The sequence below is a fragment of the Salvia miltiorrhiza genome, chromosome 2, assembly GCF_028751815.1.
Source record: "Salvia miltiorrhiza cultivar Shanhuang (shh) chromosome 2, IMPLAD_Smil_shh, whole genome shotgun sequence".
NCBI lineage: Eukaryota > Viridiplantae > Streptophyta > Magnoliopsida > Lamiales > Lamiaceae > Salvia > Salvia miltiorrhiza.
In genome coordinates, this window is record NC_080388.1 from 12,094,117 (window position 1) to 12,166,205 (window position 72,089).

General features: G+C 43.2%; 1 protein-coding gene, 1 long non-coding RNA gene and 1 pseudogene across 2 annotated transcripts in view; 2 read left to right on the forward strand and 1 right to left on the reverse strand.

Moving 5' to 3' along the window:
* Positions 1–280, reverse strand: part of LOC131011227 (uncharacterized) — a 2,644-nt gene extending 2,364 nt beyond the window's left edge. The window contains exon 1 of the long non-coding RNA XR_009096801.1: positions 1–280. This exon is cut by the window's left edge and continues 63 nt beyond it. This is a non-coding gene — a long non-coding RNA (uncharacterized LOC131011227).
* A 10,742-nt stretch (positions 281–11,022) lies between these two features.
* On the forward strand, positions 11,023–41,499 carry LOC131008002 (uncharacterized; annotated as a pseudogene).
* A 15,810-nt stretch (positions 41,500–57,309) lies between these two features.
* LOC131008003 (uncharacterized) lies at positions 57,310–57,654 on the forward strand. The gene has a single exon (XM_057934908.1). The coding sequence runs from the start codon at positions 57,310–57,312 to the stop codon at positions 57,652–57,654; it is 345 nt and encodes a 114-aa protein (XP_057790891.1).
* The last annotated feature ends 14,435 nt before the right edge of the window (positions 57,655–72,089 follow it).

Here is a 72,089-nt window from a genome sequence, read left to right on the forward strand (position 1 = left end):
ATACTCCTCTTGGGGCTTCAAGGGCTTCTATGGAGTGTGATAATGGTGGGAGAAGAGTCTTGGGAGTGGGGGAGATGTGGAGGGACGAAAATGGAGAGGGGAGAAGAGAGTGAGAGCACTTTCTTGCCTTAGCACTTTCTTGGAGTGAAAATGAATGGAATGGGAGAAGTTTGCAGCCACTCTTGCTTTTGGGGAGGCTATGCACGAAAATTTGGGGTAGGATAGGGTGGGGGTGGCTGCCACCAATGGAAGGTACCTTGTGGCATGCAATTTGGTAGTTCCAATGCCAAGTCATGATGGTTCTTGTCCCCTTTTGAATTTAGAAAGGTGGCTGATGTGTAAGTGGGCTTTGGGGCTGAAATGGACTGCATTTGGGCTCTAAAATAGGGCCTTAAAATTGGCGCAAGCCTCTCTAAAAATCGGCCCACCCTTGGCCCTCTATACGGCCCGTAATCGCTCAAACCCGAACTAAAACAAACTCGTATTAGAAATAAATATGCACTTTGCTTTTCATACTTTGAAATGAAAATAAATATACCTATTTATTGAAAACAACAACACACGGAAAAAATAAAAATAATCATCTTCTTATTTACCGACTTTCTTAAGAGAAAACCTAGGCATCAAGACTCATTAAATCATCGCTAGGATAATTATTCTTTTTAACCGGGAATCAGGGATCTATCATATCCTAGTAATATCAATAGGATCATGTGAAACCTAGGATCGAAAATCCGGGGTATTACAACCTTTGAATAATAATTATTCATCGACTCAAAGATTCTTATCGCGGTCTTAAACACGCGAAGATAAATAATTGCATGCTTGCTAGTGTAGTGACTCTGTCTCCAAAATACGAAATTCATAAACATAGATGAAAACATAAAACGCTTCAATTACTGGCAGATAGAAAATTTAACACACAATACTGTAATTAAAATACTGATAAAAGAGCGGGTCACTACAAAAACTCTAAGAAAATACAGTAAAGACGGAGTTGGAGGCTGGAGGGGTCGAGAGTGGGCTCCAAAAACCTAAAAAATGGGTTTTAAACCCTCAAAAACGTAACTGCAGACCGCCCAGGGATGGAGGCCGCCGTCCCACGGCGCCGCCGTGTATGCCTTTCGCAGACTACAATGCGCAGCGTTTTTGTTTTGGTCCGTTCTCCCTCGTTTCAAGTCGGATTTTAGATCCGTTTTCGCCTACGAACTCGTATCGAGACGAACTTCGATTCTTCTTCAGACCATTCAACTAAATTCTAACTTTACTTTTGTTCACATATCAATCAATGTGGGCACAAAATCCTGAGATAACAAAATTAGCACAAAAGCTCAAATCATTCAACTCTTAAGTGAAAGAGACCAAAATAAAAGTCAATATAACACGTAAACACCCAGATATTCATCACAAAATAGGGCTAAACAGTCAGCAGCTGGAGCTATAGATGGAAAGACGTGTGGAGGAGATTGCCCGGAAGATTCTGGCGAATTCTAGCAATGGAAGGATCTGGAATAATGTGGAGTCAACCCCAAATCCGCTAGAGATCCATTAGCTATCAAATCAAATCAAGGATCAAGCTAAATATGGAATGAAATAATCTGTCAGATTTGGTCTGCCGGCTAGGGTTTACCGAATTGCTATATAAACTTCAGCATGTGTGGCTGGCAGAGGGCAGTTTGATAGGAGTTGCAGGGTAGTTTTAGAGGAGAGTGATCCACGAGTTTTTCATTATTTACATAGTATTTTTAGTGCTCTTCTAGACTTATATTTTAGTTAGTTCACCAAGAAAATAATTTACTTTTAGTTCTTTTATATTTTTCGCACCAAATAATTTAGTTGCTTTTCGTATTTCAATTCCGTTGTGACGAACAAAGCCAAGGTTGTTGCCTTAGGTATTTTTTATATCAAGTATTTCAAATTTTCTTTCATTCATGTGTTTATTTTATTTTGCATTTACGTTTTTCAATATGTGTGAGTAGTTCCCTTGGTGAGGTTTAAGGGGTGGAAATAATTATTGTCAATATGTAAACATTCGTGAGGCATTTGTTCTTTCGGTTGAGTCTCGTGGTTCCAGACGGATCTGTGCCAAACTATGGACAGTAGGGGCCTAACGGGTGATCTCCGTTTGGTAAAACGCTGTCCGTGTCAAGCAAAGGCCAGGGTATACCAGGGCGTGACAATCGGTAAACCCACAACCGAGTAGCTGAGCAGCGTCAACAAAAGGTGTTGTAGATCCGGAAGGTGAGGAAATGATTGATGGGATACACTGTCCTTCCTCAGTCTTGGGCTTCTCTAGAGACTATCCATCAACTGTGACGAGGCATCAAGCCATGGTTATCAAACAAGGAAGGTAACTTCTGCGCCGTAGCATGTCTATGACTGGTCGGCTAACAAGCCGGAAATAGTTGTGTCCAGGAGGCATGTGTCACTCAAAGTGCAGAGTTGGGGACCACGGGAGAGAAGGTTGGTGAGGGTCATACTTGGTGAGTAACGGGTATGACTACTATCTAAGGAGGAGTGAAGCACTGCCTTGTGACCGGGGAATGTGTGATGGACTCAACCATCCTAAGTGTGAAGTATAGCCTCTTGAAACGCCCCAATGTCTTTGGGCCACGCCTTGAGTTTATATGGATCATGGACGGATCATTAGTATGCCTATGACCGAAATAAATATTGACAACAGTTATGACCTAACCGTAAACCTTACCCCTTGTTATATTTGATCTTTGTTTAAGTTTACTTGTGCAGATTAACAGGTTGAGATCGTGACAACTCAATTTGTGCACCCGAAGAGTAAAGTAGTTCCTCACTCTCCGTGGGATCGACCCTATACTTGCTGCTAAGACTGTTCTTTGGGTGCGAGCAATAGGAGCGTGTACTGTCCGTCTGGGGCATACACAAATTATTTTGATACCGCGCGCCGGGCCACGGGCGCGCGCGACCATCAGTAATCCTAAATCAACTCTAGTAATATTCAGGCAAACTCAAATAAGAATGAAGAAGATAACTTAAATCAAAACAAAATAAATAAAATAAGATAGAAAACTCCAATAATTAAAGACTCTGACCCTAGGTATGTACTTTTACTAATCAATTATATGCATTTAATCTATTGATTCAATTACCAATTTAATCCAACCCTGATGAAAGATCACTATATTATTCACAAGCTTCTCTAACGAACACCTATGAATGTAGATTAATTTACCCCATTTCACATTCAAGACTCCAAGGAATAAATCAACTCCAAATACCACACAAAGAATAGCTTCATATAGCTTCACCTGTCGCATTCAAGACTCAAGGCTAACACTATATCATGCATTCCTGAATCGGCTGAACAATTATCGCATTCAAGACTCAAACTGAACAGCTAAACATGTAAATTATTGATCAGGTAATTCACAAGAAAACAGGCACCAGGAATCATAAATCACAAGTTGGAGGGCAAATTGATATCAATAAATCATAAACACATAATTAGTCAGCTATGTACAAACCCTAGGTTCAGATTAACAAATTAGCCAGACATCGTAATATAAGACATAAACATAGTAAATAAAAGAACAATTGCAAAAACTAAATTATATAAAACCGTAGTAATTGAATGTAACAGCTCGAATCTTCACTCTTGCAGAGATCAAAATCCAGTGCTCTAGGAATTGAAAAGCAATGAAAACTAAAGCTATATAAGTAAAAATAATATGTTGGGAACCTTAGATAGGTCAAAAGAGGACCTATTTATAGTCTTTGGATAAAACAAGAGTTTAAAAATCGAAAATAACAAAGAAAAACGTAAAAACGCGAAAGGCTAAAAAATACGCGATCAAAACGGCGGCCCGTAAAACCACCCAAAAATGGTGATCGCCATTTTTCTTCCACCTAGTGTAATTCCAATCCAGGGATTTCGACGGCCAACTCGGAGATCGCCGAGTTGGTCGCCGATTTTGCTCTTCAAACCGCCGAATTGCCTCCTTCTGGCCCCGACTTCAGAATCTTCGTCTTTTCTCAATTTTTGGGCTCGATTCTCTCAAAACTCTTCTCTTTAACATGTTCCTTACGCTCGATGCTCCAGTATCACTCATTTCTGCATCCAAACAGTCAAAACTACACCCGACCGTGAAATCATGAAATAATAGTCAATGAACTCCAAGTGATAATAAAACGGGCGTAAAATCGACTTAAACCGCAAAATATAAACCTTAAAAAACCATGCAAAATGAGTGTTTATCAACTCCCCCAAACTTAAGATGTTGCTCGTCTTCGAACAACGAGAAGAACAAAACAATAAACACGAATGGGAAAGATGATTGGATCATCGATGCCTCAGAAAAATAAAACTTTTGAATTCTCTCAAATCCTCAAATCATGAACACAATAATTACCAACAAGCATGATCAATGGCAAATTCAACCATGACATTCCAACAATTGACTCTCAAGATAAAAGTGTTTCACTCAACTCACAATTGATGGAAAAGGACGTGTATCTCTCATCGAAATTCATGCAATGTAGATTACTTACCATATGCTTGCCAATCGTCTCAAATCTCCATCGCTAAAAGTGTGCCAAGAGTAAGATCAAATAGGTCTTTATATCGGGTTCTAATGTAGGGACATTGGATTAGGTGGGGAAATTTGGCTAAGTGACTCAAATTAAATTGATTACACCAACCTTATGACTTCACCATTCAAGCATGGAATAAATTCCATCTTCCACCTAACAACATCTCCATAATCACCACAAACCAAGGGATATAATCATCATAAATCAAAACTAGACATTCTTTTATGCTCTCACTTTTCTAGTAACACATAAAGTCGATTATCCATGAGATTTTCAATTATACACTCGACTTTCTCAACCAACTTTCATCAAAATTTTTCTTTCTTTCTTTCTTTTTTTTTTTTTTTTTTTTTTTAGAGCTTATAAGAATGGCTAGCAATATGTTTCACCCCTTATTTCAATCAACCCACAGCCAATACCACACAATGATCCCCATATACTCCATCACCCCCTATCATCCGGTTAAAGAATCAAAGCTTAAGAAGGCTCAAACACGGTTAACAAGGAAGCAATATTTTCAGGAAAGTGTTTGGGATATAACGTGGCTTACGAAAGATGGCCTAAGATCATCTCAAACTCTTTGACACAATAAGCAATCTCAACCAAGACCCATGGCAAGTTCTAGAAGTGCACTACATGCATGACAACACTCAGAAACAAATAACAAGCTGCAACAATGGGCAGTTAAGGCTCAATTCCTCACAAGCTTGTTCAACGTCAAAAGTCAAGGTAAAATATACTCATCAATCACACACGTCAGTTCAAATCATGCCACAAAGGTCGAGAAAAATTGGAAATTACCTTCTTTTTCGCAGAAATCCTCATAGGCACCTTACCAATCAAACAATTGAAGCACTAAACATTCAAAAAGCAAAGAAACTATGGAATACGTCTGAGAATATATCAATTTAGTTACAGGCCCACAAATAAAAGACTATGAATATCTCCTCAAAACAGCAAAAAGAACAAAAATATACTAGGCTAAAAATGCAAACCATAACCAATCTCCATCCCCCTCCCCCAAACTTATTAAGGAGTGAATGCTCGAAAATAAGTTTGGAGTGAAAAATAGATAAAGGTTATGGTGAGTGATTTATGCCTAATTGTTCTAATTTTAGGGGTTTGCATGTGCATATTTTAAGTTAAATCTTCTGGAAATTGGTGCGTTTTATGCTTTGCAGGAGATTTAGGTTTTATTGATGGAAGAGTACAATTTTGGAGAATTTTGGCTAAGAATGACATTTTTAGCATAGCTCTGTCTCTAGAGCAGAGAAATGCACTGCCAGAACCGAAATCTCCAGAGCAGAATACACGCCAGAGGAATCGAAAGCGCCAGAGGAGTCAATATCAGAGCAGAGGAATCACGACAGAGAAGTCATTCACCAGAGCAGCGAAATCAATCTCCAGACCAGAGAAATCAAAATGCCAGAGCGGAAGCCGTTTCTCTGGCGAGAGTTGCGTATTCCGCCAGAGTGGAGATTATTTCCAGAGCGCGCGTCACAGCTGGAAGTTGCCTTATCTTGCACGATTCTATTGCCTTTAGAATTCTACTTTGCATGGCAACTTCCATGGTGATCCATAGGAATTTGAAGTCTATAAATAGGGCCATACTTTTCATTGTAAAATCATCAATCCCTTGCCCTAGTTTTAGACGCCATCTTTGAGATCTGTTGGCATCCGAAGCTTAGGATTTACTTGCTTTCTTAGTGCTTTCATAGTTTCGAGTTTTTATTGTTCTAGTGAGGTTTCAATTTAGTTTTGTTTAGTTTTTAATTCTTGGATTGTGATTGAGTGACATAATTACACGTTCAAGACATTTACGGTATTTCGTATTTCAATTCAATTTATTTTCGTTTAATCATATTTACGTTTTTAGTTCATGTTTATGCTTTCTTTTTAATTATGCAATGTAAATTATGCACTTAGTTTTACGCCTAGATTAGAAGTCTCTAAATTTACAAGTATTTACTTTCATAAGTAGGTTTAAATTTAAGTTATTTAAAAATCTTGCCTAGGGTTTAATAGTTTAATTCGCCTAGTTAATTTTAAGTTCGGTTTTTACTTAAGTTTTTAATTCTAAGTTTTAGTTTAATAATCAATCTCTTTACTGCTTTCTTTACTGCTTTTTCCTACGATACAATTAGAAGCCCTTAAAGACTTTTCTTGAGAGATGACACTGGGTCAACTTACCATCGCTAGGATGTCCTTGTTCTATTGCAAGTCAACTTAGAGGTGTTTCAGGTTGAGTCAAATTTTGGCGCCGTTGCCGGGGAAAGTTTTAGGCATTTTAGTTGTGTCGTTTTTACTTGCTTTATTTAATTTCCAGTTTTTACGTTTTTGTTTTTACTTTTCTTTTCTTTCCACCCGGTGCGTTTTATCCGTGTGTTAAGTGTTGTGTATGCAGGGACGCCGTAGTCTGAAAAGAAAACTAACTTCCCCGCTGGATAACACTCGCACACATACCAGAGCAGACGTGTTATACTCTGACTCTAATTCTGAGGCGCACTCTGAAGCCTGCTCTGACTCTGAGTCTTCAGAGCAGAATACATATGAGGAGAAAGAAGTCATGGCTCAAAACATGGAGTACATGGGAGATTTCACCAGGCCGGTGATCGGAGATACTAACACGTCGGCAATCGTGCTCCTTGCCGCCGTGAGAAACTACAATCTCAAACCAAATGACTCAAGTTTGCTGCCGGTGTTTCACGGGATGCCGAGTGAGGATGCCCTGCAATTCATCCGGGATTTTTGCACACAAGTGCAAATGATTCCTTTGCTTAGCCTCACGGAGGACCAACTCAAGCTCAAGTGTTTCCCCTATGCACTTAAAGACAGGGCGAGGACGTGGATGCTTTCTCTGCCGCCCAACTCTATCACTACGTGGGGAGATGCTTGTGAAAAATTCATGTTGAAATACTACCCAAGCCACAAGATACAGGAGCTGCGAATGAAAATAATGGAGTTCACCCAAGGAGCGGACGAGCCTTTGCATGAAGCCTGGGAAAGATATGAAGAACTCATCCGTCAATGCCCTCAACATCAATTCACTAATGTTATGTTGATGCAGTTCTTCTACGATGGGTTAGTGCAAACTGCCCAATTTATGGTGGATATAGCACGACAGGAGGTAACATAGCTCGGAAAACTGCGGCAAATCTGAAAGAGATTTTCAAGACCTTGGCCGAGAGCTCCCAACAAAAGTCAGTCCGAGGACGGAGAGTAGAGGCTAGTGCCGTGACAAATCAGTTCGAGATGCAGCAACAATTGGCCTCGATCATGCGAGAAGTCCAACAGCTCAAGATGGAAAAGATGGAAAATTCTCCAGTTCAGAGCTCAGCGCCGCCGATGACAACTCAGCCAAATCCAGCTCTGTCGATGTCAGCCATGCCAAATCCAGCCCTGCAGTACGTAGAGCCGTGTGGTATATGTGGGGATTTCAGCCATGGAGCCAATGAGTGTCATCGAATGAGAGAATTTACTCCGGAAGGACAAGCTGAGGTCTATGCGGCACAAGGATTTCAAAGCTACAATCAAGGGCCAAGCAGACCATATGGGCAGAACATGAATCAAGGCCCACAACATGTCATTGGAGGATGGAGAAATCAGCCGAATGCTGGATGGGGAAATCAAAATTTTGGGGGGAATCAATTCCGTAGACCACCCCAAATGGGCTATCAACAACAACAACAATATTTCCCACCACAGCAGGGCCCTTCTCAACCATACAGACCACAATACCAACAGCAGCAATCCAGCCCGCAACAGAGTACTCAGCCTATGCCACCACAAAAATCCACGCTCGAAGAAACGCTGCAAGCCTTTATGGAGATCAGCAAACAAAGTATGGAGTCCCAAGCATCTACCATAAAAAGGCTTGAAACAACTGTTGGTCAACTTTCTGGTGCCTTGAACCAAATCCAACAACAACAGCAGCCCGGGAAGTTTCATGGCCAACCTGCTCAGCCGCATCAAGCTCTAGCTGTAACTGTTCTCCGCAGTGGTAAGATGGTGGATAACAAAGTGGATGTTCCTGAACAGACCAGAGCAGAGCAGCCGAGCTCTGCCTTTACTAGAGCAGAGCAGCCGAGCTCAGCTCTGACCAGCCTGACTGATGAAAAGAAGGCAGACCAGCAAAAGGAATGAGAGAAGGAGAATGAGGTCAAGCTCCACAAAGCTACTACACCTTATCGACCACCGGTTCTTTTTTCGACCAGATTGAGAAACGAGAAGCAGGACCGTCAGTTTGAGGAATTCTACAACATGTTGGCCAAGGTAAATGTGAATTTGCCTCTTCTCGATGTGATCCGAAATGTGCCTGCATATGTGAAATTCTTCAAGGAATTGGCATCCAACAAAAGAAGGTTCGGTGACAATGAGAAGGTGTTGGTCTCTGAAGTTGCAAACGCAATCATGCAGCAATCTTTGCCACCCAAGCAACGTGATTCAGGTAGTTTTGTGATTAATATTGCTTTGGGAAATGGTAAGGAAGCCACGGGTATGTTAGATTTGGGGGCTGGGATTAACTTGATGCCTTACTCTATTTTTCAACAATTAGAGTTAGGTAATTTAAAATCCACTCGCATGTGTCTCCAACTTCCTGATAGGTCCGTCAGGTATCCCCGTGGTATAGTAGAGGATATCCTAGTTAGAGTCGGGGGTTTGATAGTGCCCGTTGATTTTGTCGTACTTGAGATTGGGGATGTGCACGAGAATGGTAGAGATCACACTCTGCTATTAGGAAGACCCTTTATGGCGACCACTAACACGTTGATTGATGTCAAAAATGGAACTATTAAAATGACAGTGTTGGGGGAGTCGGTGTCTTTCTCGGTGCATGAAAATCGGGCTATGCCTTCTGCTAACTTTATAAATGAATGCTCATATATAGATGCTATTAATGGCTTGGTTGAGAAGGTATTTTTACAGGAGCAGGAATGCGTGGAAGTTTGCGCTGGATCGGCTGAGATGGAGGAATTAGCTAGGGAAGCTGAAGAGTTCAGCGCTGCCCAGCCAGGACTGCCGAGCTCAGTGCAGTCCAGCCATACCGAGCTGCCCTTAGATGAACAGATTGGAACCAAGAGGTCAGCGCTGGAACTGAAGGAACTCCCTGCCAATCTCAAGTATGTTTTTCTTGAAGAAGGGGAGGAGAAGCCAGTTATCATCTCGGCTATTCTGACTCTAAAGCAAGAAGCAACACTGATCGAAGTTTTGAGGAGAAACTAAGCAGCACTGGGATGGAGCCTAGGAGATATACGTGGCATTAGTCCTGCCACATGCATGCACAGGATAACCTTAGACGAGGGAGCTACACCCAAGCGAGATGCCCAGCGGCGCTTGAACCCTATGTTGATGGAGGTTGTGCGCAAGGAGATCCTTAAGCTTCTGGCCGAAGGGGTTATCTACTCTGTCGCCGATAGTGAGTTGGTGAGCCCAGTGCATGTCGTGCCAAAGAAAGGAGGAATGACGGTCGTGCGCAATGAAAAGATGGAGTTGGTGCCGACACGTCCTACCACGGGATGGCGGATGTGCGTCGATTACAGGAAACTCAATGCCGTTACCAAAAGGATCATTTTCCTCTTCCTTTTGTTGATCAAATGTTAGATCGCTTAGCAGGGCATGATTTTTATTGTTTTCTCGATGGCTTATCAGGGTACTACCAAATCGCAATCGCGCCGGAAGATCAAGTCAAAACTGCCTTCACCACACCTTTTGGGACGTTTGCATGGAAGAGGATGCCGTTCGGGCTATGCAATGCGCCCGGGACGTTTCAACGATGCATGATGTCCATATTTTCTGACATGATTGGTAAATTCGTGGAGGTTTTTATGGATGATTTTTCGGTTTTTGGGCAGTCCTTTCATGATTGTTTGACTAAGATTGATGAAGTGTTGCAAAGGTGTATTGAAAGTGGCCTAACCTTGAGTTGGGAAAAGAGTCATTTCATGGTTACATGTGGTATCGTTTTGGGTCATGTGGTGTCTAAGCATGGACTAGAGGTGGAGGTAATCCAAAAGTTGCCACCCCCTATTGATGTCAAGGGAATTAGGAGTTTCTTAGGTCACGCCGGTTTTTACCGGCGTTTCATTAAAGATTTCTCTAAAATTAGCCAACCTCTATGCAAACTGCTAGCTCAGGACGTTCCTTTTAATTTTGATGATTCTTGCATGCATGCCTTTGAAACATTAAAACTTAAGTTGAGCTCTGCCCCGGTTGTGATTGCGCCTGATTAGTCATTGCCGTTTGAGATCATGTGTGATGCGTCTAACTCTGCTGTAGGAGCGGTGCTAGGTCAGCGTGTGGATAGGATGTTACGTGTGATTTACTATGCTAGTTTAACTCTGAATAGTGCACAAGTAAATTACACCACTACTGAAAAAGAGATGCTTGCTGTGGTCTTTGCCTTAGATAAATTTCGAGCATACATCATTGGATCTAAGGTCATTGTCCAAAGTGACCATGACTAAACCTCAAGCTAAAGCTCGTCTAATCCGTTGGGTCCTACTGTTGCAAGAGTTTGATGTAGAGATCAGGGATAGGAAAGGGAGCGAGAATCATGTAGCTGACCACCTTTCCCGCTTGGATAAAAATCTGATAGAGTCGAGTCCCAATTGCATCCCTGAATCTTTTCCTTTTGAGCATACATATGCATTAACCTCTGACAAGTGCAGCTTTGCCGAACCCAGCTCTGCTCTGGAGATTTCTCTGGCGAGTGCATCTGCTCTTGTAGAAGAATCAATCTCCAGAGCAGAGAAACCAATAACCAGAGAATTCGATAGCCAGAGAGTTTAGCCCAGCTCTGCTCTGGCCAGCTCTGCCGTGATCAACTCTTCTCAGTCTAGCCCTGCGAGCGCCGAACCCTGGTATGCCGATATTGTCAATTACTTAGTTTGCGGTATTCTACGACCTGAGCTGACATCGCAGGCGAGGAAGAGATTTTTAGCTCAGTGCAGGCACTACTATTGGGAGATTCCTCACCTTTTCAAGCTTGGAAAGGATGATGTCATTAGACGGTGTGTGCCGACAGAGGAGCAACAACAAGTGTTGAAAGTGTGCCATGAACATCATTGTTGTCGCGGCCGCGCCCGCTAGGGATAGCGAACTCGGGGAAATCGCGACGAGGGGAGGGGATTTAGGAGCGGGATTAGAAAGGGGCATATCTAACCTTTTGATGACTCAACATTATATAAGACAACAAATTAAGAACAACAGATATTGATGGAGATCAAGGGGAAACATAATATTATCCAAACGGGTATGTGAGGACATTGTTGAATAGTACATTATTGTTTGACGGATATCATAATATCTAGCAAATCAGTGTGTGCAGCGGAATAACAACAACTCGGGCATATGTATGAAGACATATACCCTGCTCTGATGTACTCGTCCTAGCTCGACAAAAGCTCCGCTTGCACACCACATTCCCAATCATCGCTCAACCTGCACATTTAGAAATATATGCAGGGCTAAGTACGAAGGTACTTAGTGGACACATGCCGAAAAATACATACATACATACATACATTCATTTTATTGTCAAGCCTTTCAACAGTAGTAAGATACGAGGGTTTTTCTTTAAAGACTCGTATTTACCAAAAATATCATTTCTTTAACAAATATCCCGCGCAGGCATTTTAACATCATTAATCACCATATCAGTAACTCGTGCCGAGAGGTAGGCCTCCCTCTACGGACACTATGATCGGCCAACCCGCTAGATGACTCACGATCACAAGGGTGTACACTAATTCCGAAGGGATTTGCGGTCCCATCCAGAATCCGAATTCGATTAGCATCAGATAGGTAATTAACAACAAAACATAAAGCATTTAGGCATTGACAATATCATTTAAAAATCTTAAGCATAAAAATTGTAACAGTTCTATAATATGGTTTTAGTTTTCGTAAGAAAGCCTCACCTGGTAGTGGTGACTCACGGCTAAGCCTTAGACTCTTGCGTTCAACCTTGATTCGGGAAAGAAAATAACGTAGGGTCTTAGTCCGCGGAAATTCTAACATAAATGAGGATGCGTAGTGCAATTATGCATGGCTCATATTTTTTTTTTTTTTTTTATTATCCAATTAACCCAACTAGGTTCGTCCCATGAAGTCAAGTGGTTAACTACATTGATTCGTTCTCATTAGGGCGTTCTAAACTGTCAGTGAAGCATAATAATCCCTCTTTGTGTAAGCAAGGGAAGAAAAAATAATAGAGATTTGAAACACCCTAGGTTCTCTGTGTTCTCTCGCGGTCCGCTCTGCTTCGTCGCTCTCTGCTCTGGAGGTCAGCCCTGGTCTCTATGTCAGCTCTGGCTGAGTTAGCCCTGCGGCGAAGTGATCCCTCGGGGCGGAACGATTCCTCTGATAAAAGTGATTTCTCTGGCGAGGAACGATTCCTCTGGTGAGGTGATTCCTCTGGCGAGGTGATCCCTCTGGCGAAGCGACTCCTCTGGCGGAGCGATTCCTCTGGCGACGCGACTCCTCTGGCGAAGCGATTCCTCTGGCGACGCGACTCCTCTGGCGAAGCGATTCCTCTGGCGACACGATTCCTCTGGCGACGTGACTCCTCTGGTGAAGCGATTCCTCTGGCGAAGCGATTCCTCTGGCGACGCGATTCCTCTGGCGACGCGACTCCTCTGGCGAAGCGATTCCTCTGGCGACGCGACTCCTCTGGCGACGCGACTCCTCTGGCGAAGCGATTCCTCTGGCGACGCGATTCCTCTGGCGATGCGACTCCTCTGGCGAAGCGATTCCTCTGGCGATGCGACTCCTCTGGCGAAGCGATTCCTCTGGCGACGCGATTCTTCTGGCGCCTGGACTCCTCTGGCGCCTCGTCTCCTCTGGCGAAGCGACTTCTCTGGCCATTTCCTTGGCCATTCCTCTGGCCTAGTCCCCTCTGGACTTGTTCCCTCTGGACTTGTCCTTGCTGGACTCGTCCCCTCTGGACTTGTCCTTGCGGGACTCGTCCCCTCTGGACTTGTCCTTGCGGGACTCGTCCCCTCTGGACTAGCGATGGGGACTCCAGTTTTCAAAACCAGACATCTCCGTCCTTATCTCGTCTTGATTCTCACTCGCACACAAACCTTAAACTCTACCTATGTGAGCATGCTGTGATCATCTATGTTCGTCTACGTTTAAAGCTAAAGTTCTCGTCGTTCATTAAGGTCTCAATTATAGATTCTAACAAGTCGTAACTTAACATGCTTTTTGTTCATTCGTTTACAGCCCATAGAACATGATTTCTGGAGTGTGATGCATGCTGATTGGAGTAGCAACAAGGGTCGAAGTTTACCTTGATATAGCGTGCTTTGGTCGGGTAAAGAATGATGGTTTCTCGCTTTTTCGAGCGTCGAGGTGCAAACTGGAAATGAGATGGCTGCTATTCTTAGGTCGAAAATAGGTGGAAAGAATCATGGCGAAGGGAGGAAAAAGGCCGTGTCTTACCTTGAAAATGCAGCGAGGATCTTGGTCTTCTCTTCTCCGTGGAAGGCGTCGAGAGAGTGATGGAGCTCTCGCAACTTGCTGCTGGATTTCAGAGTGCCGAAAGGAGTGAAAGGGTGGCACAAAGGTGTTGAAGAGTGAATTCATAGAAAGAGCTCGGCTTTGTGCACTTGAGTGCCGAAGGGAGAGCATAGGCTGAGATAGGGTGTAGCAGGAGAGGTAGCGTGAGGCCTTTCGGTTTCCCGGCCAATGGGAGGAGCTGCTGTTGAAGTCTGCAGCTTTGCGTGGGAGTCCCTTCGGCTGCCTAGCCAATGGGAGGAGAGCTGCTGCTGCTGGTTTGCGTGGGAGTCCCTTCGGCTGCCCAGCCAATGGGAGGAGCTGCTGCTGCTGCAGCACCTTATCCACTCTTTTCTCTCTTCCCTTTTTCCCTCTTTTCGTTACATGTGGCGTTAGCAGGTGGCGGGTAGGGTGGCGTAGGGCGGTGGTGTGATCTTAAAGGATCTAAGTAAAAATTCCTTCAGGGTCGGTCTCTCTCAGTATTAGAAATATTGGTTCTGCGTTTCTGCTAAAGTCGATACTTGCTAAATTAAATCCGTAGATTTAATTCGTTCGTCATTCTAATACTTAAATTAAATCCGTAGATTTAATTAGCATCAAAGTCGGAAATAATTCACGACTTAAGCAGCAATGTGACAGTAAACTCCACCTTGATAAATAACACAACTTAGCTAAGTTGGTTATAACTCGGATTATTAATCATTCATCAACTCAAAGATTCTCATCGCGGTCTTAAACGCGCGAAAAAAATAAATAAAGCATACTGTTAGCTAAGCAACTTTGTCACCGAGATAAATAAATTCAGGAACATAATAGAAAACATAGAACTTCAATTACTGGCAGATAGGTAAATAAACACACAATACTGTAATTAAAATACTGATAAAAGGGCGGGTTACTACATCCTACCCCTCTTAACAAAAATTTCGTCCCGAAATTTGCATATCTATGTAAAAAGGTCTGGGTATTTTTCTTTCATTTGATCCTCCAGTTCCCATGTTGCTTCTTCAGGTCCATGGTGTCTCCATAAAATTTTGACTGTCGTGATCGATTTATTCCTCAACTCTTGCACCTTTCGGTCCAAGATGGCTTCCGGTCTTTCCTCGTACGTCAGGTCTGGGTTAAGAATCATTTCCTCTTGGTGGATCACGTGTTTTGGGTCAAACACGTACCGTCTCAACTGTGATACGTGGAATACATTGTGGATGTTTCCAAAGCTAGGTGGTAGTGCCAACCTATATGCTACGGGACCTATTCTTTCAAGGATCTCATAAGGTCCTACAAAACGGGGTCTCAACTTACCCTTAACACCGAATCTAAAGATCCCTTTTGAGGGTGACACTTTAAGGAAAACCTTGTCTCCTATTTGAAATTGTAGTTCGGTTCGTCGGGTATCAGCATAAGACTTCTGTCTGTCCTGGGCTTCTTTAATCCTTGCTCTAATCTGGCGGATGGTCTCGATCATTTCGCTTACTGCATCTGGCCCAAGGATTTTTCTTTCACCCACTTCATCCCAGTAAAGTGGTGACCTACACTTCCTTCCATAAAGCGCCTCGTAAGGTGCCATCTCAATGGTTGCCTGGTGACTGTTGTTGTAGGCGAATTCGATCAGTGGCAACACTGATTCCCAACTTACTCCTCGGTCTAGCACTACCGTCCTCAACATGTCTTCAAGGGTCTGAATTGTCCTTTCCGATTGTCCATCTGTTTGAGGATGAAAAGCGGTGCTAAAGTTCAATCGTGTTCCTAATTCTTTCTGCAAGCTGATCCAAAATCTAGAAGTAAATTTTGAATCTCTATCCGAGGTGATGGATATTGGTATCCCATGAAGCCGTACAATCTCACGGATGTACAGTTGGGCTAGTTTCTCCGATCCATGGGTAATTGGAATCGGTAAAAAGTGAGCGCACTTCGTGAGACGGTCTACTATTACCCAAATGGCGGTGTTACCCTTCTTCGTCTTGGGTAAACCCGTCACGAAATCCATCGCTATGTGCTCCCACTTCCATTCTGGGATTTCCAAAGGCTGTAATTTCCCATATGGTCGTTGATGTAAAGCTTTCACTTGCTGGCATGCAAGGCAGCGTTCTACAAACGAGGCTATATCTCGCTTCATCCCGTCCCACCAAAATTTCTGTTTCAGATCTTGGTACATTTTGGTACTCCCGGGATGAGCGGTATAGGGCGTGTCATGAGCTTCACTCATGATCTCGTTTCTGAGCTCCTCGTTGTGGGGTACACACAACCTTCCCTTAAAAAGAACGGCATTATCCGTTGCCTCTTGGTAGTCTCCGGGCGTGCCTGTTCGGATCTTAAGACGAACTTTCTCTAAGCTTTCGTCCGCTCTCTGGGCACTGATGATCCTTCCTCTGAGGTCTGGGGCGGCTACCAGAGTTGCGATGATTGCCTTCGTCGTTGCTGGTGGCTGAACCACTTCCAGCTTCAATCTGTCGAAGTCCCTTACGAGCGTGTCCTCTTGAGTGAGAAGAAGTCCTAGCTCGGATTGAGTTTTACGACTTAAAGCATCAGCTACTACGTTAGCTTTCCCTGGGTGGTAATTGATACCGCAATCGTAATCCTTCACGAGTTCGAGCCATCTCCTCTGTCTCATGTTCAGGTCTTTTTGCTCGAAAAAGTACTTAAGGCTCTTGTGATCAGTGAAGATTTCACATCTAACTCCGTATAGATGGTGTCTCCAAATCTTCAAAGCATGCACAATTGCTGCCAATTCTAAGTCGTGAGTGGGGTAGTTCAACTCATGTGGCCTTAGTTGTCGCGAAGCGTAGGCGATGACCTTTCCTTCCTGCATCAAAACACAACCTAATCCATTTTTGGATGCGTCTGTGTAGATTAGGTATTCTTTATCGGCGGTTGGAACTGCTAGCACTGGTGCAGTCGTCAATTTCCTCTTCAGCTCTTGGAAGCTGGATTCACACTCTTCGGTCCATTTATACTCGATTCCTTTGCGATGTAGTTGCGTCATTGGCCTTGCTATCTTAGAGAATCCTTCGATGAATCTCCGGTAGTATCCTGCTAAACCTAAGAAACTTCAGATTTCATTAGGGGTGGTTGGTGATTTCCAATCATGTACTGCTTGCACCTTGGCGGGGTCTACTTTGATTCCATCTACTGACACGATATGTCCTAGGAACATCACTTCTTTCAGCCAAAACTCGCACTTGCTGAATTTGGCGAACAACTTTTCTGATCTTAAAGTTTCTAGGACGATTTTCAAATGCTCTTCATGTTCTAGGTCACTTTTAGAATAGATGAGGATATCATCTATAAATACTAAGACGAATTTGTCTAAGTACGGATGGAAAACTCGATTCATGAGATCCATGAATACTGCCGGTGCATTGGTTAGACCAAATGGCATGACTATGAATTCATAGTGGCCATATCTTGTTCGGAAAGCGGTCTTGGGTACATCCTCTGGTCTGATCTTCAGCTGGTGGTACCCTGACCTTAAGTCTATTTTGGAGAACACACTGGCTCCCTTGAGTTGGTCAAACAAATCATCTATCCTCGGGAGAGGGTATTTGTTTTTGAGCGTCAGTTTGTTCAACTCTCGATAATCAATGCACATTCTCATGGCTCCATCTTTCTTCTTGACGAAGAGTACAGGTGCTCCCCAAGGTGAGACACTAGGTCTGATGAAACCCAAGTCCAAAAGTTCTTGTAGTTGGACCTTCAACTCTTGCAATTCCTTGGGGGCCATCCTGTACGGTGCCTTTGATACTGGGGCTGATCCAGGTTCTAGGTCAATGGTGAAATCTAGTTGCCTATCTGGGGGTAGTCCTGGTAATGTTTCTGGAAAAACATCCGGAAAATCTTGTACTATTGGCACATCTCCTATCCTCTTGTCATCACTAGCTTCCCCGTTTAGGTAGACGAGATAAGCTGTGCTTCCTTCCTTCATCATCTCCTTTCTGGCCTGTAGTGCGGATATCACTGGTACTCTCTTCTTCATACCGATGCCGTGAAATTCCGTTGGTTCTTTTCCGGGTGGTCGAAGGGAAATCTTTCGTTCACTACAAAGGATGGTGGCGAAATTTTCGGCTAACCAGTCCATTCCTAAGATCATATCTATGTCCCACATAAGCAGAATATTAAGATTGTTTGCTACCATCTTAAGTTCTCCCATTTCAAATTCTACGTTCAAACAAACATGAGTGGTAGTAGATCTTCGTCCTGAGGGTGTAGTGATTCTTAAGGCACACTTAGCTCGTTCTGATTCGATTTCTAAGGTATCTACGCAAGGGGCTGAGATAAAAGAATGCGAAGCACCAGTATCGAACAGAATCATAATGGAAAAACCTTTAAGCTTGCCCATACCTGCCAGGTTTCCCTGGTTTTTCTCGGGCTGGTTTTGGGTGATAGCAAAGGCTCTTGCCTGCTGCGGCGGTTGTTGCAGCTGTTTCTGTTGCTGCTGGCGCTGTTGGTGCTGGTGTGGCTGTTGTTGGCGGGGCTGCTGTTGCCCTGGAACTGCTCGGAGGGGTTGGGCATAAGTGGCCCTAATTGCAGCGCCCTGCTGTCTGTTGGGGCACTGAGAGGAGTAGTGACCCTTCTGGCCACACGTATAGCAACCGTCAGTTCCAGCCCTACAAACACCACGATGTGGTTTGTTGCATTTTGGACAAGGGGGTACTTCGTTCTGTCTTTGGTTGCCTCCGGCCGGGGCAAGACCCTTTTGCTTCCCTTGTCCTTGTGGCTGAAACTATCCAAACGGCGCACTCCCTTGCCATGACGGCGCACCTCCTTGCCAGGATGGCGCACCTCCTTGCCATGGCTTCTTGTTAGTCGGGTTCTCACTCCCTCCTTGGTTGTTCCAGTTGCGCTTCCCTTTGAAGTTCTGAGGACGTACAGGTAGGTTGGCTGGCGCTGAAGTTTGTGGCGGGGCCAACCTTTCCACTGGCATCGCAGCTTCGACGTCCAGTGCCCTGTTCAGGGACTCGGTGTAGGAGAGTCCATCATGACTAGCTAGAGTCATCCTAATTTCGTGCCTTAGACCGGCACAAAATTTCTCCGCCATCTTCTCATCAGTATCCACCTGCTGTGGAGCATAACGTGATAGATCACAGAATTCCCTGTCGTATTCCGTCACTGTCCTCTTCCCTTGCCTCAGGTTGTAGAACTCAGCCTCTTTCTTCTTCCTGTAGCTTTTGGGAATATACTTATCGTATAACCCAGTCTTAAAGTTTTCCCATGTGTAGGCTGCCCATTGCTCGGGAGTCAGTGTCTTTCGGCGGGCTTCCCACCAAAAGTCAGCCGCTCCCGTTAACTGGAAAGACACGCACGAGAGTCGCTCCTCTTCCGTGCAGCGAAGAAAAGTGAAGATGCGCTCCAATGCGCGTACCCAAGCCTCAGCTTCGGCTGGGTCGCCCATTCCATTGAATGTGGGCGGATTCTGTCGGAGGAATAGTTCCTCAATCCTTCTGGCAGGGGGTGGAGGGGGTGGGGTTGGTTCCCTGTCGTTTCGTGGTACCTCAGGTTCATCATCTTGATTTCTATCATTGTTAGCATTTCTTCTAGCGGTGCGACCTCGTCTAGGCGGCATACCACAATCTGCGAAGCACCTATTTTAGCACATTCTATACGGAAGTCTCTAAGGCAATTTATAAGGAAATGCTGGCATGCACAAGTCGCAAAGTCATAGATACTACATCGTGAATTGACTTGTGGAGAATAAAACCCGTAGGGTAACATAAAACATATGCTAAATTGACACAAAAACCCATACTAGGGTCAAAATGCATATCATGGAAAATTTGCCTCATCGAGGACTTTTGCATCAATAAAAAGTTTCCATGCTAGCGTTGACATCAAAAATAAAAGGGTCATGGGGTTACAAAACATCGGAACGAATTCATCATTTCCGGAAAAACATCCCTAGCTAGACTATCAAAAATGCGATCCTAAAACGCGGTACGGCTGTTCCTAGGCGATGGCAAAAGGTAGATAAACGGGTCCTCCTCGGGGTCTTCTTCTAGGTCCTCCTCCTCATCCTCGTTGGGCAACGGGGTCTCTCCCTGACCCTCGCCCGTCTCTCGTATGATCTGGGCCGTGCGGAAGATGTCATCCGCAATCTCGCGGATCGGGTCATTCCTGGTGCGGATCCTAGCCGTGGCACGGGGCCCAGTCGGGGCTGGAGGTGGCGACGGCCTAGGGTGAATAATCCTCCTCGTCGCGCCACATGGTGCCGTATCATCCTCCTGCATAGGGGCCTTGCCCCTATCTAGGAACTCTCTCGTGTTGGCTATGGCCCTGTCAGCGTTGGCCATTGCGGCTGCGAGTCTTGCTTCTGCCGTGGACACCGGTGGTGGTGGTGGAGTAGGTTCCCGGAGAGCTGAGTCGGGAGGTGACGGGAAATCTCTACGAGCTCGTGGACGAGAGGGGCCTGCCTCGTCGTCGTGTCTACCACGGCGCCTTAGCACTGAGGTACGCGGTGGAGGGTCTTGTGGCAAGGCCACCTGGGGCTCAGGTGCATCAGCGAGTATCTCCGCGGGCAGAGGCGTCCCTACCTGCGCGTAGTCTCCCGGGAGAACATAGGGTCCTAGAGGGGCGCTGCCCCACAAGGTGAAGCAGGCCTGAAGCTCCGCTACGAAGCTAGGGAAGTCTCCCACTAGGTCGTGGTAGTTCTCCCGTGGAAAGATGTAGTAGGCTGAAATCTGCTTAGCCCATCCCTGCCACTCAGAGGGTAACAACAGGATCAATCTCTGGATGCCGTCGTACCCTGACACACCGTACACACTCGCCTCGACTCAATGTCGATGGAAACCGGCGAGGAACTGCCCGAGGTTATCCCCGCGACATGGGGCATAAGTGCGGTAGGACCGCTCGACTTCCTCTGGACTGGCCCACGAGGGTAAAGGTCGTAGTCGTGTGTAGACAGTTCTCGCCATCTAACGAAAGAAAGGAAAAATCTATCGTCAACTCACAGTAAAACGCGGCATGCCACTTAAATCGGTAAGATTCTAAACGTCTACACTGGGTCATCAAAATCGGTTCGAAGATCATAACTCGTAAAATCTAGTCATCGCAACATCATCTAAACCTAGCTTTCAGGCACTCGTCATAAGGGTGATCTAAATCAAATTCTCAAGCACAAAATCATAACTTGCATTAAAGAGGTCCAGATTTTGACACTCAAAAAGTTCTAATGTTGTCGTCTACTGATCTTAAAGCTTATCATGCGGTGATGATGTACTCTTCTATGTTTCATCGTGAAGTGAGTATATGTCTAACTTAAGAGTTCTAAGTTCTCGTGATTCAAACAACAATCATACATATTCATGTTTCACGCATTTCAAGAAATCAACTAAAACTTGAAAGTACTTACCATAAACAAACGTCGGTTGAGCGTGTCGAGATGTAGTGCCAAGCTTTTGTCGACTAGTTCATGAGCACGTTGACTTACTTAATCTAGACTCGACTTAGAAAGAATGACTAGTAATCAGAGCAGAAGAAGGTTGCTCTGATACCACTCTGTCGCGGCCGCGACCGCTAGGGATAGCGAACTCGGGGAAATCGCGACGAGGGGAGGGGATTTAGGAGCGGGATTAGAAAGGGGCATATCTAACCTTTTGATGACTCAACATTATATAAGACAACAAATTAAGAACAACAGATATTGATGGAGATCAAGGGGAAACATAATATTATCCAAACGGGTATGTGAGGACATTGTTGAATAGTACATTATTGTTTGACGGATATCATAATATCTAGCAAATCAGTGTGTGCAGCGGAATAACAACAACTCGGGCATATGTATGAAGACATATACCCTGCTCTGATGTACTCGTCCTAGCTCGACAAAAGCTCCGCTTGCACACCACATTCCCAATCATCGCTCAACCTGCACATTTAGAAATATATGCAGGGCTAAGTACGAAGGTACTTAGTGGACACATGCCGAAAAATACATACATACATACATACATTCATTTTATTGTCAAGCCTTTCAACAGTAGTAAGATACGAGGGTTTTTCTTTAAAGACTCGTATTTACCAAAAATATCATTTCTTTAACAAATATCCCGCGCAGGCATTTTAACATCATTAATCACCATATCAGTAACTCGTGCCGAGAGGTAGGCCTCCCTCTACGGACACTATGATCGGCAAACCCGCTAGATGACTCACGATCACAAGGGTGTACACTAATTCCGAAGGGATTTGCGGTCCCATCCAGAATCCGAATTCGATTAGCATCAGATAGGTAATTAACAACAAAACATAAAGCATTTAGGCATTGACAATATCATTTAAAAATCTTAAGCATAAAAATTGTAACAGTTCTATAATATGGTTTTAGTTTTCGTAAGAAAGCCTCACCTGGTAGTGGTGACTCACGGCTAAGCCTTAGACTCTTGCGTTCAACCTTGATTCGGGAAAGAAAATAACGTAGGGTCTTAGTCCGCGGAAATTCTAACATAAATGAGGATGCGTAGTGCAATTATGCATGGCTCATATTTTTTTTTTTTTTTTTTATCCAATTAACCCAACTAGGTTCGTCCCATGAAGTCAAGTGGTTAACTACATTGATTCGTTCTCATTAGGGCGTTCTAAACTGTCAGTGAAGCATAATAATCCCTCTTTGTGTAAGCAAGGGAAGAAAAAATAATAGAGATTTGAAACACCCTAGGTTCTCTGTGTTCTCTCGCGGTCCGCTCTGCTTCGTCGCTCTCTGCTCTGGAGGTCAGCCCTGGTCTCTATGTCAGCTCTGGCTGAGTTAGCCCTGCGGCGAAGTGATCCCTCGGGGCAGAACGATTCCTCTGATAAAAGTGATTTCTCTGGCGAGGAACGATTCCTCTGATGAGGTGATTCCTCTGGCGAGGTGATCCCTCTGGCGAAGCGACTCCTCTGGCGGAGCGATTCCTCTGGCGACGCGACTCCTCTGGCGAAGCGATTCCTCTGGCGACGCGACTCCTCTGGCGAAGCGATTCCTCTGGCGACGCGATTCCTCTGGCGACGCGACTCCTCTGGCGAAGCGATTCCTCTGGCGAAGCGATTCCTCTGGCGACGCGATTCCTCTGGCGACGCGACTCCTCTGGCGATGCGACTCCTCTGGCGGAGCGATTCCTCTGGCGACGCGATTCCTCTGGCGACGCGACTCCTCTGGCGAAGCGATTCCTCTGGCGACGCAACTCCTCTGGTGAAGCGATTCCTCTGGCGACGCGATTCTTCTGGCGCCTTGACTCCTCTGGCGCCTCGTCTCCTCTGGCGAAGCGACTTCTCTGGCCATTTCTCTGGCCATTCCTCTGGCCTAGTCCCCTCTGGACTTGTTCCCTCTGGACTTGTCCTTGCTGGACTCGTCCCCTCTGGACTTGTCCTTGCGGGACTCGTCCCCTCTGGACTAGCGATGGGGACTCCAGTTTTCAAAACCAGACATCTCCGTCCTTATCTCGTCTCGATTCTCACTCGCACACAAACCTTAAACTCTACCTATGTGAGCATGCTGTGATCATCTATGTTCGTCTACGTTTAAAGCTAAAGTTCTCGTCGTTCATTAAGGTCTCAATTATAGATTCTAACAAGTCGTAACTTAACATGCTTTTTGTTCATTCGTTTACAGCCCATAGAACATGATTTCTGGAGTGTGATGCATGCTGATTGGAGTAGCAACAAGGGTCGAAGTTTACCTTGATATAGCGTGCTTTGGTCGGGTAAAGAATGATGGTTTCTCGCTTTTTCGAGCGTCGAGGTGCAAACTGGAAATGAGATGGCTGCTATTCTTAGGTCGAAAATAGGTGGAAAGAATCATGGCGAAGGGAGGAAAAAGGCCGTGTCTTACCTTGAAAATGCAGCGAGGATCTTGGTCTTCTCTTCTCCGTGGAAGGCGTCGAGAGAGTGATGGAGCTCTCGCAACTTGCTGCTGGATTTCAGAGTGCCGAAAGGAGTGAAAGGGTGGCACAAAGGTGTTGAAGAGTGAATTCATAGAAAGAGCTCGGCTTTGTGCACTTGAGTGCCGAAGGGAGAGCATAGGCTGAGATAGGGTGTAGCAGGAGAGGTAGCGTGAGGCCTTTCGGTTTCCCGGCCAATGGGAGGAGTTGCTGTTGCAGTCTGCAGCTTTGCGTGGGAGTCCCTTCGGCTGCCTAGCCAATGGGAGGAGAGCTGCTGCTGCTGGTTTGCGTGGGAGTCCCTTCGGCTGCCCAGCCAATGGGAGGAGCTGCTGCTGCTGCAGCACCTTATCCACTCTTTTCTCTCTTCCCTTTTTCCCTCTTTTCGTTACATGTGGCGTTAGCAGGTGGCGGGTAGGGTGGCGTAGGGCGGTGGTGTGATCTTAAAGGATCTAAGTAAAAATTCCTTCAGGGTCGGTCTCTCTCAGTATTAGAAATATTGGTTCTGCGTTTCTGCTAAAGTCGATACTTGCTAAATTAAATCCGTAGATTTAATTCGTTCGTCATTCTAATACTTAAATTAAATCCGTAGATTTAATTAGCATCAAAGTCGGAAATAATTCACGACTTAAGCAGCAATGTGACAGTAAACTCCACCTTGATAAATAACACAACTTAGCTAAGTTGGTTATAACTCGGATTATTAATCATTCATCAACTCAAAGATTCTCATCGCGGTCTTAAACGCGCGAAAAAAATAAATAAAGCATACTGTTAGCTAAGCAACTTTGTCACCGAGATAAATAAATTCAGGAACATAATAGAAAACATAGAACTTCAATTACTGGCAGATAGGTAAATAAACACACAATACTGTAATTAAAATACTGATAAAAGGGCGGGTTACTACAATTGTGGTGGACATTTTGGGGGGCAGAAAACAGCACATAAAATTCTTCAATCAGGTTTGTTTTGGCCTTCCATTTTCAAAGATGCACACATTTTCACTCTTGCATGCGATAGGTGTCAGAGGGTAGGGAATATTGGCCGCATGAATGAGATGCCCCTCCAAAGCATTTTAATTGTCGAAATTTTCGATGTGTGGGGCATTGATTTCATGGGGCCATTTCCTACTTCGCATGGGTTTCAATACATTTTACTTGCTGTAGATTACGTGTCCAAATGGGTTGAGGCTATCCCCACGCGGACATGTGATGCTAATGTGGTGCTCAAGTTTGTGCAAGAAAATATTCTTTCTAGATTCAGATTTCCTAGAGCTATCATTAGCGATGGAGGCAAGCACTTCTGCAACAAGTTGTTTGCAAAACTCATGAAGAAGAATGGGATTACGCACAAGATTGCAACACCATACCACCCACAGACCTCTGGACAAGTCGAGACGAGCAATCGACAAATCAAGGGAATTTTGGAAAAGACGGTGCAACCATCGCGCAAAGACTGGTCCGTAAAATTGAATGATGCTCTCTGGGCGTACAGAACTGCCTTCAAGGGCGTGCTTGGGATGAGTCCGTACCGTCTCGTCTATGGCAAGGCCTGCCATCTGCCGGTAGAGATTGAGCACAAAGCTTATTGGGCGATCAAGGCTGCCAGCTATGACTTGGACTCTGCCGTGAAGCAGCGCACGCTGCAAATGGAGGAGTTGGATGAGCTACGCAACGAGGCGTACGAGAATGCGAGGATCTACAAGGACAAAGTGAAGCAACTGCATGACCGCCGTATCTGCCATAAGAAGCTTTGCCCCGAGATGAAGGTACTCTTGTTCAATTCTCGACTGAAGTTGTTCCCGGGTAAGCTGAAATCTCGATGGAGTGGTCCGTTTCTACTTAAGGAGGTGTTTGAGCATGGTGCTATCGAGCTATTAAATGAAAACACGAAGGAGAGCTTCAGAGTGAACGGTCACCGAGTGAAGCCATATTACGAGCACCAGAGCTCGTCCATGGAGGTGGAGGCTCAAGCTCTACACAATCCGAGCTAAAGTTCATATCTGAAGTCGGGCTGGAGACTCTAACTCTAGCGCTTGGTGGGAGGCAACCCACCGTTGGTTTGTTTTTAGTTTTTGTTTTTTTTTCTTTTTCTTTCTTTGTTTTTCGTTGTTTGTTTTGAGTCTTTCCTAAGTTTTGGTTGCTTTGCGGATACTATGATGCTTGGTGAGCATGTCTTGTTTTTAGCACTGCAATTCTCAATATGCCGCCAGCGCTGCAGCCACCACTGCTGCACTTCTCCGCGCTGCACTGCCAGCGCTGACCTAATTTAGTGTGGCCACTTTCTACTCTGCAGCGCTGCAACTCTCCACTCTGCCACAGACCGCGAATTTCCCTCTTCACCACCTCTGACGATGCTTCAGTTCTTCCATGCTAATAATCAGGGACGTTTTCTCCTCTATTTTTATTTCTTTTGTGCCCTGAGGACATAGCATGCTTTAAATGTGGGGGAGGGGGGTATTTTATTGCGCTTATGCTTTCAATTGGGCGAGATTAGTCTTTCTATGCTTAGTTTTTAGTCTCGAATCTTGCTAATTTTTATGAATTTGTGGAAGAGTAGATGGTTTTCGATACGAATTTCGGGTTTGTGAATGAATGGTGGTTATTCTTGTTTTACTCTTGATATATGTTTCTTGTTTGTGCAATGAATTATGAGTTTTGTTGCAACACGATTGTAAGAAAGTGAAACGTGATTTGTCCGGTAGATGCTAGAAGGAGTGTTGTCATTGTGATTGCCTACGATCGTATCTTATCTGTGAAAATGTTGGACGAATTGCCAACTTCAAAATTGCCAGCTCTGAAACATCTGGCCTGTTCTGAAACGTGACAGCTTTGAGCCTCTGCTCATCTAGTCTAACTATGAGCATGGGAAACCACGTGAAAAGCAGATTGCCTCAATTATGCGTGAAGTACAGCAGCTCAAGATGAGCAAGATGGAACAGCCCCCTGCCCCTATGCGAGCCTTGTGGAATATGTGGAGATTTCAACCATGGAGCGAATGAGTGCCACAGAATGGGCGAGTTTACACCAGAGGGTGAAGCAGAAGTTTATGCCGCACAAGGATTTAATAACACACCTGGCTTTGGGCAGAGCTATAATCAAGGGCAACAGAATTTTAATGGCAGATGGAGAGAGGTTAGCACAACGCTGGGTGGGAAAATCAAACTTCAGGAGGAAGTCAATTCCGTAGACCGCCTCAAATGGGATATCAAAATCAGCAACAATACTTCCCATCACAGTAGAATTTTCCGCAACAAAACCCACAGCAATATCAGTCGTTCCCTCGGCAGCAAGGGAACTTTCAGCCGCAAAACTTCACGAATGCGCAGCAGATGCCACCACCGAAACAGTCTCTGGAAGAGTCTTTGCAAGCTTTCATGGAGATCAACAAGTAGAACATGGAGATAACCAAGCATAATATGGAGTCTCAAGCATCCACCATCAAAAGACTTGAGACTACCGTTGGCCAACTTTTCGGCACTTTGAACCAATTGCAGCAGCAGCAGCAGCCCGGAAAACTTCATGGCCAGCCCTTGCAGACTCACCAGGCTCAAGCTATTACTGTTCTCCGCAGTGGTAAGATGGTGGATAATAAAGTGAATGTACCAGAGCAGACTATGGTACCAGAGCAGATGTGGATGCCAGAGACTACGGTACCAGAGCAGAAGAGGGTGCTAGAGCAGACCAGGGTACCAGAGCAGACTTGGACACCAGAGTAGACCAGGGTACCAGAGCAGACTAGAATGCCAGAGCTGATCCGACCGCCAGCTCTGACAATGCCATCAGCCCTGCCAAATCCAGTTCTGCAAAATCCAGCTCTGCCAAATCCAGCACTGCAGAATTCAGCTCTGACCAATCCAGCTCTGCAGAATCAAGCTATGCAAACTCCAGCTCTGCAGAATCTAGCTATGCCAAATCCAGCTCTGCAGAATTCAGTTCTGTAGGATCCAGCTCTGCCAAATCAGCACTGCAGAATTTAGCCCTGCAGAATCCAGCTATGCAAACTCCAGCTCTGCAGAATTTAGCTCTGCAGGATCCAGCTCTGCCAAATCCAGCACTACAGAATCCAGTTCTGAAAAAGTCAGTCCTGCAGAATCCAGTTCTGAAAAATCCAGCCTTGAAAAGTTCAGCGTTGCCGAGCTTAGCCCTAACGAGCCCCTGCGAAGAAGAGAAGGCAGAGAAGCGGCAGTCGCAGAAATAAGGAGAGATGGAGAAGGAGAAGGAGGCAAAACTTCACAAGTCTACTGCACCTTATCGACCACCGATCCCTTTTCTGAGTACATTGAGGAATGAAAAGCTGGAGAAACAGTTTGCCGACTTCTACAACATGCTTGCTAAGGTCAATGTGAACTTTCCTCTTCTTGACGTGATAAAAAATGTCCCTGCTTATGTTAAGTTCTTCAAGGAGTTGGCATCCAACAAAAGAAAGTTCGGCGACAATGAGAAAGTGCTGGTCTCAGAAGTTGCAAATTCGATCATGCAGCAATCCTTACCACTGAAGCAGCGCGATCCAGGTAGTTTTGTGATTAATATTGCTTCGGGGAATGGTAAGGAAGCTACGGGAATGTTAGATCTAGGTGTGGGAATTAACTTGATGCCTTACTCTATTTTTCAACATTTAGAGTTATGTAATTTGAAATCTACTCGCATGTGTCTAAAATTCACTGATAGGTCCGTTAGGTATCCTCGTGGGATAGTAGAGGATATTCTGGTCAGAGTTGGGGGATTGATTGTCCCCGTTGATTTTTTAGTATTTGAGATTGGGGAGGTTTACAAGAATGATAGAGATCACACTCTGTTGTTAGGAAGACCCTTTATGGCAACCACTAACACGTTGATTGATGTTAAAAATGGAACTACTAAAATGATGGTGTTAGGGGAGTCGGTGTCTTTCTCGGTGCATGAAAGTCATGCAATGCCTTTGGCAAGTTTTACTAATGAATGCTTATATATAGACGCTATTAATGGCTTGGTTGAGAAGGTATTTGTGCAGGAGCAGGAGTGTGTAGAAGTCTGTGCAGGATCGGCCGATATGGAAAAGCTAGCACGAGAAGCCGAAGAGATGGAAAAGGCAGCGCTGCCTCTAGATGAACCGGTGGGGTCCAGGAAGCCAGCGCTGGAACTGAAGAAACTCCCTGCCAATCTTAAGTTTGTGTTTTCAGAAGAATCAGAGGAGAAGCCAGTGATCATATCTTCTACTCTAGCTCTACAGCAAGAAGCAGCGCAGCTCGAGGTGTTGAAGAGAAACAAGGCAGCGCTGGGATGGAGTCTGGTGGAGATACGTGGCATTAGTCCAGCCACATGCATGCACAGAATCAACCTCGAGGAGGGAGCTATGACTCAACTAGAAACACCTCTAAGTTGACTTGCAATAGAACAAGGACATCCTAGTGATGGTAAGTTGACCCAGTGTCATCTCTCAAGGAAAGTCTTTAAGGGCTTTTAGTAGTATCGTAAGAAAAAGCAATAAAAGAAAGCAGTAAAGGTTTTGATTTAAAAACGTAACTTAAACTTAAACGTAAATTAAACTTAAACTTAACCTAGGCAATAATTTAAACAACTCGAATTAAACCTAACTTAAGGAATTAAATACTTGTAAATTTAAAGACTTCTAATCTAGGCGTGAAACTAAAGTGCATAATTTAAATTGCATAATTAAAAAGAAAGCATAAACATAAACGAAAAGCATAAACATGATTAAACAAAAACAAATTGAATTTAAATACGAAATACCGTAAAATCCTTGAACGTGTAATTGCTGTCACTCAATCACAATCCAAGAAACTAAACTAAAAACTAAATTGAAATCTAACTTAGAACAATAAAAACTCGAAACTATGAAAAAACTATGAAAGCAAGTAAATTCCTAAGCTTCGGATGCCAACAGATCGCAAAGATGGCGTCTAAAACTAGGGCAAAAGATTGATTGGACTATTTACAATGAAAAGTATGGCCCTATTTATAGACTTCAATTCCCTATGGATCACCATGGAAGTTGCCATGCAAAGAAGAATTCTAAAGGCAATAGAATCGTGCAAAATAAGGCAACTTCCAGCTGCAATGCGCGCTCTGGGAACACTCCTACTCCGGCCGAATTCGGGGCTCTCGCCAGCGGAATGGCTTCCGCTCTGGCATTCGCCAGAGGATTGGGTCTCCAGCGGAATCGCTTCCGCTCTGGCATTTGCCAGCGGAATGATGATTTCTCTGACTTTTGCGATCCCGCTGTACTGGCTTCTATCCCCTCTGCTCTGACTCTTGACTCCTCTGGTGATGACTTGGCTACACTGGCTTCTTGATTTCGCTGACTCCAGAGAAATGGTGATTTCTCTGACTCCAGAGAAATGGTGATTTCTCTGGCGTCTGATTCCTCTGGCATAGCGATTCCTCTGGCATTTCTGTTTCCAGTAGCGAAGTGATTTCTCTGGCGCTTCCTTGCTCGCTTCGATTCCTCTGGAACTTCCGCGCTCGCTTTGATTCCTCTAGCATTTCCGCGCTCGCCTCGATTCCTCTGGCGTTTCGATTCCTCTGGCGCTTCGATTCCTCTGGCGCTTTCGATTCCTCTGGCGCTTCGATTCCTCTGGCGCTTCGATTCCTCTGGCGCTTTCGATTCCTCTGGCGCTTCGATTCCTCTGGCGCTTCGTTGGGTTGGTTCCGCTGCTCTGACTCTGGGGCATTTCTCTGGCTTCCCATTTCGCTGCTCTGGCAAGCGGGGCTTCGCTTCTCTGACATGCCAGAGTATGCACAAAAACACTATTCTTAGCCCAAACTCTCCACAATTTGCACTCTTCATCTTGAAAACCTAAATCTTCTGCAAAGCATAAAATACACCATAAAATGCACCAATTTCCAGAAGATTTAACTTAAAATAAGCACATTCAAACCCCTAAAATTAGAACAATTAAGCATAAATCAACCCCCCCACACTTAGCCTTTTGCTTGTCCTCAAGCAAAATCCATATGAATCCTAGGAAGAGATTGATTTCAACAATGCTAATTTCCATCCAAACATTCTCAAAGTCAATTCAAAATTTTACAATCAATACACATCTCTCGATCATGCAAGTAACTCAAAGTTTAAGAAGCAACAAAAGAGTAATGTAAGCAATTCGATCAGACCCAATTCTCCGCTAGAAGTGAATTCCCTAATGTGATCGCCTTTATAATCAATATCACCATTTTTCACACTTTGTGTGCTTAAGATTTTCGACAGTTGAGCCATAATTCGTGAAATAAAAACCATTTGGATATAATCCAAAGTCTTTTCACGTGGTTTCCCATGCTCATAGTTAGACTAGAGGAGCAGAGACTCAGAGCTATCACATTTTAGAACAGGCCAGATGTTTCAGAGCTGGCAATTTTGAAGTTGGCAATTCGTCCAACATTTTCACAGATAAGATACGATCGTAGGCAATCACAATGACAACACTCCTTCTAGCATCTACCGGACAAATCACGTTTTACTAACTTACAATCATGTTGCAACAAAACTCAAATTCTTTGCACAATCAAGAAACATATATCAAGAGTAAAACAAGAATAACCACCAAACGAACACAAACCCGAAACGCGCATCGAAAACCATCTACTCTTTCACAAATTCATACAAACTAGCAAGATTCGAGACCAAAAACTAAGCATAGAAAGACTAATCTCGCCGAATTGAAAATATAAGCGCAATAAAACACCCCCTCCCACACACTTAAAGCATGCCATGTCCTCAGGGCACAAAAGAAATAAGAATAGAGAATACGTCCCTGATTATCAGCAGTGAGAAACTGAAGCATCGTGCGAGGTGGTGAAGAGGGGAATTCGCTGGCTGTGGCAGAGTGGAGAAGTGCAGCGCGGAGAAGTGCAACGGTGGTGGCAGCAGCGCTAGTGGTAGTATGAGAATTTCAGCGCTGAAAGTAAGATATGCTCACCAAGCATCATAGTATCCGCAAAGCAACCGAAACTTAGGAAAAACACGAAACAAACAACTAAAGAAAAAGAAAAACAAAACAAGAAAAACATAAACAAACCAACGGTGGGTTGCCTCCCACCAAGCGCTAGTTTTAAAGTCGCCAGCCCAACTTAGCAAGTGTTATCCGAAATCAGACTCAAGCTTGAACCACTCCATTATTCGGACCATTTCATCTTCATCATCCACCACATCTACGGATCCAAAAGATAGAATTGATGGAATCATGCTTGTCCCTTTTAGACATGTGGAGTTCACCTCTTTTGCATCATAGATAAATCCCTGTGTAAAATTATTGGAAAAGAACTTGTCAGAGGCAATGATATAATAGAATTGAACAACCTTAGAAATAGAGGGTGTAGAGATTTTGTTTTGCTTGGCATCGCTTAGTGTCTTGGCAAGGCTAATTCAGGCTCTTCCAACACTTCGGTGGAATCCTCCTCCAAATTTGCCACACATTCTAACTCTATCACATCCTCATCCAACAAATCGATTAGTTCATCGCCATCCGACAAAAACACAGGAACCTCCTCTTTCTCCATCTCTCCTTCTATCTGCTGCACTGCCTTCTCTTCCTGGCAGGGGTTCGTCAGAGCTGGGTTCGGCAGCACTGGACTAGTCAGAGCTGGGCTCGGCAACACTGGACTGGTCAGAGGTGGAATCTGCATAGCTGGATTTGGCATTGCTGAATTCTGCAGATCTGGATTGGGCAGCGTTGCACTTGGCAGGGCTGGGTTGGGCAGAAGTGGACTTGCAGGGCTGGAGTGGGCAGCGCTGGACTAGGCAGCGCTGGTCTGGGTAGAGCTGGACCTTGCAGGGCTGGAGTCTGCAGTGCTGGATTTTCTCCCTTGCACTGGCGTACCATTTCTCTCAACCAACTAACAACTTGTAAGACGCGAGTCTCAAAGCATTTTACTGTTGCGTCCACAAACTCAACATCCTGTTGTGCCGATTGAATGACTGAGATGACCGCATGTATGAAGGCTTGAATGGTACTCTCAGGATCAGGATCACACAAATGTATTTGGGAGTTATGCCCAACCTTAACAAGTTTGGGCAATTTCGCCAACGTTCGTATGACTTCATGGTATTGGATCTGCGTAACTCCATACTTGGGAATTGCTTCCTCCACAAGGGTCATGTACTCACAAATATCATAATATTCTGCCATAGAATTGCTATCTTAAGCTCGAAGCATGATGGCAGATGGCTGGCTCTTCTTCTTTCTTATCTCCGGGCTGCTCTGTATACACAGCACTCAACACACGGATTAAACGCACCGGAGGGAGACAGTAACCAAAAACAAGAAAAAGGAAAATAAAGCAGGTAAAAGCAGAAAGAAAAGTGACACAACTAAAACGCCTAAAACCTTCCCCGGCAACGGCGCCAAAAATTGACTCAACTAGAAACACCTCTAAGTTGACTTGCAATAGAACAAGGACATCCTAGTGATGGTAAGTTGACCCAGTGTCATCTCTCAAGGAAAGTCTTTAAGGGCTTTTAGTAGTATCGTAAGAAAAAGTAATTAAAGAAAGCAGTAAAGGTTTTGATTTAAAAACGTAACTTAAACTTAAACGTAAATTAAACTTAAACTTAACCTAGGCAATAATTTAAACAACTCGAATTAAACCTAACTTAAGGAATTAAATACTTGTAAATTTAAAGACTTCTAATCTAGGCGTGAAACTAAAGTGCATAATTTAAATTGCATAATTAAAAAGAAAGCATAAACACAAACGAAAAGCATAAACATGATTAAACAAAAATAAATTGAATTTAAATACGAAATACCGTAAAATCCTTGAACGTGTAATTGCTGTCACTCAATCACAATCCAAGAAACTAAACTAAAAACTAAATTGAAATCTAACTTAGAACAATAAAAACTCGAAACTATGAAAAAACTATGAAAGCAAGTAAATTCCTAAGCTTCGGATGCCAACAGATCGCAAAGATGGCATCTAAAACTAGGGCAAAAGATTGATTGGATTATTTACAATGAAAAGTATGGCCCTATTTATAGACTTCAATTCCCTATGGATCACCATGGAAGTTGCCATGCAAAGAAAAATTCTAAAGGCAATAGAATCGTGCAAAATAAGGCAACTTCCAGCTGCAATGCGCGCTCTGGGAACACTCCTACTCCGGCCGAATTCGGGGCTCTCGCCAGTGGAATGGCTTCCGCTCTGGCATTCGCCAGAGGAATGGGTCTCCAGCGGAATCGCTTCCACTCTGGCATTTGCCAGCGGAATGATGATTTCTCTGACTTTTGCGATCCCGCTGTACTGGCTTCTATCCCCTCTGCTCTGACTCTTGACTCCTCTGGTGATGACTTGGCTACACTGGCTTCTTGATTTAACTGACTCTAGAGAAATGGTGATTTCTCTGACTCCAGAGAAATGGTGATTTCTCTGGCGTCTGATTCCTCTGGCATTTCTGTTTCCAGTAGCGAAGTGATTTCTCTGGCGCTTCCTTGCTCGCTTCGATTCCTCTGGAACTTCCGCGCTCGCTTTGATTCCCCCGGCATTTCCGCGCTCGCCTCGATTCCTCTGGCGTTTCGATTCCTCTGGCGCTTCGATTCCTCTGGCGCTTTCGATTCCTATGGCGCTTCGATTTCTCTGGCGCTTCGATTCCTCTGGCGCTTTCGATTCCTCTGGCGCTTCGATTCCTCTGGCGCTTCGTTGGGTTGGTTCCGCTGCTCTGACTCTGGGGCATTTCTCTGGCTTCCCATTTCGCTGCTCTGGCAAGCGGGGCTTCGCTTCTCTGACATGCCAGAGTATGCACAAAAACACTATTCTTAGCCCAAACTCTCCACAATTTGCACTCTTCATCTTGAAAACCTAAATCTTCTGCAAAGTATAAAATACACCATAAAACGCACCAATTTCCAGAAGATTTAACTTAAAATAAGCACATTCAAACCCCTAAAATTAGAACAATTAAGCATAAATCAAGCTACACCAAAGCGAGACGGCCAGAGACGACTGAACCCTATTCTGATGGAGGTCGTGCGCAAGGAGATCCTTAAGCTGTTGGCCGAACGGATTATCTACTCTGTCGCCGACAGTGAGTGGGTGAGCCCAGTGCATGTCGTGCCCAAGAAAAGAGGGATTACGGTTGCGCGCAATGATAAATTGTAGTTGGTACCGACTCGATCTACCACGGGTTAGCGGATGTGTGTCGATTATAGAAAACTAAATGCCGTCACAAAAAAGGATCACTTTCCTCTCTCTTTTGTTGATCAAATGTTAGATCGTTTAGCGGGGCATGAATTTTATTGTTTTCTTGATGGCTTGTCAGGATACTACCAAATCGCGAACGCACCGGTAGATCAAATCAAAACTTCCTTCACCACTCCTTTTGGGACGTTTGCATGGAAGAGGATGTCGTTTGGGTTGTGCAATGCACCCGGGACGTTTCAACGATGCATGATGTCCATCTTCTCGAAAATGATTGGTAAATTCGTGGAGGTATTTATGGATGATTTTTCGGTGTTTGGGCAGTCCTTCAGTGATTGTTTAAATAAGATTGACTTAGTTTTACAAAGGTGCATTGAAAGTGGCCTAACCTTGAGTTGGGAAAAGAGTCATTTAATGGTTACACGTGGTATTGTCTTGGGTCATGTGGTGTCTAAGAATGGATTAGATTTCGACAGAGCTAAAGTGGAGGTAATCCAAAATTTGCCACCCCCTATTGATGTCAAAGGAATTAGGAGTTTTTTAGGTCATGCCAGTTTTTACCGGCATTTCATAAAAGATTTTTCTAAAATGAGCCAACCATTGTGCAAACTGCTAGCTCATGACGTACCCTTTAATTTTGATGATTCTTGCATGAATGCCTTTGAGTTATTGAAACTGAAGTTGAGCTCTGCCCCCGTTGTGATTGCGCCAGATTGGTCACTCCCCTTTGAGATCATGTGTGATTCGTCTAATTATACCGTAGGAGCCGTGTTAGGTCAGCGTGTTGATAAAATGTTGCATGTGATTTACTATGATAGTTTAACTCTGAACAGTGCACAAGTAAATTACACCACATAAGAGATGCTTGTCGTAGTCTTTGCCTTAGATAAATTTTGTGCTTACATCATTGGGTCTAAGGTAATTGTTCATAGTGACCATGCTGCGTTGAGATACTTGATGACTAAAACACAAGCTAAACCACGTTTAATCCGTTGGGTGTTATTGTTGCAAGAGTTCGATGTTGAGCTAAAGGCATATGAATTGAACTCTGCCAAGTACAGCGCTGCCCAGTCCAGCCCTGCCAAGTGTAGCGCTGCCCAGTCCAGCCCTGCCAAGTGCAACGTTGCCCAGTCCAGCCCTGCCAAGTACAGCGCTGTCCAGTCCAGCCCTGCCAAGTGCAGCGCTGCCCAGTCCAGCCCTGCCAAGTGCAGCGCTGCCCAATCCAGCCTTGCCAAGTGCAGCGCTGCCCAGTCCAGCCCTGCCAAGTTGAGCACTGCCAGCTCTGCGAGCATTGCCAGAACTGCTTGTTCTCTATTTTATTTAACACGTTGCAAGTGTACGGGTGCAATTGTATACAGTAGCAAGCAAGGTCGTATTCCATAGAGACTGAATTTACCAATTCCTATCCTAAATTATCCTACTCTATCTAGACAAATGAAAATGAGAGTTTTTGTAGTAAAGAACAAAATAAATAAACAACAGGAAAGAAAATAAAGCAAGCTGTGAAACAGAGAAACAGATAAGAGAAGATTTCCCAAGGCAAAGGTTTCAACAGATTCTCCTAACTAACATGTTCAATTCAATTAATAAGACGATTCCTAAGGCAAACTCTAAGCTAGTCCATACCCACTCCCGTGGCATACAAACCGTAGATTACATGCAAGGCTACCATCCCTGGATCGCACTTCTAACATTTAACTCCTAAAAGTTCCTAAGATTAACGCCCTCACAGTTATCAATTCCCTTTAGAATTAAAATAAATGTGTTCTATGTTCTTAGTTCAGGTAATAATTATCATCTCCCAATCTCAAATTAAAACCTATGATTATGCTAAATTGGTGGCCAATCAATAAAGCAAACAATAATAACAAGAACATAAAAAGGAATAACAATCCAATAAATTGAATCAAACAGTCAGAAATTTAAATCATGTCTACTCCCTAAACCCTGAGAAAAAGGATTCTAGCCACACATAGACATATGACTAGAAATCAAAATCTCAAAAATACAAATAATCATTCAACAATAAAACCGTAGTATAGTTGAGAATCTTCAATCTTGCTCTGCTCCGTTCTCCGTCTCCCTCAGCTCTCAGGAAAAGTAAAATATGATAAGATGATAAAAGGTGATAAAAGCTATTTAGAAATAAGTTCTTGGGGAGTATTTATATGCCCTAGGTCAAGTAGGACTCAAAAATACCCAAAAATCGCGTAAAAGGCTGAAAAACGGACTTTTGGGCGAAAACTCGGCGACTCGCGCGGTCTCTCGTGCGGTCTTCCATCAAATTCTGCTCCGTCGCGCAGCCGTGACATGCGGCCGCGCGAGCCGACCTCGTGACCTCTGACACTTTGCGCAGCAGTTTTGTTTTAGCTCGTTCTCCTTCGTCCGAACTCCGATTTACGATCTGTTTCCGCTCACGAACTCCTATCGAGATGAAATACAACTTGTATTTCAGCCAATTCTTCGAAATTCTGCTTCATTATTTCTGAAAATTTGTTCAAACAACAAGCAAGTGACAAGTTCTTAACCATAAACCAATATAAGCTCAAATAAATCAACAAACACACAAAATCCTCATAACTAAACATCAAAAATGACACACCAAGAGGTAAAAATGCATGTTTATCAACCCCCTAAACTTGAACTATTGTCCGTCCTCGGACAAAACAAAGATGAACCAAGAATGAATCAACAAGAGGATGTCGTTTGGGACGCACCGGTAGATCAAATCAAAACTTCCTTCACCACTCCTTTTGGGACGTTTGCATGGAAGAGGATGTCGTTTGGGTTGTGCAATGCACCCGGGACGTTTCAACGATGCATGATGTCCATCTTCTCGAAAATGATTGGTAAATTCGTGGAGGTATTTATGGATGATTTTTCGGTGTTTGGGCAGTCCTTCAGTGATTGTTTAAATAAGATTGACTTAGTTTTACAAAGGTGCATTGAAAGTAGCCTAACCTTGAGTTGGGAAAAGAGTCATTCAATGGTTACACGTGGTATTGTCTTGGGTCATGTGGTGTCTAAGAATGGATTAGATTTCGACAGAGCTAAAGTGGAGGTAATCCAAAATTTGCCACCCCCTATTGATGTCAAAGGAATTAGGAGTTTTTTAGGTCATGCCAGTTTTTACCGGCATTTCATAAAAGATTTTTCTAAAATGAGCCAACCATTGTGCAAACTGCTAGCTCATGACGTACCCTTTAATTTTGATGATTCTTGCATGAATGCCTTTGAGTTATTGAAACTGAAGTTGAGCTCTGCCCCCGTTGTGATTGCGCCAGATTGGTCACTCCCCTTTGAGATCATGTGTGATTCGTCTAATTATGCCGTAGGAGCCGTGTTAGGTCAGCGTGTTGATAAAATGTTGCATGTGATTTATTATGATAGCTTAACTCTGAACAGTGCACAAGTAAATTACACCACATAAGAGATGCTTGTCGTAGTCTTTGCCTTAGATAAATTTTGTGCTTACATCATTGGGTCTAAGGTAATTGTTCATAGTGACCATGCTGCGTTGAGATACTTGATGACTATAACACAAGCTAAACCACGTTTAATCCGTTGGGTGTTATTGTTGCAAGAGTTCGATGTTGAGATAAAGGATAGAAAAGGGAGTGAGAATCATGTGGCAGACCATCTTTCACGCATGGATAATAATTTGATTGAATCTGGTCATAACTTCATCCCTGAGTCTTTTCCTTTTGAGTATGCATATGAATTGAACTCTGCCAAGTACAGCGCTGCCCAGTCCAGCCCTGCCAAGTGTAGCGCTGCCCAGTCCAGCCCTGCCAAGTGCAACGTTGCCCAGTCCAGCCCTGCCAAGTACAGCGCTGCCCAGTCCAGCCCTGCCAATTAAGTGCAGCGCTGCCCAGTCTAGCCCTGCCAAGTGCAGCGCTGCCCAATCCAGCCCTGCCAAGTGCAGCGCTGCCCAGTCCAGCCCTGCCAAGTTGAGCACTGCCAGCTCTGCGAGCATTGCCAGAACTGCTTGTTCGCTATTTTATTTAACACGCCGCAAGTGTACGGGTGCAATTGTATACAGTAGCAAGCAAGGTCGTATTCCATAGAGACTGAATTTACCAATTCCTATCCTAAATTATCCTACTCTATCTAGACAAATGAAAATGAGAGTTTTTGTAGTAAAGAACAAAATAAATAAACAACAGGAAAGAAAATAAAGCAAGCTGTGAAACAGAGAAACAGATAAGAGAAGATTTCCCAAGGCAAAGGTTTCAACGGATTCTCCTAACTAACATGTTCAATTCAATTAATAAGACGATTCCTAAGGCAAACTCTAAGCTAGTCCATACCCACTCCCGTGGCATACAAACCGTAGATTACATGCAAGGCTACCATCCCTGGATCGCACTTCTAACATTTAACTCCTAAAAGTTCCTAAGATTAACGCCCTCACAGTTATCAATTCCCTTTAGAATTAAAATAAATGTGTTCTATGTTCTTAGTTCAGGTAATAATTATCATCTCCCGATCTCAAATTAAAACCTATGATTATGCTAAATTGGTGGCCAATCAATAAAGCAAACAATAATAACAAGAACATAAAAAGGAATAACAATCCAATAAATTGAATCAAACAGTCAGAAATTTAAATCATGTCTACTCCCTAAACCCTGAGAAAAAGGATTCTAGCCACACATAGACATATGACTAGAAATCAAAATCTCAAAAATACAAATAATCATTCAACAATAAAACCGTAGTATAGTTGAGAATCTTCAATCTTGCTCTGCTCCGTTCTCCATCTCCCTCAGCTCTCAGGAAAAGTAAAATATGATAAGATGATAAAAGGTGATAAAAGCTATTTAGAAATAAGTTCTTGGGGAGTATTTATATGCCCTGGGTCAAGTAGGACTCAAAAATACCCAAAAATCGCGTAAAAGGCTGAAAACGGACTTTTGGGCGAAAACTCGGCGACTCGCGCGGTCTCTCGCGCGGTCTTCCATCAAATTCTGCTCCGTCGCGCAGCCGTGACATGCGGCCGCGCGAGCCGACCGCGTGACCTCTGACACTTTGCGCAGCAGTTTTGTTTTAGCTCATTCTCCTTCGTCCGAACTCCGATTTACGATCTGTTTCCGCTCACGAACTCCTATCGAGATGAAATACAACTTGTATTTCAGCCAATTCTTCGAAATTCTGCTTCATTATTTCTGAAAATTTGTTCAAACAACAAGCAAGTGACAAGTTCTTAACCATAAACCAATATAAGCTCAAATAAATCAACCAACACACAAAATCCTCATAACTAAACATCAAAAATGACACACCAAGAGGTAAAAATGCATGTTTATCAACCCCCCAAACTTGAACTATTGTCCGTCATCGGACAAAACAAAGATGAACCAAGAATGAATCAACACGAGGATGTCGTTTGGGACGCACCGGTAGATCAAATCAAAACTTCCTTCACCACTCCTTTTGGGACGTTTGCATGGAAGAGGATGTCGTTTGGGTTGTGCAATGCACCCGGGATGTTTCAACGATGCATGATGTCCATCTTCTCGAAAATGATTGGTAAATTCGTGGAGGTATTTATGGATGATTTTTCGGTGTTTGGGCAGTCCTTCAGTGATTGTTTAAATAAGATTGACTTAGTTTTACAAAGGTGCATTGAAAGTGGCCTAACCTTGAGTTGGGAAAAGAGTCATTTCATGGTTACACGTGGTATTGTCTTGGGTCATGTGGTGTCTAAGAATGGATTAGATTTCGACAGAGCTAAAGTGGAGGTAATCCAAAATTTGCCACCCCCTATTGATGTCAAAGGAATTAGGAGTTTTTTAGGTCATGCCAGTTTTTACCGGCATTTCATAAAAGATTTTTCTAAAATGAGCCAACCATTGTGCAAACTGCTAGCTCATAACATACCCTTTAATTTTGATGATTCTTGCATGAATGCCTTTGAGTTATTGAAACTGAAGTTGAGCTCTGCCCCCGTTGTGATTGCGCCAGATTGGTCACTCCCCTTTGAGATCATGTGTGATTCGTCTAATTATGCCGTAGGAGCCGTGTTAGGTCAGCGTGTTGATAAAATGTTGCATGTGATTTATTATGATAGTTTAACTCTGAACAGTGCACAAGTAAATTACACCACATAAGAGATGTTTGTCGTAGTCTTTGCCTTAGATAAATTTTGTGCTTACATCATTGGGTCTAAGGTAATTGTTCATAGTGACCATGCTGCGTTGAGATACTTGATGACTAAAACACAAGCTAAACCACGTTTAATCCGTTGGGTGTTATTGTTGCAAGAGTTCGATGTTGAGATAAAGGATAGAAAAGGGAGTGAGAATCATGTGGCAGACCATCTTTCACGCATGGATAATAATTTGATTGAATCTGGTCATAACTTCATCCCTGAGTCTTTTCCTTTTGAGTATGCATATGAATTGAACTCTGCCAAGTACAGCGCTGCCCAGTCCAGCCCTGCCAATTAAGTGCAGCGCTGCCCAGTCTAGCCCTGCCAAGTGCAGCGCTGCCCAATCCAGCCCTGCCAAGTGCAGCGCTGCCCAGTCCAGCCCTGCCAAGTTGAGCACTGCCAGCTCTGCGAGCATTGCCAGAACTGCTTGTTCGCTATTTTATTTAACACGCCGCAAGTGTACGGGTGCAATTGTATACAGTAGCAAGCAAGGTCGTATTCCATAGAGACTGAATTTACCAATTCCTATCCTAAATTATCCTACTCTATCTAGACAAATGAAAATGAGAGTTTTTGTAGTAAAGAACAAAATAAATAAACAACAGGAAAGAAAATAAAGCAAGCTGTGAAACAGAGAAACAGATAAGAGAAGATTTCCCAAGGCAAAGGTTTCAACGGATTCTCCTAACTAACATGTTCAATTCAATTAATAAGACGATTCCTAAGGCAAACTCTAAGCTAGTCCATACCCACTCCCGTGGCATACAAACCGTAGATTACATGCAAGGCTACCATCCCTGGATCGCACTTCTAACATTTAACTCCTAAAAGTTCCTAAGATTAACGCCCTCACAGTTATCAATTCCCTTTAGAATTAAAATAAATGTGTTCTATGTTCTTAGTTCAGGTAATAATTATCATCTCCCGATCTCAAATTAAAACCTATGATTATGCTAAATTGGTGGCCAATCAATAAAGCAAACAATAATAACAAGAACATAAAAAGGAATAACAATCCAATAAATTGAATCAAACAGTCAGAAATTTAAATCATGTCTACTCCCTAAACCCTGAGAAAAAGGATTCTAGCCACACATAGACATATGACTAGAAATCAAAATCTCAAAAATACAAATAATCATTCAACAATAAAACCGTAGTATAGTTGAGAATCTTCAATCTTGCTCTGCTCCGTTCTCCATCTCCCTCAGCTCTCAGGAAAAGTAAAATATGATAAGATGATAAAAGGTGATAAAAGCTATTTAGAAATAAGTTCTTGGGGAGTATTTATATGCCCTAGGTCAAGTAGGACTCAAAAATACCCAAAAATCGCGTAAAAGGCTGAAAACGGACTTTTGGGCGAAAACTCGGCGACTCGCGCGGTCTCTCGCGCGGTCTTCCATCAAATTCTGCTCCGTCGCGCAGCCGTGACATGCGGCCGCGCGAGCCGACCGCGTGACCTCTGACACTTTGCGCAGCAGTTTTGTTTTAGCTCATTCTCCTTCGTCCGAACTCCGATTTACGATCTGTTTCCGCTCACGAACTCCTATCGAGATGAAATACAACTTGTATTTCAGCCAATTCTTCGAAATTCTGCTTCATTATTTCTGAAAATTTGTTCAAACAACAAGCAAGTGACAAGTTCTTAACCATAAACCAATATAAGCTCAAATAAATCAACCAACACACAAAATCCTCATAACTAAACATCAAAAATGACACACCAAGAGGTAAAAATGCATGTTTATCAACCCCCCAAACTTGAACTATTGTCCGTCATCGGACAAAACAAAGATGAACCAAGAATGAATCAACACGAGGATGTCGTTTGGGACGCACCGGTAGATCAAATCAAAACTTCCTTCACCACTCCTTTTGGGACGTTTGCATGGAAGAGGATGTCGTTTGGGTTGTGCAATGCACCCGGGATGTTTCAACGATGCATGATGTCCATCTTCTCGAAAATGATTGGTAAATTCGTGGAGGTATTTATGGATGATTTTTCGGTGTTTGGGCAGTCCTTCAGTGATTGTTTAAATAAGATTGACTTAGTTTTACAAAGGTGCATTGAAAGTGGCCTAACCTTGAGTTGGGAAAAGAGTCATTTCATGGTTACACGTGGTATTGTCTTGGGTCATGTGGTGTCTAAGAATGGATTAGATTTCGACAGAGCTAAAGTGGAGGTAATCCAAAATTTGCCACCCCCTATTGATGTCAAAGGAATTAGGAGTTTTTTAGGTCATGCCAGTTTTTACCGGCATTTCATAAAAGATTTTTCTAAAATGAGCCAACCATTGTGCAAACTGCTAGCTCATAACATACCCTTTAATTTTGATGATTCTTGCATGAATGCCTTTGAGTTATTGAAACTGAAGTTGAGCTCTGCCCCCGTTGTGATTGCGCCAGATTGGTCACTCCCCTTTGAGATCATGTGTGATTCGTCTAATTATGCCGTAGGAGCCGTGTTAGGTCAGCGTGTTGATAAAATGTTGCATGTGATTTATTATGATAGTTTAACTCTGAACAGTGCACAAGTAAATTACACCACATAAGAGATGTTTGTCGTAGTCTTTGCCTTAGATAAATTTTGTGCTTACATCATTGGGTCTAAGGTAATTGTTCATAGTGACCATGCTGCGTTGAGATACTTGATGACTAAAACACAAGCTAAACCACGTTTAATCCGTTGGGTGTTATTGTTGCAAGAGTTCGATGTTGAGATAAAGGATAGAAAAGGGAGTGAGAATCATGTGGCAGACCATCTTTCACGCATGGATAATAATTTGATTGAATCTGGTCATAACTTCATCCCTGAGTCTTTTCCTTTTGAGTATGCATATGAATTGAACTCTGCCAAGTACAGCGCTGCCCAGTCCAGCCCTGCCAATTAAGTGCAGCGCTGCCCAGTCTAGCCCTGCCAAGTGCAGCGCTGCCCAATCCAGCCCTGCCAAGTGCAGCGCTGCCCAGTCCAGCCCTGCCAAGTTGAGCACTGCCAGCTCTGCGAGCATTGCCAGAACTGCTTGTTCGCTATTTTATTTAACACGCCGCAAGTGTACGGGTGCAATTGTATACAGTAGCAAGCAAGGCCGTATTCCATAGAGACTGAATTTACCAATTCCTATCCTAAATTATCCTACTCTATCTAGACAAATGAAAATGAGAGTTTTTGTAGTAAAGAACAAAATAAATAAACAACAGGAAAGAAAATAAAGCAAGCTGTGAAACAGAGAAACAGATAAGAGAAGATTTCCCAAGGCAAAGGTTTCAACGGATTCTCCTAACTAACATGTTCAATTCAATTAATAAGACGATTCCTAAGGCAAACTCTAAGCTAGTCCATACCCACTCCCGTGGCATACAAACCGTAGATTACATGCAAGGCTACCATCCCTGGATCGCACTTCTAACATTTAACTCCTAAAAGTTCCTAAGATTAACGCCCTCACAGTTATCAATTCCCTTTAGAATTAAAATAAATGTGTTCTATGTTCTTAGTTCAGGTAATAATTATCATCTCCCGATCTCAAATTAAAACCTATGATTATGCTAAATTGGTGGCCAATCAATAAAGCAAACAATAATAACAAGAACATAAAAAGGAATAACAATCCAATAAATTGAATCAAACAGTCAGAAATTTAAATCATGTCTACTCCCTAAACCCTGAGAAAAAGGATTCTAGCCACACATAGACATATGACTAGAAATCAAAATCTCAAAAATACAAATAATCATTCAACAATAAAACCGTAGTATAGTTGAGAATCTTCAATCTTGCTCTGCTCCGTTCTCCGTCTCCCTCAGCTCTCAGGAAAAGTAAAATATGATAAGATGATAAAAGGTGATAAAAGCTATTTAGAAATAAGTTCTTGGGGAGTATTTATATGCCCTAGGTCAAGTAGGACTCAAAAATACCCAAAAATCGCGTAAAAGGCTGAAAAACGGACTTTTGGGCGAAAACTCGGCGACTTGCGCAGTCTTCCATCAAATTCTACTCCGTCGCGCGGCCATGGCATGCGGCCGCGCGAGCCGACCGCGTGACCTCTGACACTTTGCACAGCAGTTTTGTTTTAGCTCGTTCTCCTTCGTCCGAACTCCGATTTACGATCTGTTTCCGCTCACGAACTCCTATCGAGATGAAATACAACTTGTATTTCAGCCAATTCTTCGAAATTCTGCTTCATTATTTCTGAAAATTTGTTCAAACAACAAGCAAGTGACAAGTTCTTAACCATAAACCAATATAAGCTCAAATAAATCAACAAACACACAAAATCCTCATAACTAAACATCAAAAATGACACACCAAGAGGTAAAAATGCATGTTTATCAACCCCCCAAACTTGAACTATTGTCCGTCCTCGGACAAACAAAGATGAACCAAGAATGAATCAACAAGAGCGTAGAGAAAAGTGGATAACATTGTGGCTTCAGATTTGTCAACAAAATTACCAACATGCATTTGTATCTCCTATCATCAAGATATCACACTCATGACGAACTTCAAATTATGGTCTCAATGACTTGTAATCCTCACCAAAAGATAAAGAATTTAAGAACTCTCAACTCTCAAGTGTATCAATCAAGATCATGGACGTATATACGCTCAGTTCAAGCAAGACAAGTGCTCAACCATAGGCTTGTCGATCGTCTCACCTCTCCACCACTAAATGTGTGCTCCTATAACCAAGATCAAAAAGGTCTTTATTGAAGGTTGTAATGTAGGCTCTTTGGCAAGGTAGGATATATTTGGCTAAGTGACTCAAAGATGCAAATCAAAGTAACATCATCACCAACCTTATAGCATTCTTATTCAAATCTATCCTCCACCTTCCACAAAACCAAATTTTTCAATACATAATCCACCACAACACAACAATTATTTCTCATGACATTATGACTTTCTAATGCATCATACATACCCATTTTTCTAATTTTCTCACTTTTTTTTTCTTTCTTTCTTTTCCTCTTTTTTTTTTCTTTTTTTTTCAACGACTTGTAGGGTACTAGGATTTTGTCAATCAAGATCAAAGTACATAATCCATAACACACATCTCCACAAACCAACTACCCCATAACAACAATCTCCAAGCTCCCACCCACGGCTAAACCAAATAAAATGGAAAATAAAAGGCTCAAAGGGGCGAACTAGGATCATATATAGTAATAGGACAAAGATGGGATATATAGGCTAGCAAAGACGGCCTTCTATCATCTCAAAGTTATTAAGCACACTATGTGACCTCGAGGGAGAAACCAAGACAAGTTCTAGTGAGAAACATGCATGCTCGAACAATCACTCAAGAATAAGAAATAAGACTGTAAAATAATGACAGACAAGGCTCAAATCCTCACAGCTTATTTCATTGATTGCAAACACATAGAGACCATGCTTATCATTCATCACTCATGCTCAATCTCAACAATATCAACACAAACGCATGCAATTTCACAAGTTTTACACAGAAATCATCATGAGCCAGTTATCCAACCAATTTCTACACTACTCACATCATCAACAAGGTATCATCACAGAGAAACCACCAAAGCAAGACTAATGAACTCAACAACAAAATAAACAAAAACAACTAAAAAGAAACAATGCACCCACAAAGACACATCCCCCCCAAACTTATTCGCCGCCAAGGAAAATAAGTTTGAAAAGGATTTGTGGGGTACACAAAAAAACTAACAAACGAAAAGAAACGAACTAACCAAAAATTGGGTTGCCTCCCAATAAGCGCTATTTTTAACGTCGTTAGCTCGACAGAACATCAAACTCTTCAAGGAGGCTGATACAAATAGTGCTGCGAACAACTGCTCTCTGCTCCACTCTTGCCAGCCAAAATGCCTTCTTCCAACTTTCGATCACCTGGGTCCTGCCAAGAAAAAGGATCTGTATCAAATGTATTAAATACATCAACACTTACCGTTCCCGGATCCTTTGCTTTCTTGGGCACTTCGTCCTTGTGGATGCGGTATGGTTCATAGACATAGAAAGTTTGGCTCTCAGCGTGAACTCGCAGCGTGAGCTCTCCTTTCTCCACATCAATTAAAGCTCTTCCCGTTGCAAGGAACGAGCGCCCCAAAATCAGCGAAATTTTGTTGTCGTCCTCAATGTCTAAAACCACAAAATCTGCAGGGAAAATAAAATCCCCCACCTTCACGAGCACATTCTCCACAACTCCACGAGGATAGATGACCGACCTGTCTGCCATCTACAGCCTCATAGATGTCGGCTTCAACTCTCCAATCGCTAGCTGCTTGAAAACAGATAACGGCATGAGATTGATGCTCGCCCCCAAGTCGCAGAGTGACCTTCTGAATTGCTGGCCTCCAATAATGCAGGAAAGTGTGAAGCTACCCGGATCTTTGACCTTCGCCGGTAGCTTCCTCTACAAGATTGCGCTGCATTCTTCATTGAGATTCACCGTCTCAAACTCTCCCAACTTCTTCTTTCGTGAGACTATGTCCTTGAGAAATTTGGCATATTGCAGCATCTCTAGTAACATCTCCACCACCGGAATATTGATGTTCACCTTCTTAAAGATCTCTAAAAACTTAGAGAGCCGCTCTTTCTTCTGGCGCTGAGGGAATAGTATAGTCACAGTTGCTGGCGAAGTAGCTTTCTGCTTTTCCTCCTTCTTTCTGCCAGAAACCTCAACAGTGACCTCCTCAGCTTTTTTCTCAATCAGCCGTGCACTCTCATCTTTTGCCGTCATAGCCCCTTCCTGTGTAGTCCGGCTTGGCAAATCAACCATCTTAAAATGACGTTGGGGAAACGGCATCCATCCAGGAGGACGCAGATGAGGTGGAAGTTGTCGACCTTCCTCATAGACTCTCCACGAGAGCTCTCTTTTCCCCATCTCATGAGAACCATGGCTGTCTTCAGAGGTGACTTCACTCTTTACTCCAATGGCCATGCACTGCTCCTTTGGATTCACCTTGGCATTGTTTATGAGATTACCCGACTGTTGGAGTTTGTTGACGGCGGTGGCTATTTGACCCAATTGGGTTTCGAACATCTTCATTTGAGTCCCCACAGCAACGGCATTGGACTCTAGCTTTTCCATCCTCTCGTCAAATTTGGACATGAACTTCATCAGCAACTCCTCTATATTCGGCTTCTTCTCTTCATTTATCATTCCATTGGTTACCGAGAAGCTTGGTGGAGGTTGAATTGCATTGTTGGGATTCCCATACGCCAAATTCAGATGTGGACGCCCTCCATGATGAAGCTGTTGTCCATTATTATACTCGCTCTGTTGCCCGTGCTGAAAGTTCCCGTAGTTTCTGCCATTAATGTAGTTGACGTCTTCTACGCCTGTCGGATCTCTACAGCTGGCTCAGAATTGCCAACAGTCATAGCATTGATTTTCGAGTTCATCTCTGCCAGCTGAGTTAAAATCAATGCCACGAGATCTGAGCTGGACGCAGCAGCAACTTTCTTCAACTGAACTCTCTCGGATGGCCATTGATAACTTGTAGTAGCCATGCTTTCAATGATCTCCATTGCCTCCGAGCTCCATTTCTTGAGCAGAGAACCTCCAGCTGCTGTATCCATAAACATTCTCGCACACTCACCACACGCATTGTAAAACATGACCACCAGAGTCCCCTCATCAAAGCCATGGGACGGGCACTTCCTCAGTTTCTCCTGGTATCTTTCCCATGTTTCAGCTAAAGTCTCTCCATCAAATTGCTGAAATTGAAGAATGTCCATCTTCAACTTCAAAGTAAGCCCAGGAGGATGAAACTTCCGTATGAAAAGATCTGCCAGGTCCCCCCATACTGGATTGGCTCCCAGCTGTAGAGTTTGATACCACGACTTTGCCTTATCCCTGAGTGAGAATGGGAAAAGGCGGAGTCGTATAATGTCATCAGGGACTCCATTCATCTTAACAGTGCTGCACAGCTCCAGGAATTGCGCCAGATGCGCATTGGGATCTTCCACAGCTTTGCCTCCATACTGGTTTTGCTGCACCATCGTGATTAAACCAGTCTTGAGCTCAAAATTGTTTGTGTTGACTCTTGGAGGCTCATGAAAATAGTATTGCGGGGTGAACGCCTCATTGATTGGGGCTTGTTTCTGCGTGCCAGTATCTTTTTGAGCATCCAACAACGCCTGCAGTTGTTCTCTCAACGCCCGGACTTCTTCTGCAGTGGCAGCCATCGTGTCTAGTGTGGCTTCTCTTTTATTGTTGTTGTTGAGGTGGAGCGTGGCTTCAATCTCTGGATCAAAATCTTCAAGAGGAAGGTTCTGAGATCGTGTGTTCATTCACTACCTGGAAAGCTCCAAACACAAGAATTAGAACCACAAGAAAAACAAAGAACGGAAAAAATAAATAACAGAAATAAAATCCAGATTAGTCTCAAACAATTAAAAGATAGTATTGATAAAAATCAATCCCCGACAACGGCGCCAAAAACTTGTTCGCTATTTTATTTAACACGCCGCAAGTGTACGGGTGCAATTGTGTACAGTAGCAAGCAAGGTCGTATTCCACAGAGACTGAGTTTACCAATTCCTATCCTAAATTATCCTACTCTATCTAGACAAATGAAAATGAAAGTTTTTGTAGTAAAGAACAAAATAAATAAACAACAGGAAAGAAAATAAAGCAAGCTTTGAAACAGAAAAACAGATAAGAGAAGATTTCCCAAGGCAAAGGTTTCAACAGATTCTCCTAACTAATATGTTCAATTCAATTAATAAGACGATTCCTAAGGCAATCTCTAAGCTAGTCCATACCCACTCCTGTGGCATACAAACCGTTGATTACATGCAAGGCTACCATCCCTGGATCGCACTTCTAACATGTAACTCCTAAAAGTTCCTAGGATTAACGCCCTCACAGTTATCAATTCCCTTTAGAATTAAAATAAATGTGTTCTATGTTCTTAGTTCAGGTAATAATTATCATCTCCCGATCTCAAATTAAAACCTATGATTATGCTAAATTGGTGGCCAATCAATAAAGCAAACAATAATAACAATAACATAAAAAGGAATAACAATCCAATAAATTGAATCAAACAGTCAGAAATTCAAATCATGTCTACTCCCTAAACCCTGGGAAAAATGATTCTAGCCACACATAGACATATGACTAGAAATCAAAATCTCAAAAATACAAATAATCATTCAACAATAAAACCGTAGTATAGTTGAGAATCTTCAATCTTGCTCTGCTCCGTTCTCCGTCTCCCTCAGCTCTCAGGAAAAGTAAAATATGATAAGATGATAAAAGGTGATAAAAGCTATTTAGAAATAAGTTCTTGGGGAGTATTTATATGCCCTAGGTCAAGTAGGACTCAAAAATACCCAAAAATCGCGTAAAAGGCTGAAAAATGGACTTTTGGGCGAAAACTTGGCGACTCGCGCGGCCGCGCGCCTGGACCGCGCGGTCTTCCAGAAAATTCTGCTTCGTCGCGCGGCCGTGGCATGCGGCCGCGCGAGCCGACCGCGCGAGCTCTGACACTTTGTGCAGTAATTTTGTTTTGGCTCGTTCTCCTTCGTCCAAACTCCGATTTACGATCCGTTTGTGCTCACGAACTCCTATCGAGACGAAATACAACTTGTATTTCAGCCAATTCTTCCAAATTCTGCTTCATTATTTCTGAAAATTCACTCAAACAACAAGCAAGTGACAAGTTCTTGACCATAAACCAATATAAGCTCAAATAAATCAACAAACACACAAAATCCTCATAACTAAACATCAAAAATGACACACCAAGAGGTAAAAATGCATGTTTATCAACAGCCCTACGAGCATTGTGCCCTGGTATGCCGATATTGTTAATTATTTAGTGTTAGCTCCTTGATGGTTAGCGCTGAGATGTGCCGAGTCAGAGGCACGCCTCGGCATAATGGTCAGCTCTGGAGGTAGAGTAGACCAGCTCTGGAGGTTAGAGCAGACCAGAGCAGAAGGTCAGAGCAGACTAAAGTAGATCAGCTCTGGATGTCAGCTCTGGATCTTACCTCTGGATCTAGGCTCTGGAGACGGTTTGCGGGCTGAAGGCTGGAGTTAGTGGGCAGTTTCGGCTGGGATAACTGCCCACGATGTGGATGCTTCTGATTGACTATCCCGACGGTTATCCCAGTGATGGGGGATTGTCCATCACATACTTAGGCAATTTTGGGGACAAATCTGAGATATAGATTCGTGTGTGTAAAGCCTTGTTTCCTTTGTACGAAGTTGTGAGTAATATGAAGGTTGGGAGTGAGTTATCTCGTATGATTGTGTGTGCTTTATGTTAATGTCCGCTGTGAATTTTGTGATCTTGTTGGCTGGCACGAGTACACGAATACTCACCTAAAATTATACACGATTGTTGGTGAGGGAGAGTGGCTGATCGTTTGTGTGTGAACGGTGCCGCACAAGATGAAAAATTCAGAGTTGAAAGAAAACCTTGTGACATTTGCTATCAGAGCCAGGTTGGCTCTGGTCCTATCGGATTTGTTGCATTGCTGTGGCCGAGATGGTTCAAAATCGTGAGTTCATCGCTCTTGAGGAGCGGGTGAATCGGTTGCAGAGTTTACTGGGAACACCTCTGGAGACCTCCGCACGAAGTGATGTCCATGAGCGGATGAGGGAGATGGAGACCGTGCTTGATACTCTTCAAGCATTGGTTGAGGAAATGCGGAAGTCTATGGAGGGTTTGCCTTCGTTTGTTGAGGCTCGATTTATGTCTTGCGAGGAAGAGGTCAATACCCAGATCGAGGAGATGGGTATGAAAATTGAACGCCTTCTCGATGAGATGCATGTGTTGAAGCAGGCTATGCGATCTACATCGAAGGTAAGAATTCCAGATCTAAAACCGTTCGAGGGAACTCGAAGTTCCACGGAGTTAGAGAATTTCCTTTGGGATATAGAGTCGTATTTTCAGGCGGCTCATGTTGCTGATGAAGAGAAAGTTTCGATCACCACTATGTACTTGTCGGGTGATGCAAAACTGTGGTGGCGCTCCCGACAGTCCGGGGAGAACCATGCCCAAAATCGGATTGAAACGTGGGAAGATCTGAAAAAGGAATTGAATGAACAATTCATTCCTTGCAATACGTCTTGGCTTGCAAGGGATGCGTTGAGGAAACTCAAGCATAGTGGATCCGTTCGTGAGTATGTCAAGGAATTTAGTTCTTTGATGTTGGATATACGTGAGATGTCTGAGGAAGATAAGTTGTTCAACTTCTTGGCGGGATTGCAAACTTGGGCCCAAACTAAATTGAGGATGCAAGGGGTCAAAGATTTGCCGTCTGCCATTGCTGCTGCCGATAGCCTCGTTGATTACAAGACTATGAGTTCCACTGAGTTCGATCAGAAAAAGAAAGAGACGGGAAAAATGAAGGAGAAGGAAAAGAAGGGCAGAGATGGCTGGAAAAAAAAAAAGAAAGCCAACAATGGCAATGCCGGTGGTTCAAAGGACTCATCCCAATAGAATGGTGGGGAGAAAAAGCGCGGATGTTTTATATGCAATTGCGACCACCGTATGCGGGATTGTCCAAAGAAAGGCAAGTCAAGTGCACTTGTGGCTGAAAGCGATAGAGAGAGTGAAGCTGGAGCCCCTCGGATGAATCCATTGCAATTGCTATCGGCAATTCAAGCAGATGCTAAGTCCAACTACAGATTAATGTATGTTAAATGTGTTGTGAATGGATAGAATGTGTTGGCCATGGTGGATTGCGGAGCCACCCATAACTTTGTGTCCGATAGACTTGTGAGCAAGTTCGGTATTAAGTTGGAGCCTTATGTTAGCTGAATCAAAGCTATGAATTCGGAGGCGAAGCCTGTTCTAGGCGTGGGAAATGTCGATCTTCGAATTGATACTTGGAAGGGATCGTGCTCGTTGATGGCGGTTCCTTTGGATGACTTCGAGATTATACTTGTGATGGAGTTCTTGAAGATGGCGAAAGTTGTCGTGATGCCTCATGTGGGAGGGATCATGATCCTTGATGAACGCTGCCCAACGTTCGTTAAGGGTGAGTTTTTGGCCGAGAGAAAGTCCTACGGGTTAATTTCAGCCCTTCAATTAAAGAAAGGTTTGAAGCAAGGTGTGCCTACTTATCTTGCTGCGATGGTTGAAATCAAGCCCGGCGTGTCCCAAGAAGTCCCTGATGCTGTGGCAGAATTGTTGGATGAGTTCAAAGATGTGATGCCTGTGGAATTATCAAAAGAATTTCCGCTGAGGCGTGCAACGGATCATCGGATTGAGCTGGAGCCGGGTGCATAACCTCCTACACAAGCCTCCTACCGCATGCCACCTTCCTAGTTGGCAGAGCTGAGGAAAAAGCTTGATGAGTTGTTGCTGGCAGGTCTGGTGCAGCCATCCAAGGCCCCCTACGGGACACCGGTGCTATTTCAAAGGATGCAAGATGGATCGTTGCGGTTTTGCATAGACTATCGGGCTTTGAATAAGGTTACTATCAAAAATAAGTACCCTATTCCAAACGCCTTTGATCTATTTGACAAGCTGTCGAGGGCAAGTTTGTACACCAAAATCGACTTGAGGTCCGGATATTGGCAAGTCAGAATTGCGCCGAGTGATGAAGCTAAGACCACTTGTGTGACGAGGTATGGCTCATTTGAGTTCTTGGTGATGCCGTTTGGTCTTACTAATGCCCCTGCTACATTCTGCAATCTCATGAATGATGTGATTTATGAATTTTTAGATCGATTTGTGGTGGTATATTTGGATGATATTGTGATATATTCGGAGTCGTTGAATGAGCATTTGTTGCATATGTAGGCTATCTTCTTGAAGTTGCGTGAGAATAAGTTATATGCAAAGAATGAGAAGTGTGAGTTTTGCCGGAACTCAATTACCTTCCTTGGCCATGTCATCGGCCAAGGGCAGATCAAGATGGATCGAAAGAAGGTGCAGGCTGTGCTGGATTGGCCCGTGCCGTCCAAAGTTGCGGAGATGAGATCCTTCCTTGGCTTGGCAAATTATTATAGGCGGTTCATTGAAGGGTAATTAAAAATTGCCAACCCCTTGACGGATTTGCTCAAGAAAGATGTTGTGTGGAAGTGGACCGAGGTATGTCAGTGTGCTTTCGATGAGTTGAAGCACAAGCTGTCCACGGAGCCCGTTCTAAGGCTGCCCAGATTTGATGAACCTTTTGAAGTGCAGGTTGATGCCTCGGACCGTGCCATTGGGGGTGTGCTAGTTCAGAATAGGCACCCTCTTGCCTATGAAAGCCAAAAATTGAAGGATTCTGAGTATCGTTATAGTACTCACGAGAAAGAGATGACTGCCGTGATCCATTGCTTGGAGGTGTGGAAATATTATTTGTTGGGGACCAAGTTCACAGTGGTGACGGATAATGTTGCCAACACTTATTTCAAAACTCAGAAAAAACTCTCACCAAAGCAAGCATGTTGGCAAGAGTACTTGGGAGAGTTTGATTTTGATTGGGTGCATCGACCGGGAAAACATAATGATGTTGTTGATGCATTGAGCCGGAAGACAGTGGAGGAGTATGTGGCAGCTCTGACTCTGGTGGAGTCTGATTTCATTGGGAGAATCCGGGATTCTTCCAAATCTGACCCCTTTATCAAAAGCTTGTTTTGCAGGTGAATAATGGGGAAGTGAGGAAGTATTGGCTAGCTGATGGTCTGTTATTTGCTCATGGAGGCCGGGCTTATGTGCCAACGGGAGCGTTGAGACGTGAGTTGTTAAGGGAGACCCACGACCCACACTGGGCTGGAGAGGATGTATAGACGGAGAGGATGATCCAACTGTTGGAGGATTATTTGAGACATTATGTATCAGCGAGTTAGAGAAATTGGGTTGGGTTGTTAGATGCAGCTCAGTTCAGCTACAATCTACATCGTTCCTCGGCTATGGGAAAGAGTCCGTTCGAGATAGTGCATGGACAACAGCCGTTGGCTCCACACGAGATTGCAGTGCAACAGAGTGGAGGAAAGTGTCCAGGTGCTTATAAGTTTGCTCGGAAGAAGCAAGAGCTGATGGACGAGGCCAGAGATAGCCTCGCCAAGGCCCAGCGCCGCATGAAGAAGTATGCAGATCGTCATCGGCGTGATGTAGAATTTGATGTAAGTGATCAAGTGTTGTTGAAACTGACACCTCAAATTTGGAAGAAGATTTCTTCCAAGTCTATACATCCTGGGTTGATTCCAAAGTACGATGGGCCGTTTGAAATTATGAAATGGGTTGGGAGAGTTTCTTATCGATTGATGTTGTCGGATCGGTTGAAGATACACCCAACATTTCACGTATCTTTCTTAAAGAAATTCAATGCTGATTTACTTGACGCTTCGAGAAAATAGGCGCGACGCGCGCCACTCGTGATTAGGCAACAATACTCCAAGTCTGTAGAGAGAGTCCTTGTTCACCGCACCATGGGGCAGAGCAAGAAAAATCGACGGACAGATTACTTGGTACAGTGGGGCGGAGAATTAGTGGCTGATGCAACTTGGGAGAAGGCTGTTAGCTTGTGGCAGTTTGAAAAAGAAATTGCTGAATATTGGAAGTCTAAGGAAGGAGATCACCCTACAACGACGAGGGTGTCGTCGAGCTTGGGTGGGGATGGTTTGTTAGCTCCTTGATGGTTGGTGCTAAGACGTGCCGAGTTAGAGGCACGTCTCGGCATAATGGTCAGCTCTGGAGGCAGAGTAGACTAGCTCTGGAAGTCAGAGCAGACTAGCTCGGGAGGTCAGAGCAGACCAGGGCAGAAGGTCAGAGCAGACCAGAGTAGATCAACTCTGGATGTCAACTCTGGATCTTGGCTCTAGATCTCGGCTCTGGAGGCGGTTTGCGGGCTGAAGGCTGGAGTTAGTGGGCAGTTTCAGCTGGGATAACTGCCCACGATGTGGATGCTTCTGATTGGCTGTCCCGACGGTTATCCCAGTGATGGGGGATTGTCCATCACATACTTAGGCAATTTTGGGGATAAATCTGAGATAGAGATTCGTGTGTGTAAAGCCTTGTTTCCTTTGTACGAAGTTGTGAGTAATACGAAGGTTGGGAGTGAGTTATCCCGTAGGATTGTATGTGCTTTATGTTAATGTCCGCTGTGAATTCTGTGATCTTGTTGGCTGGCACGAGTACACGAATACTCACCTAATATTATACATGAGTGTTGGTGAGGGAGAGTGGCTGGTCGTTTGTGTGTGAACGGCGCCGCACAAGGTGAAAAATTCAGAGTTGAAAGAAAACCTTGTGACATTTAGTATGTGGAGTATTGAGACCAGAGTTGACATCGCAGGAGAGGAAGAGGTTTTTAGCTCTGTGCAGGCACTATTATTGGGAGATTCCTCACCTTTTCAAGCTTGGAAAGGATGAAGTCATTCGACGGTGTGTGCCGGCAGAGGAGTAGCAGCAAGTTCTGAAAATGTGCCACGAAGTTCATTGTGGTGGACATTTTGGAGGGCAGAAGACAACGCACAAAGCTCTTCAATCAGGTTTGTTCTGGCCCTCCCTTTTTAAAGATGCACATATGTTTACTCTTGCGTGCGATAGGTGCCAGAGAGTAAGAAATCTCGGCCGAAGGAATGAGATGCCCCTCTAGAGCATACTAATTGTCGAAATTTTTTATGTATGGGGCATCAATTTCATGGGGCGATTTCCTGCTTCGCATAGGTTTCAATATATTTTGCTTACTGTAGATTATGTGTCCAAATGGGTTGAAGCTATTCCCACGCGGACATGTGATGCTAATGTTGTGCTTAAGTTTGTGCAAGAGAATATTCTTTGTAGATTCGGATTTCCTAGAGCTATCATTAGCGATGGAGGCAAGCACTTTTGCAACAAGTTGTTTGCAAAGCTCATGAAAAAGAATGGGATCATGCACAAGGTGGAAACACCATATCACCCGCAGACCTCTAGACAAGCTGAGACAAGCAATCGGCAGATCAAAGGCATTTTGGAGAAGACAGTGCAGCCCTCGCGCAAGGATTGGTCTGCAAAGCTGAATGATGCCCTCTGGGCGTACAAAACTACCTTCACGCCTGGGATGAGTCCGTACCGCCTCATTTATGGCAAGGCTTGCCATCTGCCGGTGGAAATTGAGCACAAAGCATACTGGGCAATCAAGGCTGCCAATTATGATTTGAACTCTGCCGTGAAGCAGCGCACACTGTAAATGGAGGAGTTGGATGAACTACGCAATGAGGCATATGAGAATGCAATGATATATAAGGACAAAGTGAAGCGGCTGCATGATCGCCGCATTTCCCACAAGAAGCTCTATCCCAGAATGAAGGTGCTATTGTTTAATTCTAGACTGAAGTTGTTTCCGGGCAAGCTGAAATCTAGATGGAGTGGCCCATTTCTACTAAAGGAGGTGTTTGAGCATGGTGCTGTAGAGCTGTTTAATGAGAATACGAAGGAGAGTTTCAGAGTAAACGACCATCGCGTGAAGCCATACTATGAGCACCAGAGCCCGCCGATGGTGGTGGAGTCTCAAGCTCTGCACAATCCAGGCTGAGGATCAAAGCTGAAGTTGGGCTGGCGACTTTAAAACTAGCGCTTGGTGGGAGACAACCCACCGTTGGTTTGGTTTTAGTTTTAGTTTTTCTTGTTCCTAGTTTTTCATTTTTTTTTTTAGTTTTCCTTGTCTTTGGTTACTTGTTCGGTTGCTTTGATTCTGGGTGTTAATGTTTTTGTTTTCAGCGCTGCAATTCTACTCTGACTTTGCCGCCAGCGCAGAGGAATGTCAGCGCTGCAATTCTACTATGACTTTGCCGCGAGCGCTAAAAACTCCAGATCCAGATCTGAAACTTCATTCTGAAAGGACCAACGCTGACATTTATACTCCGCCAAGACCGCAAACCCTACTTTTTGCCGCCTCCCATAGCTCTTCAAATTTTCATCGCCAATGATCAGGAACGTCTTCGAACTCTCTTTATTTTGTGCCCTGAGGACATGGCTGTCTTTAAGTGTGGGGGTGACTTGTTTTGCTTATGCTTTCGATTGGGCAATTGGTACCTTTATTCTTCGCTTACGCTTGGATACTTGCAAATTTTTTTATGAATTTGTGGAAGAGAAGATGGTTTTCGATGTGAATTTCGGGTTTGTGATTGAATGGTGGTTATTCTTATTTTACTATTAATATATGTTTCTTGTTTGTGCAAAGAATTATGAGTTTTGTTGCAACACGATTGTAAGTAAGTAAAACATGATTTGTCCGGTAGATGCTAGAAGAAGTGTTGTCATTGTGATTGCCTACGATCGTATCCTTATCTGTGAAATGTGTAAAATGCTAGACGAATTGCCAGCTCTGAAAAGGCCAGCTCTGAAACATATGGCCAGCTCTGAAAATAACAGCGCTGAGTCTCTGCTCCTCTAGTTTAACTATGAGCATGGGAAACCACGTGAAAAGACTTTGGATTACATCCAAATTGTTTTATTTCATGAATTATGGCTCAACTGTCGAAATCTAAATGTTAAGCACACAAAGTGTGAAAAATGGAGATATTGATTATAAAGGCGATCACATTAGGGAATTCACTTCTAGCAGGGAATTGGGTCTGATCGAATTATTTGCATTACCTAAGTGTTGCTTCTTAAACTTTAAATTACTTGCATGATCGAGAGATGTGTGTTGATTGATAAAATTTTGAATCGACTTGTGAATGTTTTGAATGGAAATAATCATCGTTGAAACGCTCTCTTCCTAGGATTCATACTGATTTTGCTTGAGGACAAGCAAAAGGCTAAGTATCGGGGGGTTGATTTATGCTTAATTGTTCTTAATTTAGGGGTTTGCATGTGTTTATTTTGAGTTAAATATCCTGGAAATTGTTGCGTTTATGGGTTTGTTTTATGCTTTGCAGGAGATTTTGATTTTATAGATGGAAGAGTGTGATGTTGGAGATTTTGGGTCAGAATTGCGTACTTAGGCGCAAATTAGCGTCCAGAGCTGAAAAGCCCGCGCCAGAGCCGAAAAGCCCGCACCAGAGCCTAAAAGCCAGCGTCAGAGAAGAGCAGAGAAGCTCGCCAGAGCAGAGCTGCGCGGATAAGTCTGCCCCAGAGCAGAGCCGGAATGCCAGAGCCAGAGCTGACTTCCATAGTCAGAGCTGACCATCTCCAGAGCTGAACTTCACTATCAGAGCTAAAATCTCCAGAGCAGAACAAACTTGTCAGAGCAGAGCTAAGACTCGACAGAGCTAAAGTTCCAGATCTGAATATTCCAGAGCCGATCTTATCCAGAGCGTACAATTTCCAGAGCTGACTTTACGCGCCAGAGTCAACTTATCTAGAGCGGACTTTACTCGCCAGAGCTGAACTATCCAGAGCGCACTTTCAGCTCTGCCATACCTTTCCAGAGCTGGCGATTTCTCGCCAGAGCTACGAATACTTGCAGAGCACGTTCCAGATAGACTTTCCTTCCCTGTTACGATTCTATTTCCTTTAGACCAGTTTTGTTGGGCCGATTTTGATGGTAATTAGGGTTGGAATGATGTCTATAAATAGGGTCTTAATATTCATTGTAATAATCACTCTTTTGCCCTAATCTTTCGTTCCACCTTGGAGAATCACCCTGCGAGCAAGGCAACCAAAGACTTAGGCGTTTTCAAGCTTTCTTTGTTCTTCAAGTTTTCAAGTTTTCGTTCTAAGTTAGATTTCGATTCCGTTTAGCTTTGCTTTAAGTTTCTTTCGATTTTGTAATCAAGTGACAGTGATTGCACCTTCGAGACGTCTACGGTATTTCGTATTTATTTCAATCTCTTTTATTTCATTATGTTTATGCTTTGCTTTCATGTTTATGCTTTGATTTCACTTATGCAATTTCAATTCTGCACTTTAGTTTCATGCCTAGTAGATTAGAAGCTTTAATTTACAAGTCTTTAAATTCTTAGTTAGCATTCAAATTCCTAAGTTGCTTTTACTTTAATTGTTTAAATCTTGCCTAGGGTTTAATAGTTTATTTCGCCTAGTTAATTCTAATTTCAGTTTTTCATTAAGTTTTTAATTCCAAGTTTAAATTCACGTTTAAGTTTACTTTACAAGTTTTTAAATCAAACCTTTACCGCTTTCTCGTGACATAATTAAAAGCCCTTTAAGATCTTCCTTGAGAGAAGACTTGGGTTAGCTTACACGTTACAATAGATCTCGTCCTATTGCGAGTCAATATAGCGTAGTGTTTCGGTTGAGTCAGATACCATGACTGGGCTCTATGGCCGGATGGATGACTTCTATGGTCATCTAGACACAATTGAGGGCAATGTCCACCCGATGCAGACACAGATGGGCCACATGTATGGCCCGGTTAACTCTTTATCCGGGGAGATATCGTATCTGTGTGCCCAGGTGTCCGCCTATGACGCTCGCATGGCTTCCTACAATCAGCACCTGGCTGATAATGATGCCAGTCTACAGGCTCACCAAGCTCAGTGGAATGCATTCTCTTTGCAACATCGTGACAAGTTCCACCACCCTCCGCCCCCTCCAGGGCCTCTGTGAGCACTTTCTTTCCCTTCTCTTTGTACATATTGTGTTTCTTCTTTATTACTGTTCGTCTTGTCTCTTTTTAGTGTTTTCGTGTTTGTTTCTGTTGCTCACTGTGTTAGTTCCTGTACCACCCTCTCACTCCACCAAGGGTTTTTTTACTGCACTTCATTTCAGGGAAGTTCTCTAACATTCATATTTTTATGCCCTGAGGACATGCGTGTTTTTACGTGTGAGAGGGGGGTTTGTGTTTGGTTTGCGTCGCATGTGTGCTGCTTTGGTCGTGGATTGTGTTTTTTGGGACGACTGGTTCCCTTGTTATGCTTGCATGGACTGTTTGGTTTGGGGCGAATGGCCCACTTGCTCTGAGTGTACCCTTGTTTCTGGCGGGATTCGCTAGTGATCCTAGTTTTGTGTTGGTTTGGTTGTTGTTCTCATTCACCTTGATAGATATGTTCCTGAATTGTGTTATGGGTCTAACGTTTTGGATGCAACACCTTGATGAGCAACTTTTGATGTGATTTGTCCGGTAGATGCTAGGAGGAATGTTTTCATTGTAATTGCCTAATATCTTATCTCTTGTGAAATGTTGTGGAAATTTGGTTTGTTATTGAGTTCTTGATAGCTCTTGGTCTCTGCTCCTCTAATGTTTAATTATAAGCATGGGAAACCACGCGAGAACACTTTGGATCACCTCCAAATGTTGTAATCTCATGGAACACGGCTTATCTGTCAAGAATAAAAATAATGAGACTAAACAAAAAAAAGGGAGAGAAAGGAATGTGATTTGATTGTAAAGGCGATTACATTAGGAAATTCACTCCTAGCAGAAAATTGGGTCTGATCGGATTAAGTTGTATTATCCTGTTGTTGCATGTTTAAGCTTTAACCTTGGACACTTTGTGGGAATGTTAATATCTTGAGGGACTTGGATTGGTTTAAGAATTGTTGGTGAGTAGGATCACGAGTGATTTTCGTTTGATGATTGGGGTATTGCTTGAGGACAAGCAAATGATTAAGTGTGGGGGGGGTTGTTTACCTCATTTCTGAGCGTCATTTGTGGATGTTTTTAGTGCACTTTTGAGCATGCTCTGCGCTTTTTGGTATCATTTTATACTTGCTCGACTGTTTTTCGTGCACTTGGGCGTTGTTTGAAGGTTCTTAGGTTCTCGGGCATTTTTAGAAGTGACGGAGGCGTTTTTGACATTTTTGGAGGCAACCGCCGCCGCTCCATGGCGGCCGCCGCCTCGGTGCCACCCGCCGCCTGGCAGCGCCCGCCTGCTTTCTTTTGGAGATGATCCGCGAATGGGGTAGGCGGCGGCCGCCGCGGCAGTTCCGGAATTTTGGTTTAAAACCCATTTTTAGGGTTTCTTGGGCACTCTCGACTCCAGCAGTCTCCTAGCCGATTTTTACCCCTTTTTCCCTAGTTCTTGAGTAATTTAAACATCATAAAACATCTTTTGGATTCATTGGATTGAAGATCATGTTAGTTTACATTACGTTGGATTGAAGTGTTGGATCGTACTCATTGTAAGAACTCATTTGATTTCTTATTTTAGTTTTATTGAATTCCCTTGGATTTTCTTGGTTGTTTATTTTCTTTGATGAATGAGTATTTATAGATAGTGTTCTTGAGGTGATTGATTCTTTTGATAACTTTAACGCCTAGTAGTTCATCGTTTGATTTGCTCGCTGAATTTTCCTATGATTGTGTGTGTTAAGGAATCTCTCTGTTGGTGGTTAATGTTTTTATTGAGTTTGATGCTTGTCCTTTTTCTCATGCCTAGAGAATTGTTGATCAATGTTTAGGATTTCATATTCGCTTTTTAGAGGTGTTAGATTACAATTCTAGTTCTTTATACTTTATCACTACGTTATTTATCTGCTATTTATTTATTGCCTAGTTAACGTTATATGCTTCATTTCAATTACGTTTTAGTGAACAAGAAAGCAAGAGAGTGTCAGACCCAACTTTTGATTAGAGTGTTTAGGATTTATCATTTTCTGTGAGTAGCACGATTGAAGCCCTGCTTAGCCTTCCTTGAGAGACGACTTGGGTCAACTTATCATGCTAGGATGCCCTTGTTCTATTGCAAGTCAATCTAGAGGTGTTTTAGGTTGAATCAGAGTTTTTGAATAAAGTGCAACAGGCTCAGGCTGGAGGTGCGATTTTGCAAAATTTTATGATTTATTCTTCTTCTGACGCAGCTCTATCTATGTTGGCTGTGGTTTCTAAAAGATGGGAAGATATGTTGGACGACGAAGATTCTTTGGATGAGGATGACCCTTTAATTTTTTTCTCATAGTCTTGGTTTGTTCATTTTTCGGTTACCCATGGTTTCTTGCGGGTGTTTTGCGTCTAATTTTGTTTTACTTTTAGACGAATCCTTTGTGACCCGACTCTTTATTCTTATAGGTTTATAGTTCATGTTTCTTTCTTTTTCAATAAAATTTTTATTTCAGATAACCACACACACACACACACACACACACACACACATATATATATATATACTAGAGTCCCTTTTGAAAACAAGTTCCACATTTTTCCTTTCTTTTTTTTAAAGAAAGCAAAAATAAATAAATTCATGTTTAACCAACAAAACATAACTCAAACATAACTTTAACCATTCTTAGGAAAAACTTATCCACCTAAATCCGTAATCTCCATATTTCGGCTTTCGGCCCTCTCACAGAATTTTTCCAAAAGTATAAGTAAATATAATTGATATCTCATTTGCTACACATGAGCACATGAGTTGTCATCACATTAACTTGACTCCACACAAAGTTCCCCCCCCCCCCTCCCTCATTTTTATTACTGTTAGCATGCCATCAAACACATATATAGCCATTCTAATACACATTCACATATGTATTTATATGTAGCTATTTCAGGCACATCATTCACACTTCTACTCATGCTTTCGAATACTAATATATATCACATAAGAATATTATAAGAAAGTAAAATAGTATAGTCATCTTAAGTGATGCACTTGAACTTAGGTATCATAGTTAGAAATAAAACAATGTAAGAACATCAATATTCCATACTTATCTCACATCCACTCTCCTTGTAATATCTTTCTTAACTGTTAGGTCCGGGGGTTCTCGAATAGGTGTATGGGGGGGGGATACACCTATAGGCTATTTTTACAATCTACCGACCTCAATCAGAGGGATCTCAGTCAGAGATTACAACGAAACTTTGCATGCAAACAAGACACCTATTTTACCGAAATTAGTTGACCAACAGGGTTGACGACTGATACTGAAAGCTCTTCAGTAAAGAGTTATCAGTTAAGTTGCTGGAACTTAACTGATCCAAGTAAGGGCTTCAGTCGTGTTTGCAAAGATAGAGATGATATCACTCGTCCTTGCTATCAGAGGATAGTTAAGTCAGAATGATATCATACGCAGTGGAAATATAAACTTAGTTTCGAATAGCCTCGGTGGAGCAGATAGTTGGATTAAGGTTTCTCTTTGATGTTAGTCAGTGTTCAGTTTTATCAATTGAAATAGCACAGATATGAATGTAAAACTGAAAGCTGTAAATAACACAGAGACTTTTACGTGGTTCGGAAAAACCCTTTCCTACATCCACGGCTGGTTGATCAGACCAACAATCCCCTCCGCAAGTGCTTGCCTGGTGTACTGCAAACCGTAAACTGAAGATAAACTCTCTTCAGCACCTACACACCTCACGTAGGATTTCACCACCTACACACCTCGCGTAGGATTTCAGCACCTACACAACTCGCGTAGGATTTCCCTGCTAAGCACACCTCGTGCTCAGACTTCCCTTTCAGAGTTCAGAGTACCTTCCTGAACTCCGAGTCACTCAATCACTCTTATGGGGGAGAGATTTAAACGAGTGCCAACTATACTTACAAAGAACAAGTTCTTTGAAGCAAGTTTGACCTTTGGCTTCTGGGTACACAGATATATGCCTAGGGTCTAAGAGAATGTATGTAATCAGCAGTGACTGATTTTGGCTTTAGAATTCTCTTCTTCGATTCAAGCTTTGGGCGGTTTAAGCTTTAGGCTAAGTACGTAGCTATTTCGGCAGAGCTTCAGCTTATGTCGTTGAATCGGTGAAGATTGAATTGATCCTCGAGCGCTATTTGTAGGAGAACTCTTGAATAGATCCGTTGGCGTAAATTGTCCTCAAGATTTCTTCTGTTGGAGAGCAATTCGAATTTGGGCTGAGGCTTCAATCTTCGAGGTTCCTTGTCTGTGTGGAAACGGCTCTCTTTGAAGGACAGGAGATGTGACATCTCTGAAAAGTAACCACCAAATAGGAATGACCTATGCAGAGATAAGATATTAAGATATCTCTGCATTTAATGCGGCTGTACTTGAGCGTACGTGGCTTCCTCTGAACGTTGGAAGATCAGTCCTAGGAGGAATGTTCAACTGATACTTGACTTTAGTATCAGTCCATGGCGCGCATTAAATAATCAGTCTTCAACTGATTCTTCAACTGATACTTCAGTTGGTAACTCCAGTCTTCAGTCTTCAGTCTTCGTCCTTCAGTCTTCAGTCTTCAGTCTTCGACACCGCAACTAAACTAGTAACGAACTCTAACACTTGAGTTCAAAACGATTCTAGTCTATTACAAATAAGTCCTATGAATTTTGGTATCATCAAAACAAGGGTTAGGATATTCCACAAGGTTCCCAACAATTTTCCCCTTTTTGATGATGCCAAAACCACACAGTAATTCTAGACAGCAAAAAGACTGAACTCATAGTACAAGTTCTAAACAAGGGGTGAAAACAGTTCCCCCTTAACAATAGAACCTAAACAACTTGTACTTAGAGCAAGAACGAAAACAGTTCTAAAAACAGAACTTAAAGAAGACAGAAAAACCATAATCAGAGCCAGGACAAAGAGTCATTGTCTTCAGGTTGAGATCAAAAAGAAGTTCGTTTCATTAAGGAAAGACTGATAAAATATCAATCTAAATTACAACTTGAAAGCATAACAAGAACTTTACAGAATACTCTCATCCATCTCAAGGTTCTTGATTGTAGAGTTTGAAGACTGTTTCCCATACCTTTTTGGCATTGTCGGAGTCTGGATGAAAGTTCCAAATTCTGCAAACGGTTTTGATTTCTTTCTTGATCTTCTCTCTGACAACTCCATTCCTGAGCCTTGGTGGAGCCACTGTTTTCTTCTGAGGATCAGGTATGCTTCGTCCATATTTCTTCTGAGCTTCCAACAATTGATGAACATGTTCTCGTCCTTGGAAATGCATCAGGAAGTACTTCCAGGCTTCATACCTGCGCTCCTTGTCGCCTTGGATACTTGCAAACACCATCCATTTGGTGTAGCGTTCCTTGAGTTGTTCCCACCAATCATTCAGCTCTGATGGTATCCATTTATCTGGTCGCTCAAATTTTTCCAGATGAGATACAATCAGTCCATTCTTGAGAAAATGTTCAAGCTTTTGACTTTCCTTCAGAGTTGAGATGAATTCGACAGTTTTCTTCTTCTTCAGTTCTGATTCACTTGAAGAGCTTTCTCTGCTTCTCTTTCTGCTGGCTTCAACTGAGGCGAAGGTGGGGGCGACCCTTGCAGTGATTTCCTCGGCCCTGTTTTCCACCCTGTTGAAAATAGAGGGGAGCATATCCGCTTCTTTTTGCATATGCCTCAATATATCCTCTTCCCCCTTTTTGGCATCAACTGGAGGAAGTCGGCTCTGTAACTCTTGGAGATCAGTGAGCATCTTCTGAACGAGAGCTGAGTCAGGAGATTCTTTGGTTTGTTGGAGTTGTCTTTCCACCTTTGACAGTCGTTCCATGATGGGCTGAACTGTCGTTGCAATGAGTTCCTTGACCTCGGTTCTCAGCATGAACGTCTTTAGGAACTCAAGTTCCCTTTCCTGGAGCTTTGTAGTTAGACTGACGTATTGCGTCTTCCTTTCAATCTCTGATTCGAGAAAGAGGGTGTGCAATTCCGTGTGATCCTTTCGAATTTTAGGAATACCAGTCTTTGGATCCAGCATTTCAAGCTTATATTCGATCAAGGCCTTTTTCCGTGCTTTTATCCGTAGTTTGAGCTCATTAATCAAGCCGGCATGATGGATCATGTCTGCTGTTGCCTGTTTCTCGACTTCTTTGAGCTTCTTCATGAACTTTTCACCATAGATTCGCTGTCGTTCGAGCTCGTGCTTAAGTGAGTTGATTTCAAACCGTTGATCAGCAAGCTGGTTCAGCAGTACATCCATTGGTCTGTCTTCATCATCAGAGATCCGTAATAGATGTCTGCGCGGCCGATTATGTTTCCAGAGGGTGAGGCGCTCATCAGTTTCAGTATCCGAATCAAATAGAACAGGTCCTTCGGGGTGAGGAAGCTCGACGTGTTCTATTGGAACATCTGATTCGTCAGGATAATTCTGCTCTTGCTGACGCTCTTCATCAGTCTTGGATGTGGAGGCCTCAGCTTGATTGGATGTGGCAGGGCAATCTGTTCTTTCTTCAATAGATTGCGGAATCTCTTGTTCTTGACTGATGTTCTGGCCTTCAGGTGGAATTGGCTCATCAGTGTTCAAGAGTGTTGATGAAGTCGGAGGAGACTTCAAGATGTCGTCAACTCGTTCTTCAGACATAGGACGATCAGCATTGTCTGCTGATCTCTCTTCTTCTACTGACGGAGGAACATCAGCTACAGTGATGCTATCCTGGTCTGTTTCAGTAGGAAATGTCGGATGAGAAGATGGTGACTCCGGTTGACTGATTGAGTCAGTCATTGGTTGAACATCGTCGGCAGGGTCAGCAGCAGCTTCCGCCGGTAGTGGAGTGTCATCAACTGGAGAGCTGTGAGCTGCTATAACTTCCTCTATGATGAGAGGCTCTTCACTCGCCTTTGATGTCTCACCCTCGCCGTTGAGAGATTGATCACTAAATTATTAGCACAAAATACCGCAACTAACACGGTGTAATTGTAGCACAGAAATAGTAATCGAATATCGTATCCACAGGGTTTGACACAACGAAACGACTTTATCTATCTCCTAACAGACTATAACAGTAGACAGGCAAACGAGAGTAGAAGGTTTAATTAACTTAAACTAAAACGCAAATAATAAATAAAAGTACGTAGGAGAAAATCAAATATTAAAAGCAACTGACCCTAGGGCAGTAAATTCATCAATTAAATCTATGCAATAAATCTATTAATCCTATGTACCAGTTTAATCCAGTTATGATGAGAGATCACTTAATTAATCAATTACTCTCGCTAGAGCAGCAACGATCGTAGATTAGTAAATTCCCTATCTCCGTTAGGTCTCAAGAAAATCTACTAACTCCCAATAGCTCCTAAGAATAGCTCCCTATGATCCACCTATCTCCGCTAGGTCTCAAGGTTAAAATCATATCATACATTCCTGAATCCGCTAAACAGTTATCTCCGCTAGGTCTCAAACCGAATAGCTAAACATGCAAACTATTGATCAGATAATTCACAAGAATTCAAGCACCAGGAATTATGAATCATAAACTGGAAGGCACAAAGGTATTAACAAATAAAACACATAAATTCAATCAACTATTTACAAACCCTAGAATCAGCTAAAGTAAACTAGCCAGACATGCTTAAATAAAACATAAACATAATTAAAGAGAATGCAATTGTAAAAACTGAATTAAATAAAAGCTGAATAAAAACGATTGTAGCGACTTGAATCTTCAATCTTGATCCAAGCCTTGAAAACTGACAAGCTATAAAATAAAGCTAAAACTATAAAACTGGAAAATATAAGTTTGGGTGTCGGGGCTCTCTCTCGAATAGGTCAAAAGAGAACCTATTTATAAGCTTCAGCTTTCCTTCGGATCACCATGGAAGTTGCCATGCAAAGTAGAATTCTAATGGTAATAGAATCGTGTGAATTAAGGCAACTCTCCAGCTAGATGCGCGCTTCTGGAAAACACTCCTACTCTCGCCAACTTCACAGCTCTCGTCAGAGGAATGGATGTCACCAGGGTAACGGGTCACGCTAGGAGAATGGGTGATTTCTCTGACTTCGCCAGTGGAATCATCGCCAGCGGAATGATGATCTCTCTGGCATTCGCCAGAGGAACGGTGAATTCTCTGCTATCGCCAGAGGAACGGCGATTTCTCTGGCTTCTCTTACTATTGAGCGCTGGACTTTACTTCTCTGATGCTGGCGCTTCTCGGCAGAGGAATAGGTGATTCCTCTGCTCTGGCTTCTCGATTCCTCTGACTTTTGATTCCTCTGACTAGCGACTCCTCTGACTAGCGACTCCTCTGCTCTGATATGTTGATTTCTCTGGCGATTGGTTTCTCTGCTCTGGCTTTCGACTTCGCTGATCTGGGCTTTGATTTCTCTGGTCTTCCAGAGGAATGATGATTTCTTTGCTCTGGAGACCAAAACACCTAGAAAATGCCAAAATCATCCAAAATTGCATTCTTTCATCTCGAAAGCCTAAATCTCCTGCAAAGCATAAAATACACCATAAACGCACCAATTTCCAGAAGATTATCTTAAAATACGCACATACAAACCCTCAAAAATAGAGTAAATTAAGCATAAATCAACTCCCCCACACTTAGCCTTTTGCTTGTCCTCAAGCAAAATCTATATGAATCCTAGGAAGAAATTGATTTCAACAATGTAAATTTCCATCCAATCATTCACAAAGTCAATTCAAAACTTTACAATCAACACACATCTCTCAATCATGCAAGTAACTCAATGTTTAAGCAGCAACACAAGAGTAAAGCAAGTAATTCGATCAGACCCAATTCTCCGCTAGAAGTGAATTCCCTAATGTGATCGCCTTTATAATCAATATCACCATTTTTCACACTTTGTGTGCTTGAGATTTCTTGACAGTTGAGCCATAAGTCATGAAATAAAACCATTTGGATGTAATCCAAAGTCTTTTCACGTGGTTTCCCATGCTCATAGTTAGACTAGAGGAGCAGAGACTCAGAGCTATCACATTTCAGAACAGGCCAGATGTTTCAGAGCTGGCAATTTTTAGAGTTGGCAATTCGTCCAACATTTTCACAGATAAGATACGATCGTAGGCAATCACAATGACAACACTCCTTCTAGCATCTACCGGACAAATCACGTTTTACTAACTTACAAAAGTGTTGCAACAAAACTCATAATTCTTTGCACAATCAAGAAACATATATCAAAGGTAAAATAAGAATATCCTCCATTCATTCACAAACCCGAAATTCACATCGAAAACCATCTTCTCTTCCACAAATTCATAAAAATTAGCAAGATTCGAGACCAAAAACTAAGCATAGAAAAATAAATTTCGCCCAATTTTTTTGAAAAATATAAGCAATAAAACACCCCCCACACATAAAGCATGCCATGTCCTCAGGGCACAAAAGAAATAAGAAGAGTTAAGAAAACGTCCCTAATTATCGGCATTGAAAAACTGAAGCATCGTGAGAGGCGGTGAAGAGGAGGGTTTGCGGCCTTGAGCAGAGTAAAGATTGGCGGCGCTGGACAGGAAAAGGGCAGCGCCAGAGTAGAAAAGGGGCAGAGGAATCATAAGTGCCAGAGGGATCCTACTCGCCAAATGAATCCTGAAAACATGGAAGGCCTCCGGAAATCTGAAACTCGCAACTTCCAAGCTCAACACCGCACTAAAAAAAACAAACAAAACAACAAAACAAAAAGAAACAAAACGAAACAAAACTACACTAAAAGAACGAAAAAAACAAAACAAAGAAAAACAGTTGGGTTACCTCCCAACAAGTGCTTAATTTAACGTCTAGAGCTCGACGATACCTCATGGTCTCAATGAACATCAAACGTAGCGGGCGTGACAGAACGCCTAACACGAAAAGAGATAGAAGACTCATGCGCGTCAGCTGCGTGAAAGACGATGCTTCCATTCGACACATCTATCATAGCTCTTCCCGTAGCTAAGAATGATCGACCAAGAATCAACGGCGGATTTGTATCTTCAGGAATATCAAGAACCAAGAAATCCGTAGGGAAGACTAGCTTGTCAACCTTCACAAAGATGTCTTCAAGCTTTCTTCTCGGCTTCACTCTTGATCTATCCGCCATTTGAATCTCCATCGAGGTCGGCTTGAGATCTCCAATTCCCAACCGCTTGAAAACAGAGATGGGCATCACATTGACACTAGCCCCTAAATCGCAAAGAGCCTTGGGAAAGAACTCTCCTCCAATCTCGCACTCAATGGTGAAGCTACCCTGATCTTTCTTCTTCGAAAGTAGCTTCATTGGCAGCTCAGTGCCCACAGCCGTCGCCTGCGAGATTTTCCTATCCTCATGACCCATCTTCTTGGTGTGAACAATTTCCTTCTTTTCTTTATCATTGGCAGAGGAACGGATATTGGCAGAGAAATGGTTGATTTCTCTGCTCTGGCTGTTGAGTACTGAGCTTTGCTTCGCTGCTCTGATATCTTGAGGTTATGCACGCCGGTCTGATTCTTCAAGTAGCCTTTCTAGCTCATCCACTATATGCGTCTATGCTCTGTCTCCTCGGGATTTATAATTTTTTTTCATTCTTGCAATGGGAGATCTCCAGCTTGATTTCCTTGGCATCCTTGCCGTTCCGCTGCTCTGGCCGATCCCGCTGCTCTTCATGATCCCGCTGGTCTGCAGAGGAATGGTGATTCCTCTGCTCTGTACAATCTCGCTGCTCTGGCCCGCTTCTCACTTGAATTGCGTTACACTTTTTGCTCGGCTTCTCAGCACATTGCTCTTCAAACACCTCCCTCTTCATCAGACTACGGGGGAATGGAGCTTTTGGGATGTACTCCCTAAGTGGAATAGGAGATTTGTATGGTTCCTCACTTAGTTGTTCGTTCTCCTTGCTCATCCTCCTGTCTTTTGGAGACAGAGTGCTATCGAAAATAGCATTGCATTGGTCCTTTGGATTGACAGTAGTGTTGGTCGGGAATTGGATCGACTTGTGCTGCACAGCTGCTTGGTTGGTTATCTGACCAATTTGAGTATCCAACATCTGCACTCTCTTGGAGAGTGCTGAAAAATTATTTTCTATGTTAGAAATTTTATTTCCCACATTTGTCTCCATTCCAGTCATCTCCATGAGCATCAGCTTCATCATGTCCTCCATTGAATCTTTCTTTGACTCATTGATGACTCCTCCGCTAGATACAGAGAATCCAGGTGAAGGCTGCACAGCATTATTTGGGTTGCCATAAAAAAGATTCGGATGCGGGCGTCCTCCTGGCTGGAACTGCTGCTCTGGATGATCCCGCTGACCTCTGCTATATACTCCTGGTTGTCCTTGCAGAAAATTCCCATAATTTTTGTCATTGATATAATTGACGTTTTCCACGCCTGATGGGTCTTTCACAGCATGCTTAGGATGTTTAACATTCAATTCATTGATCTTAGCAGTCAACTCTGCCAGCTGTGTAGCCATCGCTGCTTGTTGAGTTACCATTGCTGCAATAGGATCAGAAATGTACGCA

What these genes read in the sequence shown, in the direction of transcription:
- LOC131008003 (XM_057934908.1), top strand. Translation starts at nt 57,310, where the DNA reads ATGGAGGAGTTGGATGAACTACGCAATGAGGCATATGAGAATGCAATG.